The following is a 72,089-nucleotide window of genomic DNA, read 5'->3' as shown; positions in this document are numbered from 1 at the left end:
AAAAAAATTGAAACTGGTGAATGAGTTTGAGAATGTGTCAAGAGATGAAGTGTTAAATCTTCTGGAAAATTCACTGTGAAAAATCCCCAAATCAACAAAGATTTTATATAATTGACAAAGTAAATATGAATTCGAGAAAGATTCTGATTTTATTCAGTTATTTTTATTAATATTGATAAATCCTTTCATAATGAAAAAAAAAGTCCGGATGAAAGAGTTGAGAAAAAAAAAATCTAGAGAAAAGAATTCTTATCTTTTAATAATTAGAAGAGAATTTATAAAAAAAAAAAGGAAAGAAGAAGGAGATGACACAAAGATTATTTATTTAGAAAAAGAAACAATTTAATTTAATTAAATGACACATGTCTAGATTTAATTAATTATGGCATACCACATCACAATATAATGTGGTATGCCAGGCATACAATGAAATTTCTCTTAATGGTACATATTAAATCTCATTTACTATTTCATTTTATGTTTGATTCTCATTAAAGATTAGTAGCATTAATTAAATCTCGAATAGCATCTATATAAATCTATATATTATCTATCTATCTATTTATAGCTGAAACGAATAGCATATCTATGATTGACACATATGATTTTTTTTTTTGATGACTTGCTAAACTATAAAAATTTATAATTACAAAATGAAATAAAACATTTAAATATTTGATAAAATTCTTTTTCCTCTCTTATTTCACAATTATCTTAATGGTTTATCCAATATAATAAATAACAACTACATGTCCTATTAAATTGATGATAATTGAATGAAAACTTTTAAATAATTAAGTAAAGTAATGTAATTGTAGATTTGTAGTAGGGGAAAATAGATAAATGGAGTTTGTTTTTTACAAAAAATAAGTAAATAAATAGATGGAGTTTTGAATAACATGTCTTCGTATTCTACTCAGTTGGATTTTATGGTATTATAAGCTCAAAATGAACCAATAATGAATGACAAATTAAAGTTCAAAGTCAACCATTTGGAATCGTTGTATAGAGCAATGAGTAAAAGCATGTAAACTCTTAGAATTCCTTTTAAATTCTCAATGGTGGTTACTATATTATTAAATCTTATTAATGGAATTGAATGAATTTAATATTCATTATTAATTCTGTAAAACTTTTTAGTGGTGTTAAGAGTGAATTTAAAAATTTAAATTCCATTAATAAAAGTTTGTCATAATCTTATTTCAAAAAAAAAGTTCGCCATAAAATAAAGATATGGCTTAAAAAGATATGAAAAATCATAATAAAATTATCAAAAAATAAAATAAACAAATTGGGCTCTGCTGGACAGGCACATCCATCATCATGAATCTATTAGCCTGGATGTAATCCCCTCACTAGGATCACATGATATCTTACACAACATCAGTTATAGACATGCTTTCAAGTCTCAATCATATAAACTTCAATCTCATATAAACTTTACATATTATACATAAGAGAAAGCATTTATAATTTATAATACACGTTTAAGTCATTATCCTACATATAGGATTTACAAAACAAAATTACATCACAATACTCTAAAATGCCTAGATAAGAATGGACTGACACTACCGGTGCAACCTTAACCAAGAAGAACTCTACCTGGCCTGTAAAAACTGTTGGCAAAGGGTGAGCTGCCTACTCAATAAACATATTACGCATATATGTATACAAAAGTAATGTAAAGAATACAGATCAAAATATATCATCCGTACCAAGTTAGAATTTTCAATAGAAAGATATTCACTTGTTTCACTTATTATAGTAATACTTATTTTAGTAAGTAAGGCCTTGTTGTACTTAGACAATATATATAAAATGGTCCTTGGGCCCAATTTGTATCCTGGCTCACTAAATTCGGAATACAATCATCTGTGCTACGGAGGAGTTAAACTCAACTCACGTACTCATATATCTCAACACATGTGCTTCCGGCTCACAATATTTGAATAACACTCTCAACTAGGACCATTTCACATATCCATCTAAGCAAGCTCATATTCATTTCTAATCCAACCATTATTCAGTTCCAGTATGTGCACAAGGCTCAACATGCCACATGTACTGCAACGTACTCAATCATATCACTTTATTATCTATCACAACGTATCACAAACACTCAAACATTATCCACATCATTCACATCAGATTCAACCACATCTCACACTCAACAAATCACAATCCACAATACATTCATACACATATATAAGCAATATGCTTACCATCGTACTCAGTTCGATCTATTCTACACGATCGGGTATGCGTTCAATTGCACCTTGTCCTCCAAATGTCATATAACATTTATACAATTAGCCTTAACATAAACTTAATGAAAATATAAACCAATGAATGCTATATGATTTACAAGACACTAACTCCACAAAGTTCATGCAATCTAATTCTTTTGTCTTGGATCATCACATGACCTACTTGCACATATTCTGCCATAACTCTATATAAATCCAAATGCCCTATTTCTTGAACCTACTGAAACTAGACATATATGGGTATAACATATCCAAAATTAACATTAATATCACTTCTACACAATATATGGCATGCAAAATGATTCTGTCCTGTTTCCAGCCAAGAAACAGACTACCCAACTTTGCATCTACCATAATTCATTCAACCTAGCTCACACGAAACACATTGGATTGCCAAATCCTTTTACAGACATATACTTCAAGTAGTTAGGAACACTTTTGTATAAATAAAATTTCTCCAATTATGACTCTAAGGTCCTCAAAATGCTACATCAACATGGCTGCCTCACATGACATTCAATTTCGAGGCAGTCATGATTCATCTAGGTTTTCTTCATCTATATATTGAATTAAAGTCCCATATTTTACAGAGGTTTTCATAACATATATAGGAACATAGTTTATTCTTTATGTCTCTCCAAATTCGAACAATATCAAGATGAAAAACATGCTCCAAGATGACTGGAAGCAGTACCCTTTATTTCTGTTTAGGGTACTTGATAGATATCTTTCATTTGGACAGCCTATAACCACTTTAAACAACACCAAATTTCAACAAACTCAATCATAACTCATACACAACAAATCCTATAATCATACCTAGGTATTTTATATTCTCACTCATAGAAAACAAGCTAAAACAGCATACCAACCTTCAATTTGTGTCTATCACCTAGTATGCTTCCTAACTTGACTTGTTTGGCTTGAAAATGGAAGAAATTGGAAGAGTTTTGTTTGGAGAGGTTTAGGGTATGCAAGAGGAAGCTTTGATGAAAATATGGTCGAAAGTTTTGGCTGAAATAATAAGATTTAAGTTGTATACATCCTTTTGAAAATGAAGAGGCATAATTTGTCTTACATTGGGTGACACCTCATGCTTAGTGAGGTGCTTGATCACAAACCTCAAATTCAGCCCTCCAAAAGTGTAATTTAATTAATTAAGGACATGTTCATTCATTCATTTAAGTCCTAACTCAATTAACCAATCGTTACATCTTAACGACACACTAATCGCCTACTAATCGCACGGTAATCGCATTATGCATACGACACTTCTAATGATAATGAGATGAATATAAAATATATGTATTCAATCATGAAAACATATATGAATGTGGGAAGACTCATATGTTAGGGTTTTAGGGATGTTACAGTTCTTCCCCCCTTAACGAATTTCGTCCCCGAAATTCACTTACCAGAAGCTTCAAATAGGTAAGGATATTGTGTCCTCATATTTTCTTCTACCTCCCAAGTTGCCTCATCAAGTGTTTGATTATGACTCCATCTCACATTAACCATTGTAATTTCACGGTTTCTGAGTCGTTTCATTTCTCGTCCAAAAATCTCTAAAGGTTGCTCACGAATAGTCAAGTCTGTGTTCACTATTGCAATCTCAGGTTCAGGAATCATATGACTTGGGTCTGATCTATATCTTCTTAATACTGAAACGTGAAATACATCATGTATTAAAGACAATTCTAGTGGTAAAGCTAACCTATAAGCCAATGGTCCAACTCTCTCAATGATCTTATAAGGCCCGATGTATCTTGGATTCAACTTCCCTATTTTGCCAAAACGAACTATTCCTTTTCATGGGGATATTTTTAAAAATACTTTATCTCCAACTTTATATTCCATCTCCCTTCGGTGCTGATCCACATAAGTTTTCTGATGTTCATATGCAGCTTTTAAATACTTCTTTATGATATTGATCTTCTTAACAGTTTCCTGGACTATCTCAGGTCCTTCTAATTGCCTCATTCCTTCAACATCCCAACATATAAGGCTTCTACACGGTCTACCATACAATGCCTCATAAGGTGTCATGCCTATACTCGAATGATAACCATTATTATAAGCAAACTCCATAAGAGTTAAATGTATATCCCACTCACCTTGGAAATTAATAACACAAGCTCTCATCATATCCTCTAAGGTCTGAATAGTTCTTTCTGATTGTCCATTTGTCTGTGGATGAAAAGTTGTACTGAAATGCAATTTTGTTCCCAAGAAGTGTTGTAAACTGCCCCAAAATCTAGATCTAAATCTGGGATCATGATCTGAAACAATAGATATAGGTACTCCATGCAACCTCACAATTTGTTCCACATAGAGTCTAGCCAATTTATCCATCGAGTCTGTCTGTTGGATCGGTAGAAAGTGAGAAGATTTCGTAAGTCTATCCATTATCACCCATATACTATGTCACACCCGACCCTAGACGACCTCAATCGGCATCGGGCGTGAAATAGAAAGATTATAATCAACACCTAGGAGCCTCCAATTTATTCCAATATCATAATATCATATTATATTACAATTGAAATACCAAAGTTCTAACCATAATTCTAACAATAAGCAGCCAACTTCCAAACATCACCTAATCGGCCAGTAACCTTCTCTATAATATATACTAATATCAAAATATAAATTTTAGAAATTTATACACGGATGTGACATACTATCGTGTCTACACCTTGTTCTTGGTAATCCCATCACAAAATCCATAGTGATCCTCTCCCATTTCCACTCTGGTATCGTTAAAGTTTTTAGTTTTCCCACGGGAGCTTGATTTTCAGCTTTAACCTGTTGACATGTCAAACATTTGGAAACAAAATCAGATACATCTTTCTTCATTGTAGGCCACCAATAAAAAGGTCTCAAATTTCTGTACATCTTTGTCATTCCTGGATGCATAGCATAAGGAGCATTATGTGATTCCTGGAGAATTTCTGATCTTAACCCTGCTACATCTGGAACACATAACCGACTACCTATCATCATAGTCCCATCATGTTCCACAGAAATATCAGGTCTTTTACCTTGTTGTACACGATCTCTTATTTTCTGTAAATAAGGATCATGCCACTGTGCTTCTTGGATCCTTTCTTTCAAATTTGGTTTTACCCGTAGTGTAGCCATCAAACCTATTACTTTATTTACTTATAACTGCACATCCATGGCTCGCATCTCCACTAGTGAATTCAAACTATAACTCTTCATACTAGCCATAATATCAATACTTTTTCGACTCAAAGCATCTGCAACCACATTAGCCTTTCCTGGATGGTAATCTATTATACAGTCATAATCTTTTAATAGCTCAATCCATCTCATTTGTCTTAGGTTCAGCTCCTTTTGTGTAAAGATGTACTTCAAACTCTTGTGATTAGTGAGAATCTGAAATGTCTTATCACGTCTGTGTCCAATTTTTTTTATATTTATATTTAGATGGCTGAATAATTAATTGAATTTATGTCTTTAAGTATAAATTAAAAAGTTTGAGAGAGTTTTAAATAAAATATAAACTTGGAGGACTAAAATTAATATTTCCGAATTTTCATATATTAAAAAAAAACATTACTATAATTATATAAGTAGCTTTTGTCTATTCCATTCATTATGAAAATAAGTTGGTATATTATTTGACACAAAATAAGTTAGAAGAAAATAAAAAAATATATATACATGACATAATTATAAATTAAAAATAAATATAATAATATATATTCTAATGGGAGCATATAATAGGATAAGTGTCCTATTACATGTCTTCACTTTAGTAAATTAAAGTACAAATGTCCATGTTATAAGTCACTTAAATACACATGTCAATATTTTAATTCATTAATATAAATATGGCACTAATTTTAATTTTTCAAAAATTCATAGTAAAACATATATATATATATATATGACATGATGAAAGGAGGGAGGGGATGAGATGAAACTTGAGATCAACTTAACTTAACAAATCAAAGACACAATATGATATAAAATATATAAAGATGGAAAGGAAAAGAGGGAGGTTTGGGGGAAAATGATTTTTGGCTTACATCGAGTAATTTACGGTGGTGATCGACGATGACGTTTTGGATCAGCTGTCAATGGGATCACACGATTAACTTACGGTGACCAACGACGCCATTTCGGTAACTGTATTTTAGATCTAAATTATTTTTAAAATGTTTTAGATATTATTTTATGTAAGTTTAGTTTCGGTAGTTTCGTCGAATTTTAACAGGGTTAAAATCAGTAATTTATCGGGTTTATGAGATACTAATAAAAATATAAAATTTAAACAGTTATCCTTTAGGTTTATTAAAGTGAAATTTAATTCGATATTGATAGGCGTTTAGCAGCACCCCGAGTTTAGAGATATATCGGTCCAAATTAACAACGTCGGTTTAAATTACTATCTTAGATATCAAAATAGACCAATTAAAATAGTTGATTATTTTATATTGTATTAATATAAAATTTGTACGGATAAACTCGTAGCAGTGTCACGAGTCTAATTGAACCTTCGTTCGGAATTAATGATACAATTTTGTTTACATGTTACAATTTCGGTAACAAACGAGAACAATAGTCGATAAAGTATTTGGTTTAAAATTTAGTTTTAAGTTATTTATAATTAAGTGACTTTAAATTATCGAGTTAAAATACGTTATAAATTAGAAGCATTAATACCGATATTTGTTAAACTTTCATATAAAAGTTGGTGGAATAATTTGAATATAAAATTAGTAGAATAATTTGAATATAAAATTAGGACGAATATACTCTTAGTAGTTAACGAGTCTCATAGTAATTCGGTTTAGCATTTATGTTCGGTGATTGAAAGTAGTCTGATAAGAATATTTACTTTTAACGATATTAAATTTTATCGATACAATATTTTGAGCTATTTGATTCTTGGAGTTCGATTAAATTATGAATCAATGATTTTATACGAATTTTTAACAATTTTAGTTATATTAAAAGATTAATTGATTTTAACGATTGTGAATGGTTTTATGATTATGGAATAAATTGAAAGTTTGATTGTGAAAAGAGACTTGAGCATATTGTGATTTTATGATTTTTATATCCATCTAGAGTGATCCGGATTGGTGGTTTTGATATTTGAAGACCATGTTCAGTGAGGGACATGGTCTGTGTACACGGTGTAAAGACCTAGTCGGGTATTGGCAGCGAAGTGTGGGGTAAGACCAATACAGGATTAGGCAAGGTTAAAGAGACGTCTCGACTATGTGATTCTTGATATGTGTGGTTATGGATTGGTACATAAGGGGAGAAACTCTAGAATGGACATAAGGTTTTATGTTTTCGGTTATGAGTTGATTTTGATATAAGGTTTTACGTTTGATTAATTACGAGTTTGAAACGATTACGAATTGGTTTGATAAAATTGTTTATTTGTTTTGATTCGGTTTGATAAACATTATTTGGGTTGATTCGTTTGTCAAAAACATTGATATTTATTTCGTGATTTGAATTGATAACATGATTTTTAAGTTTAAAGTCCATAAAATGTTCGTATATTTATATTTTAAGTAAATTATTAAATAAATTCGAGATATTAAATATTGGTTTAGGCCCAATAACCGTATTATGAATAAATCATTAGCGTGTAAATCAACGTGTAAATAAAGGGAACTACCTAAAATATGTAGAACTACGTGGCTTTGATTCCCGATTTAAAGATTAAAATATGTTCGGGATACGTAGGAAGCTTGATAGAATTATCAAGTCCAAGCCAAATAATTAACTAAAACTTTAGGTAGTCCTAATACATTTTTATCTATTAGAAACTTAAATTTAGAGTTGAACAAGTTAAAGATTGAAGAGACAAATTCGTAGATCGTTAACCTATTTTCTTTTCATACCCGATGCCGTTTAGGGTCGGGTGTGACAATTTGGTATCAGAGCTTTGGTTATATTCTTCGGACCTAAAGTAGATGGTGATTGAGAAATATGTAATAGGTAGTCTAGACATGTCAGGATTATAGTAGTCGAATTCTAATATGACGGTTTAAAAAGGAAAATTAATTGTAACATTTGAAGTTTGATTATTTGTTGTAGGAACAAAAAGTTCAAATTAAATTTGATTATATATATATATATATATACAAAAAAAATCAAGATTTCCGTACAGTGTTGCTATTAACATATCTTAACATTAGTAAATTTTCAATGAATTAATTGTTTTTAGTAATTTAGCTTTGACCATGAAATAACCAGGGGAATGAAAGTTAGATTTAAGAAGACATCACTATATATATTAAGCAGACTAATTAATGAAATAATGGATGACCGGTAATATTTAGGTATATGATAGATTCCAAGGTAGATTAAATAATTTGACATCTTTTTGGGGATGAATGTAGCGAGTAGAATTACAGTTAAGTGATAAGAAAAAGTAATTAAGGTATCGTATTATAGAAATGTTTTACTAGCATAAATAACTTGGAAACAAATTCGATATGAATTTCGAGGACGAAATTCTTTAAGGTGGGTAGAATTATCACGTCTGTGTCCAATTTTTTTTATATTTATATTTAGATGACTGAATAATTAATTGAATTTATGTCTTTAAGTATAAATTAAAAAGTTTGAGAGAGTTTTAAATAAAATATAAACTTGGAGGACTAAAATTAATATTATCTGAATTTTCATATATTAAAAAAAAAACATTACTATAATTATATAAGTAGCTTTTGTCTATTCCATTCATTATGAAAATAAGTTGGTATATTATTTGACACAAAATAAGTTAGAAGAAAATAAAAAAATATATATATATATATGACATAATTATAAATTAAAAATAAATATAATAATATATATTTTAATGGGAGCATGTAATAGGACAAGTGTGCTATTACATGTCTTCACTTTAGTAAATTAAAGTACAAATGTCTATGTTATAAGTCACCTAAATACACATGTCAATATTTTAATTCATTAATATAAATATGGCACTAATTTTAATTTTTCAAAAATTCATAGTAAAACATATATATATATATAAAGGAGAGATCAGGTGTGACACATTTCTTATGATGTGACAAGACTTATTGTGTGATAATAACCAATTTTGTAATTAATCAAAAGGAGATGGCAAATTTGTAAATAAAAGAAAAGAGAAAATTGTTTTTTTTTTTCTTTAAAATGCATTTTCCAAACTTTTCCAACCTCGTTTTTTAAAAAAATTTATACCGTTGGACTCGTCTTAATTAAACGGTCATTTTAAGATCCATGAAGCTCAAGTTCCGGTGAACGGAATCCGGGTGAGCGTTTTCCGGCGAGCAAAAAAGTGTCCAGAAAATTTTTAAAAAATTCCAGAAATTGTAAAACATTATTATAAGAAACTTTAATTCTTGGGTCGAAGTGAGATTTCTTACGGTTTAGTTCCAATAAAACTTTTTCCTTAATTTTATCCATTTTACATGTTTCAACAATTTATTGGGTAAAAACTGTAAGGAATCTCGTTTTGAGCCAAGAATTAAAGTTTCTTAAAATAATGTTTTACATGTTTTAGAATTTTTTGATAATTTTCTAGACACGTTTTTTGTCCTACTTACGTTGTTCCAAATCAATGTACCATTTGTTCCAACATAATACTTATATTGTTCCAACAGAAAATTGTTTTATTTCTTTTCTTTAAAATACATTTTTCTGACATTTCTAACATCGTTTTTCAAAAAAATTTATACTATTAGACTCGTCTAAATTAGACAGTCATTTTAAGATCCCTGAAGTTCAAGTAAAAAAAATTCCGGTTTACGGAATCCAGGTAGGCGTTTTCTGGCGAGACAAAAAGTGCCCAGAAAATTCTCAAAAAATTTCAAAAAATGTAAAACATTATTCTAAGAAACTTTAATTCTTGGGTCAAAGCGGGATTTCTTACGGTTTAGTCCCAATAAAACTTGTTCCTTAATTTTATCCATTTTACACGATTCAACAATTTATTGGGTCAAAACTGTAAGGAATTTCGCTTTGAGCCAAGAATTAAAGTTTCTTAAAATGAGGTTTTACATGTTTTCAAATTTTTTGATAATTTTCTGGGCATGTTTTTTGTCCTACTTACATTGTTCCAAATCAGTGTACCATTTGTTCCAAATCAGTGTATAATTTGTTCTAACATAATACTTGTATTGTTTCATAGAAAATTTTTTATTTCTTTTCTTTCAAATACATTTTCCCGATATTTCTAACATTGTTTTTTAAAAAATTTGATACTATCAGACTCGTTTAAATTAGACGGTCATTTTAAGATCCCTCAAAGCTCAAGTAAAAAAAATTCCGGTGAACGGAATCCGAGTGGGCGTTTTCTGGCGAGAAATAAAGTGCCCTGAAAATTCTCAAAAAATTTCAAAAAATGTAAAACATTATTCTAAGAAACTTTAATTCTTGGGTCGAAGTGAGATTTCTTACGGTATAGTCCCAACAAATTGTTGAAGCATGTAAAATGGATAAAATTAAGGAAAAAGTTTTATTGGGACTAAATCGTAAGAAACTTCGACCGAAGAATTAAAGTTTCTTAGAATAATATTTTACATTTTCTGAAATTTTTTGACAATTTTCTAGACACCTTTTTGCTCTCCGGAAAACGCCCACCCGGATTCCGTTCACCGGAACTTGAGCTTCATGGATCTTAAAATGACCGTTTAATTAAGACGAGTCCAACGGTACATTTTTTTTTGAAAAACGAGGTTGGAAAAGTTGGGAAAATGCATTTTAAAGAAAAAAAATAAAACAATTTTCTCTATCCTCTCTTTCATTTTATTTATCAATTTGCCACCTTCCCTTTTTAATTATTATCAAAACTACGTAGTTTTGTTATGTCACACAATATGCTTCTTGTCACAACTTAAACCCTTGTCACGCTGGATCTCACCCCTATATATATATATATATATATATGACATGATGAAAGGAGGGAGGGGATGAGATGAAACTTGAGATCAACTTAACTTAACAAATCAAAGACACAATATGATATAAAATATATAAAGATGGAGAGGGAGGTTTGGGGGAAAAATGATTTTTGGCTTACATCGAGTAATTTACGGTGGTGATCGACGATGACGTTTTGGATCAGCTGTCAATGGGATCATACGATTAACTTACGGTGACCAACGACGCCATTTCGGTAACTGTATTTTGGTAACTGTATTTTAGATCTAAATTATTTTTAAAATGTTTTAGATATTATTTTATGTAAGTTTAGTTTCGGTAGTTTCGTCGAATTTTAACAGGGTTAAAATCAGTAATTTATCGGGTTTATGAGATACTAATAAAAATATAAAATTTAAACAGTTATCCTTTAGATTTATTAAAGTGAAATTTAATTCGATATTGATAGGCGTTTAGCAGCACCCCGAGTTTAGAGATATATCGGTCCAAATTAACAACGTCGGTTTAAATTACTATCTTAGATATCAAAATAGACCAATTAAAATAGTTGATTATTTTATATTGTATTAATATAAAATTTGTACGGATAGACTCGTAGCAGTGTCACGAGTCTAATTGAACCTTCGTTCGGAATTAATAATACAATTTTGTTTACATGTTACAATTTCGGTAACAAACGAGAATAATAGTCGATAAAGTATTTGGTTTAAAATTTAGTTTTAAGTTATTTATAATTAAGTGACTTTAAATTATCGAGTTAAAATACGTTATAAATTAGAAGCATTAATACCGATATTTGTTAAACTTTCATATAAAAGTTGGTGGAATAATTTGAATATAAAATTAGTAGAATAATTTGAATATAAAATTAGGATGAATATACTCTTAGTAGTTAACGAGTCTCATAGTAATTCGGTTTAGAATTTATGTTCGGTGATTAAAGTAGTCCGATAAGAATATTTACTTTTAACGATATTAAATTTTATCGATACAATATTTTGAGCTATTTGATTCTTGGAGTTCGATTAAATTATGAATCGATGATTTTATACGAATTTTTAACAATTTTAGTTATATTAAAAGATTAATTGATTTTAACGATTGTGAATGGTTTTATGATTATGGAATAAATTGAAAGTTTGATTGTGAAAAGAGACTTGAGCATATTGTGATTTTATGATTTTTATATCCATCTAGAGTGATCCGGATTGGTGGTTTTGATATTTGAAGACCATGTTCAGTGAGGGACATGACCTGTGTACACAGTGTAAAGACCTAGTCGGGTATTGGCAGCGAAGTGTGAGGTAAGACCAATACGGGATTATGCAAGGTTAAAGAGACGTCTCGACTATGTGATTCTTGATATGTGTGGTTATGGATTGGTACATAAGGGGAGAAACTCTAGAATGGATATAAGGTTTTATGTTTTCGGTTATGAGTTGATTTTGATATAAGGTTTTACGTTTGATTAATTACGAGTTTGAAACGATTACGAATTGGTTTGATAAAATTGTTTATTTGTTTTGATTCGGTTTGATAAACATTATTTGGGTTGATTCGTTTGTCACAAACATTGATATTTATTTCGTGATTTGAATTGATAACATGATTTTTAAGTTTAAAGTCCATAAAATGTTCGTATATTTATATTTTAAGTAAATTATTAAATAAATTCGAGATATTAAATATTGGTTTAGGCCCAATAACCGTATTATGAATAAATCATTAGCGTGTAAATCAACGTGTACATATGACAATCAAAATAGTCAATTAATTTGGTAGTGTTTGACTTTAGTCAAATTTTGATTTCTGTTATTGAATTTTAACTCATTAGAATCTGGTCAAGTTTTTCTGCTATTGTACTTTAATTTGTTGATATTTAGCTTAAGTTGTGCATTTCTTAAGATTTGCGTGTGTTAAGATATTAAAATTGTTAATCTTGAAACTAAGTTACCCTTTTGTTCTTTAGTAATTCAGTTTATCAATTACTTTATTTAGGTTGAAATTAATATTTGGTATTGTAAACATATGTTATTTATTTTTTTTATTAAGAATTTTATATATTTATTATCTTGTAAATTATGTTTTTAATTTATGTTTGGTATATAGGTATTTTATTATTTAACTCGTCAAATAACTGTACTAGATTGGACCGGAACCAAATCCTCGAATCTCCGAATTAGACCGGACCAAAATTTTCAATCCAATCATAGAGATTCATTTTTATAAATCCCTGAAGTTTAATCCAATCCTGGAGATTCTTGACACAGGTATGATTTAAGGAAGCTTGGGTGGACTTCGATCAGTATAAGGAGGAATGAGAGGACTTTAGGTATGACACAGGTATGGACCGAACAATCATTCGGTCATCTTAATGTAGCCTTCAGCAAATCATTGGTGGTATTTTGGAAGACACGTGGACCAATCAGTACACCGGATTCCAAATATACGCTCTTCATTCTCATAAACATAGTGGCACATAAAGATGGTGTCCATTGACTTATCATAAACTGCCATGTGTCCGAGATGTTACTTTAATTATCTATAAATAGTAGAGGTGTTCCCAGAATCGAGGTAATTCATTCTAATCGTTGAGATACTTTCTAGTTTAGTCTTTGATATTCCTATTATGGATCAACTGACTTTATCATCGGAGATGGTTTGCCAGTCTCCGACCCCTTTTCTGACGGTTGTTGTGTTATCAGGTAACTGGTGCTCTAATCAAGAAGACAAGTTATAGAATTCCGATAACATTTTGGTGCGGTTAATTATAGAACGTGGATCAAACACGTAAAAGATGGTTTATGTCCAGTCATCAGTGGTTCAACCCACAATTAAGCCTTTTTTAGCAAATTACTCAGCCAATGGTTCAATCTCCAGCTTTAGCCAATCAAGGAGTAGAAGATGTCCCCAGTTCTTCAGATACTACAAATCGTGGCTTGTTGGATTTTCGAAATCAGCCCATTCTTTCTCTTTTTGTTATGTCATGTCTTCGATCGCCAAATTGAGTCTTGTTTGGGATCGTTGGAGCCTAAGCAGTGATGCTTCATGGATAATTTGACAAAGCAATTCATATACAACATGGGTTCTATTCAAGAATCTATGAATACATTAAGGGCGGAGCATGCTTCTTGAATGGAGGCAGTACGCTTAGAGTTGTTGGAGGCAAGAAAGGGGGGTAAGAATGATGATGGAGAAAGTTCTGTTGTATGTCCTACAGGACATCACACTATGAAAACATGTCCTAGAAAGAAGGATCATTCAGTAGAGTCTCAGAGGATGCTAAAAGGATTTAAGTATCCAGTATTGAAAGATTATAATGGGATGACGAATCCAACGCTTAATGTTAAGAATTTTCAAAGGGACTTGCAGACTATTACGACCACCGATATGGTCATGTATAGGTTATTCGCAACAACAATAAGGGATTTGACGACATATTGGTATGATCAATTATTTCCAAGGTCTATTCGGTCATTCAAGCAAATGTCTCAGGAATTTTGTGATCATTTCATAACTTCCATTCCAGAAAGTAAAACTATGCAAGATCTGATTTATTTGGTTTAAGATCCAAGTGAGTCGTTAAAAGAATGGGTGGAAAGGTTTCAGAAAGTGGCGATCTAAATAAAGAATTTGAATGTTGAGGCATCAGTTGAAGCCATGGCATGCAATTGCTGAAGTAAGGATCTTTCCAAGGAGATGACAACTAGGAGACCTCACATGTTTCCAGATTTAATAAGGAGAGCCAGGGATTTTGTAAAATAGGATGGCCATCGCTTGAATCCTTTGTTAAAAGAAAGGTAGAGTTTGGTGCACCAACCTAAGGAGGGGAAGAGCGACAGGGGCAAGCAGGAGCAGAGAAAGTTCAAAGAAAATGTAAAGCGTAATTACATACCTTTAAATGCCCATAGGAATGAAATTCTGTACTGGGTGGAAACCAATAACATATTTAGTACCCACCAAAGCTGAAATCTTCAGGTCGAAGGCACAATGGCCTGCATTGTGAATTTCATAAGAGCGAAGGATATGATACTGAAAATTATAGACAACTTGCAGTCGAGCTCAATAAGATGGCTAAAGCTGGAAAGTTAGACAAATTTTTGAAGAACGCTATCAAAGTTAAAGAGCCAAGAGATAAGTAGCGTGAGGAGAGAGCCCCTGAAGGTGTTATTAACGTAATTGCTGGTGGGCCAGGAGAGGATCATTCGGCCAAGCGAAGAAGGGTGGAGAAGGGTAAAGACAGAATTGTGAGCTCTTCGGTAAATTTTTCTTTCAGAAATTTTAAGCAACAGACACATAACGATGCCTTAGTTATTGAAATTAATATGGAGGATTAAAAGATCTGAAGAGTATTCATTAACACAGGGAGTTCGGTAAACATTATAGCAAAGAAGGCTTATGAAGCATTAAAATTGGATCATGACAGGTTGGTCCCTACTTTGTCACCACTAGTGGGGATTTCTGGGCATTCTGTACCTTTGTTGGGCAGTGCTCATTTGCAGGTCACCATTGGAGATGGACCAATTAAGTGGAATGCAAAGGCCAAATTTTTGGTGATAGATTCGATGCCCCCCTATAATGTCATAATAGGACGACCACTTTTATTTAAGTCCGCTGGTGCTCTGTCAATTCACCACTTAGCATGGAAAATTCCAACAAAGGAAGGTATAGCAATGGCTCAAGGAAATCAGGTCATCGCTCAAGAGACCTACTTGGCTTCATTAAAAATGAAACCAACACAGGACCCTGTAGAGGAGGAGAGGGAGCGAACCCAGCCTGTGGGAGATTTAAAAACAATTTAGTTGGTAGAGGGGAAATCTGTTAAAGTTGCTTCGAATATTCTAGAGCAGCCGAAGGCAGATATTATCTCAACCTTAAAAACAAATGTCCAGGCATTTGCATGGTCTCCACTTGATATTACATGAGTATCACATAAACTTATGATGTGATAACTTGTGGAAAAATCCTTGATCAGAGCACTTCCCTATGAGGCGCCGTTGGGATCGGCCGGGGACACTCCGATGCCAAAGTCAGTAATATTTCTGAGAATAAACTGTAAGCACAAAAGTAGAGAATCAGTAAGTGTACCTTTGATCCTAGAAAGCTGAGGTATTTATCAGATTAAAAATATTTAATTAATTAAAAATAAATATTTAATTAATTAAAAATAACAAATTTATATTTATAATATATTAAATAATTACTAGCCTATTAATTAAAATAATAAAAGAAAGCAAGAGTTACGGAAAAATGAAAAAACACAAAGCAAAGGAAATCCAAAAGTCACAAATAAACTTCTATATAAAGCATGATAGATAGTATTCCACCATTATATTCATTGGTCACGATAGATAGTATTATATTTCTGAAGGTAAATATTCGATTTTTTTCATATGTTGTAGTTATTTTGTTCTCAATTATGCTGTTGTTTTATTTTTATTAAACAATAGTTGTTATAATTTCATCTTTTAGATTCATTTGTGTTGTTACCCAGGTTCTATACCTCTCGCTATCTTATCCATGTTTTCTTTTTTATTTGTCTTTTTTTTTTCCAAACTGATAGCTTCAATTGAAGAAATCCGACAGAAATAGAAGATGCATGAACAACTAAAACCGGAAAACACAAAAGTGTCAAAAATTACAAGAAATTCTTATATTTCTCAAGGTAATTATTCAATTTTTTTTCATATGTTGTAGTTATTTTTGTTCTCAATTGTGTTGTTGTTTTTATTTTATTAAACAATAGTTGTTATAGTTTCATTTTTCAGAGATGAAATTTCATTTCTGTCGTTACCCAGGTTCCATACCTCTCGCTACCTTATCCATGTTTTCTTTTTTATTTGTCTTTTTTTTCAAAATGACTAAAATAAAGATTTTGTAAATTTGTATTCTTTTTTAGTATATGTTGCTAGGTGTTATCGTTTCGATTGCTAACTCTTAACTAAAATTTAGATTTCGGCTTTATATGAACTCAATTTTTGGCTTTCTCAATTGTGTTGTTGTTTTATTTTTATTAAACCATTGTTGTTATAGTTTCGTCTTTCAGAGATGAAATTCCATTTCTGTCGTTATCCAGATTCCATACCTCTCGCTACCTTATCCATGCTTTCTTTTTTATTTATTTATTTTTTAAAATGACTAAAATAAAGATTTTGTATATTTGCATTCTTTTTTAGTATATGTGCCTAGGTGTTATCGTTTTGATTGTTAACTCTAACTAAATTTAGATTTCCGGCTTTTTATGAACTCAATTTTTAGTTTTAATTGAAGTTAGATTAATTTTTCAAATTCGGAACATGTTGAAATCCACTCATTTTTTTAGTTTGAGTTTAGCTAATTGATATGGATTGTATTTTTTTATTTTTATGCATTTTGGTACAAATAGATATAAAGTTTCACACGATAGTTGTTCATTGAAGTTTGAGACATATTAAATAAATGATTAAAGAGATATTGGAATATTATACTTACAATGAAGTTTATTTCAATATAAATTATGTTATATTATTATTATTATTATTATTATCAATAAGTTATTTTTCCCAATTTTCTAGACAAGGAGATTGTAAGCGTCTAATACGCTTGATAAGATGTTTATTCTTGAAGAATGTGGATTATGCTAGATACGAATTCAAAATCAAGGTAAATAAAAATAAATTTTGATGCTCAAAATCCTAAAAATGTACATTAATTATAGATATTGAGATAATTGCTTTTGCAACATTAGCTTATATAATTTTTAACTATTATATTATGGTTCGTACAAAATTGTTAGTATTTCAAGAGTTTTTAACCGATGAAAATGAAATATGATCATAGGATAAATTATTGAAAATATTAATTAAGAAAATATTATTATTTGAATCTCTTCAAATTCTCAAATGTGAGCATAATGATTCTAATTAATATAATTAATTTCACATATTAATTATAAAACATTTTTTTTTGTACTGAGTGGTTACAATTGCGATTTAATTCTATTTAACTAAAATTAATTTATGGACTTAATACTTCGTTAAGAAAAAATAAAATATTTAATCAATGGGCAAAAAATATTTTCACTCTCCTCTTTATACGCTTATGTCTCGACATTCTCTCTTATTTTCAAAAAAAAAAAAAACTCGAGAGGAAGATGGTTCTCTCCTAATTATCTTTTTCGTCCCTTCATTTTTTTTTCAATTCTTTTGTTTGTTTTTCTTACTTACAAAATTCAAGAATATATAATTATTAGAAAATATTAATGAAGTCAAATAAGTGATATCTGCGAGTATGGCTGATATTCTATATACTGAAAGGATGAAGAACAAATTGATCGAATGTCTTGATGAGATATTACGAGATGAAAATAGGAGAAATCATCATCTTAAACTGATTCAATTAGATATATTGGGTTATTCTAGCAGAATGAATAATTGAATTCGAATACTTGGTGATCATGAAATTCCATCAACCAAAATAATTATCATCAAGATGAATTTGTGACTAATTCTTACGAATTTTATTTTTTTATATGTAACATTGAATTGATAATGTTTCTTCATATGCAACATTAGAAAAGTATTGATTGTAATAGTTTATAGAAATATATATTGATGTTGCTTCCATTTTAACATAGATTATAATTCTTTTGTATCGTAGATATAATATTTAATTTTAATTGTAGTTTAATTCAATTTTTGTTTAACCTATATTGTAATTCTTTTGTATCGTAAATATAATATTTAATTTAATTATAGTTTAATTCAATTTTTATTTTTTTTTATTATATTCTAATATATTTCTTAGTTAATCTGCTATTTTATTATTATTGTTTTACAAAATATTTGGAATATAAAAATGTATTAAAATTCCTAAAAAGTACAAATCATTGAATTTTGTAAAAATAAATAAATCATTCATCTTTAGTTAAAATTCTATAAAAAATGTAGTCAATTATTTTTAAAATTAATTTAATTTGAATTATCATTAAAAAATATATATTAATTTCAAATATACATAATATAATTTTTTTTCATAGCATGATATAAAATTATTTAAAAGTAAATATGTCAATTTATTTATTTATCTAAATTATATAAAAGTTTCATATCCCGTGCATCGCACGGGTTTTCGACTAGTTTATATAGGTTTTTGTAACCTTCAGCATTAATGGGGAAGCAGGTGAAGAGTCATGTCATTACTCATCTTTAATTGCTATCAATTCTCCATTAATCCCAGCATTTATCCTTGAAACCCTCAGAGTTGGAGTATTCGAACAGTCAAGTCTTTATTCCCCTTTAATGACTATTAATTGCCATTTAATTGTATTTATTCCCATTCATGGATGGTAATAAAGGCGCCTTTTGGTATTCTTAGATCTGTCAAGGCGTATGTACGCTCTCCTTGAGAACAATGGCGGGTCTCGTCATGGTCCACGTGGTGTGGCATAATGCTAAAGACTCCTTCCTTTTTCTCATTATTTGCATATTCACCCCTGCATTAATTATCATTAATTCCACATTAATCATGCATAAATATCTCTTTTAGAAGGAATAATGGTTTGCCATTATTTCTATTAATTTTTCCTTATTCAAGAATAATTTGGGTTGTTATCAGAAGCCCCCCTAAAGGTATAAAAAAGCTCTTTAGGGCTGTCTAGATGGTGTTTTATTTTTCTATCTTGGAGGAAAGTGGACCCGTCCTAGATGGGATCATATATGGATATGATGCGCTTTTAGGGGTTTTTTCTTCTTCGTGGATAGGTGGTCAGCTGTATCCATGGTTAGCCTCTAGGGGCTTCTTGAGAGTTATATTTCCTTTAGAAAGGAATAACCTGTCCTTTATGGGACCATTTGTTCCTACCGCATAGGATTATGATTCGCCTTAGGGACTTCTTTTCTTCAGTTCTGCCATATTGAGGAGAATGACCCGCCCTTAGGGATCAGTAAGAATGATCAACCATTTAGGGACTTTTGCGCATTTTGTGGAGGGTTTTGGCACTCTAGGCACTTGCCTTTTTAGCCTTTACTCATTTTCCAAAGTGTTTTACTTTGCATTTGTGAAGGCGAGACTTCGTTATTTCTATGATGAAGATGAGGATTCATTACTTCGATGAAGACGAGGCTTCATTGTTTGGATGAAGACGAGGCTTCATTGTTTGGATGAAGACGAGGCTTCATTATTTTGGAGATGAAGACGAGGCTTCATTATTTGGATGAAGACGAGGCTTCATTATTTGGAGATGAAGACGAGGCTTCATTATTTGGAGATGAAGACGAGGCTTCATTATTTGGAGATGAAGACGAGGCTTCATTATTTGGAAATGAAGACGAGGCTTCATTATTTGGATGAAGACGAGGCTTCATTGTTGGATGAACCCTTTTCTTTCCAGAACTATTTTTACTAATGCATTATATCTTTTAGCAAGTAACTTTTTAGAATCTGGTTTAGGATTTCTCCGATTGTTTAGGGTAGGTGGCCAGCCGTACCCCAATGTGTGAACCTTTGTGAAGGTTAGAAGCTTTTATTCCTGGTGAGGAAGTTAAGCTGCCTTAGGCAATCGATTTTGCTTCCTATCTTTGAGGTGAATCGATCCGTCGCCAGGTCTTGAGACTCTTCTTTAGGAAGAGTATTTGAGAGTGTAAAGTTCTCACGTCTGAGAAATGTTTTAACTCTGTCTCTGACGACAATCAATCGTTTCCTATCTTTGAGGTAGATCGATCCGCCGCTGAGATTATTGTTCTCCTATCTTTGAGGAGAAAGTTTAGGGTGTAATTTTGTCACATCCCCAAAACATATGAGTCTTCCCACATTCATATATATTTTCATGATTGAATACATACATTTTAGATTCATCTCATTGTCAGTAGAAGTTTTGTATGCATAATGCGATTATCGTGCGATTAGTAGGCGATTAGTGTGTCGTTAAGATGTAACGATTGGTTAATTGAGTTAGGACTTAAATGAATGAATTAATGAATTCATATGTCCTAAATTGATTAACTTACATTTGTGGAGGTCTGGATTGGAGGTTTGTGAGCAAGCACGAGGTGTCACTCAAGTAAGACAAAGTATGCCTCTTTGTTTTAACAATGATTGATACAACTCATTTCTCCTCATTTCCAGCCACAATTTCGACCAAAACTTCAGCAAACCTTCCTTTGATATACCCTAACATCCTCCAAACAAAACTCTTCCAATTTCTTCCATTTTCAAGCCAAACAAGTCAAGTTAGGAAGCATACTAGGTGATAGACACAAGTTGAAGGTTAGTATGCTGTTTTAGCTTGTTTTCTATGAGTTGGAGATTCTGAAAAAACCTAGGTATGATCATAGGATTTGTTGTGGATGAGTTGTGATTGAGCTTGTTGAGTTTTGGTGTTGTTTTCATTGGTTTTAGGCTGTCCAAATGAAAGATATGTATCAAGTGCCCTAAACAGAAATCTAGGGTACTGCTTTCAGTCATTTTGGAGCCTATTTTTCATATTGATATTGTTCGAATTTGAAGATACATAAAGAATAACATATGTTCCTATATGTGTTATGAAACCCTCTGTAAAATATGGGACTTTAATTCCATATATAGAGGAAGAAAACCTAGATGGATCATGACTGCCTCGAAATTGAATGTCATGTGAGGCAGCCATGTTGATGTAGCATTTTGAGGATCTTAAAGTCCGAATTGGAGAAAGTTTCTTTATACAAAATTGTTCCTAAATACTTGAAGTATATGTCGGTAAAAGGATTTGGCAATCCATTGTGTTTATTGTGAGCTAGGTTGAGTGAATTATGGTAGATGCAAATCTGAATAGTCTGTTTCTTGGCTGGAAACAGGACCGAATCATTTTGCATGCCATATATTGTGTAGAAGTGATATTAAAGTGAATTTTGGATATGTTATACCCATATGTGTCTAGTTTCAGTAGGTTCAAGAATCAGGGAATTTGGATTAATATAGAGAAAGTTATGGCAGAATGTGTGCAAGTAGGTCATGTGATGATCTAAGACAAAAGGATTAGATTGCATGAACTTTGTGGCATTAGTGTCTTGTAAATCATATAGCATTCCTTAGTTTCTATTTTCATTAAGTTTATGTTAAGTCTAATTGTATCAATGTTATGTGACATTAGGAGGGCAAGGTGCAATTGAACGCACACCCGATCGTGTTGAATAGATCGAACCAAGTGCGACGGTAAGCATATTGCTTGTATATGTGTATGAATGTATTGTGCCTTGTAACTTGTTGAGTGTGAGATGTTGTTGAATCTGATGTGAATGATGTCGATAATGTTTGAGTGTTTGTGATACGTTATGATTGATAAGAAAGTGATATGCTTGAGTATGTTGCAGTGTTATAAGCAAATACGGCATGTTGAGCCTTGTGCACATACTGGAACTGAATAATGGTTGGGTTATAAATGAATATGAGCTTGCTTAGATGGATATGTGAAATGGTCTAAGTTGAGAGTGCTATCCGAATATTGTGAGCCGGAAGCACATGTGTTGAGATATATGAGTACGTGAGTGAGTGTAACTCCTCCATAGCACAGATGATTGTATTCCGAATTTAGTGAGCCGGAATACAGATTGGGCCCAAGGACCATTTTATATATATTGTCTAAGTATAGCAAGGCCTTTCTAAAATCAGTATTACTATTCTAAATGAATAAATTCTAACTTGGTACTGATGACCTATTTTGGTTTGTGCTCTTTACATTACTTGTATATACATATATGTGTAATATGTTTATTGAGTAGGCAGCTCACCCCTTGCCAACAGATTTTACAGGTTAGGTGGAGTTCTTCTTACTTAAGGTCGCACCAGCAGTGTCAGTCCATTCTCATCTAGGCATTTTGGAGTCTTGTGAATGTACTTTTGTTTTGTAAATCCTCTGTGTAGGATAATGACTTAAACGTGTATTGTAAATTATAAATGCTTTCTCTTATGTATAATATGTAAAATTTATATGAGATTGAAGTTTATATGATTGAGAATTGAAAACATGTCTATGACTGATATTGTGTGAGATATCATGTGATCCAAATGAGGGGGTTACAAATTTTCTCATGTTTGAGATAATTTTAACCCGCTTTTGATGGTGACCAATATTTTTCCTGTCTTTGAGGAGAGAGTTGAGCTCATTTGAAAGCTCCTGAGGGTCTGTGCTTCTCATCTTTGTGGAAAGGGGATCCGCCCGTGATGGGGATCAATTGTCCTATCTTTGAGGTAATTGATCCGTCTGTGGAACTTTTCATTCGCCAGCCACTGGGCGTATATCAGGAATAAAAGCTAGGCAAATGAATATAAGAAGTATGGCGAGAAAGAATAAATTATAAAATATAGGATACTATAACAGTTTAATGCACATATAAGAATATGTAAAAATACTGATTTTTAGGCCTATGGTTCCGTCTTTTCTGAGCAACTAGAACCGCATCCTTAATGATGTTTAACTTATAAGTAATCACATCTGGGCTTACTCCTGAAGGGATCTCATTCTCCTATGCAAATAGGCTTTCAGATTCAATGAGAACTTTCGTAACATCCTCCTTGATCTCAGGTTTTAATCCTTTGGCGATCCGCACCCGCTTTCCATCAGCAATAAGGAGTGTTTCTGTGTCGCCCAAAGCTGTAGTGACAAGTTCATCTTCCTCACCTTCGTCATCTTTGAATTGTGGGCGGATCGATAGCGATGCCGAGTAGGTCTCTTGAACCGCCTTTTGGTTCCCGCTAATCATTATTCCTCCTTTGCTGGTGGGAATGTACATTGCCATACGACGGATGGAAATTAGGGCTGCAACCTCTGAGATGAACGGCCGCCCAATAATGATGTTATAAGCTGATTGTCCATTCATAATAGAGAACTCCAGATCACCAATCCACGCTTGATCATCATCCGCCAGCTTGCATTCCAAAGTTACCTGGTCCTTGGTCCGGATAGTGTAACCTGTCACTCCCATGATGTCAACAATGGTTGTTTCTATTTGGATCGGATCAACCTTTAGTTTGGCGAATGCACCTATGGTGATGACATTGCAAGAACTGCCCGTGTCTACCATTACTCGCTTCATTTCATCTCCCATCCTTCAATTGTCAACGCATCTGTATGTGGAGAGATTACTGGACCTGTTTCTGCAAAAGGGGCAATTGAGGGATGTTTTATCTAGAACGGATATTTTTGCTTTTTCCACGGGTGGCTGATACACTGGTCCATCTGCTATGACATTAATGACACTTTTGAATTTCTTTTTGGGATATGTCTTCTGCTTGTCGTCTTGTTATTTGTTATTCTGGACAAAGCTATCTAGTTTGCCAGCTCCCAGCAAGCTTCAGTATGGTGGCCAACCTGTAGTACGCTTTGGCGTTTCTTCCAACGGTTACATGCTCCCCTCCTTTGGGTTCAGGATATGTAATGTCCCACTTATATTGATTCTTTTCTTTTATATTGTGGCAAGTTGGAAGCTTTAATCATTTTTTCCGCCTCGTACCCCATGATTCGTGCTGTGAATGGCGAATTCCTGTTAACTGGATGCCGTATCTTTCTGCATTATTCTTTTGTCTATCCAGAGCGGCATGCACTCGCCTTTCAATCTCATCATTCGTGTGTTCAATGTTGAATCATGATGGTGAAGCCGGCTCTTAATCTTGATCTCGATCATGTTGAGGTTATGCTTGGAGCTATGGTTTAACGTGGATGGATGTTGTCACAATCGTGGGAGCCATTTTATCTAGCTTCGAATATCTTGTATCCGCATCCTTCAACATTTTGCTAACATAATAGATGGAGAACTGCTGACCTTCTTCTTCTTGAATAACCACGGTGCACATAGCTTTATCCATGACAGATTGATACAAATGCAGGTCTCCCCTTCAGATTGGTCTGCTCATCAAGGGTGGTTCTATTAGGAATTGTTTTATACCTTGATATATGCTTGTTGACAATCTTTCTAGTACGATGATCCGCCCGTTCAACCTCTGGATCTTTCTCACCCATAGTGGGGCTTTCATTTAGGCGCTCTTTTCACCTTTTTCCTCGCAGGGCTTTTTACTTTATGTGGATTTGCTCTAACTCCTTTTTTGCTAATGACATAGTCAAGGAATTTTTCTGAAGTGACTCTGAATATACACTTCTCTGGATTGAGCTTTATTTTTCATGCTAGTGTTTGGCACTGGTTGCATTATTAGCAATTCCCTTGTACCTGTGGGTTAGCACTGAAAGAACTGCAGAAGTGGGGCATACCCTGTCCATTATTAAAAGATTGTGGTAAGGCATAAAAGCTATATTCACTTACCTTGGGGATCAATGGCTTGATCCATGGAACATACTTCATAGCAAAAGACTGTTTGCATTGGCCTTGTTGGCAAATATCATGTACGATGCAATGTCTCTTTATGGAATTTTTAGTTCATCTTGGAATCAATTTAGTAATTCCTTCACGTTGGTCCCTGACTCTAGAATGAACTTAGTCAAAGGATAAAACCGAGTAAATATTATATGTCAAACAAATTCATAATAGAATTTTAATAGTGCTTGTGTTAATAATACCACATATAACGGTTATAACCATAAAGATTACTACTGCACATAAATATCATGATGAATTCTTAATAAATAACCATAATGAGAATGGTTTAAGAATAATATCCTTTTGTATTTCAATGCGCATTAATATCCAAGATAGCATATTTATTTTAAACGTCATAAAAGTTATGACATTCTATATTGGGTAAGATATCTTATGTAGTTGCTATTTACTTGCAATTAATATTGTGCATCCATGCATTAATGGCATTCATAGATCATTAAGTCTTTGTTTGGATGAAATATAATTAAAGTAAGATAAGTGATGGTTTAATAATGTAGTTATATGTTGGTCCCTTGTAAGGTTGCAAGTGTAGTTCCAAGGGGGGGTTAGGAACTATTTAAACTTTTTCGCAATTAGGGCAGACTTCTTTTTCTAAGGAAAAAGGTTGTAACAGCGGCGCTGAGTAAACAGCAAGATACTGGCTTAGTCAACTGGTGACTAGGTCAGTTTCTTAGCTTGAGTCAGGAGATAGCACTTAGAGTCTATTCCTGAGCTCAGACGTTTAACGCGCACAACTCAACTTGACCTCTTTACTTGGTCAGTTTTTGGTTATTTTAAGCAAGCAGTATAAATAAGGAGTTAAAGGTAAGAAATACTTCACTCAGCAGATTTATCCAGGTTCGGCTTCTTCTAAGCCTACGTCCTGTCCCCGGAACACGTTCCGAGATTTCGAATCCTCTACTGAGCTCTTTAAAGGTAGAGCCTCAAACCTTTTACAATCTTAGCATCTGAGTATAACAAGAGTACCTTCCTTTATACCTCTACTCAGTCCTAATCTCACGCTGAGTACTATAACCGAGTACTCAGCCTCTCCTTTCTATCTTCTAGAAATGATAAGTGTTTTGTCCTATACAAAGATTTGCTAAGACACTTTAGACGATTGAAATAATCACTCTAGACTTTTACACAGATATAAGAATTGTAGTGTAAGATTTGCTTTGCTTCTTTGCTTGCAGAACTTGTGTAGAAATTTGGTCAGCGTAATGGCTTGATCAAGTTCTGTGTTGAATGAAGCTTCTGATGGCACTATTTATAGAGACGTCTGGGCATCGGTCATTTCGAATTTTAAAATAACCGTTGGAGGGAAACGGCTACCTGTCGTTGTCATCCTGACTTGCTCAGAGCTCTCGGCCAAGCAGAATTGTGTATCTTCTGTCCTCGGTCAACTCAGCAGACTGTCTCTCCTTTTATGGTAAAGTCAACTGGACAGCATACTGTGTCGTCTGAACTTTACCCAAAGTAGAAATACTTTGTCTGGAAGTTTTCATTTGCCAGCTGCTGTCTTGTACGCTTTGTCGAGACTACTCAGCAGCTTCATCTTGAAGTTGTTCCCGAAGGTCTTCTAGATCCTTCTCTTGCTGAGTTGCGTTTTGTCCAAAGCGACAACGTTTTGACAAACGCGGGCCGAGTTGTACTGAGTTGTTTGACTTGGGCTTTAACACTTGTATTGGGCTTGGGCCTTTTAATTCTTGTGCCTTATAAACAATTTTAACTCAACATTGAACAAACACATTAGTAGAATAAATCAAAGCATTTAAACTTAGTGTGTTTTAGAATATGTATTTCAATTATACTTAAACAATTTTGTCAAATCAAAATTATGTGGAAAGGTGTTTCAACATTATATATGAAGTTACTCTTATATAAATTTATTTGTATAAATAAAATAAAAGAGAAAGGGTAATTTTGGAAGAAAAATACATGTACCATGATTCTCCTCCAATTTGGAGTGTAAGGAAAATTACTCAAAATCCACTCTCACATACCTTCACATACAATCCTCCAATCTTTAAGGAATTCTCATGTATATCCTAAGAATTTGGCATAAATTAATGTTCTGATCTGAAACTGACACTTGCACTATTTTATAGTTAGCTCAGGACATGAAAGTTTTGTTTATCCCATTTGGTAATTCATCAGCCCATAATGGCCTTAATAGTTAGGGACAATTACAGGATAATTACAAATAGACTCAATATTTTCAAGTCTCTTGTGTTGGTAATAGAAATTCTAACAATGTCAAATAAACAGTTTTTATATGAATAGACACATCCTTGTAAAAAAAGGGAATGAAATAACTGTTTGACAAAACAATATTCAAAAATATGAATTTCTGATATTAAAAGTACTATATAGGAGAAAAGCCATATATAGATGGTGAATTGTTACAAGGAAAAACCAAATATGATTTTTTTGTAATTTCTTCTAATAGTTATATGCATGTTCATCCAAAAGACCGGCCAGATCTAAATCATTTGTAATTACATGAGCCTTTTTATGATATTTTAATATCAAATGACAAAATCACATTGAATGGATGATTTTTTTTTGTAAATCCCAACATTACGGGTCTTATACATGCGTTTGTACTAATTCAATAATAATATCATATTATACTTGTCATGCATAAAAATATGAGGGCATAGTAAGCATGCAAGATTTAATGAAAGATTTATGTCTATGACTTCATCTTTCACAGTTTATTAGATTTATCATAATAACATGTAATGATATTCATAGCACTTTATAAGAGTGAGGGATCTCAATTTTCTTTAATTAAAAATGGAATAAGAAAGGGTAGGAAACTTATCTTTTTCATCATAAAATTCCAGATTTAATGTAGAAAACTCTTTCCCACCAATATATGGAGAACTGTATCTTTGGATAGATTTGTTGTACTGATTGAGCCAAAGTTTGAGATTGTGATTTCTATTCTGTTGACTCCATTGTTTTGTTCTTTGTGAAACTCTATACAATCAAGATTTTGTGATCTTCTGTTTGTTAGAGATCCACGTTCACCGCACCAATTGATAACTTGTGGAAAAATCCTTGATCAGAGCACTTCCCTGTGAGGCGCCGTTGGGATCGGCCGGGGACACTCCGATGCCAAAGTCAGTAATATTTCTGAGAATAAACTGTAAGCACAAAAGTAGAGAATCAGTAAGTGTACCTCTGATCCTAGAAAGCTGAGGTATTTATATAGGTTTTTGTAACCTTCAGCATTAATGGGGAAGCATGTGAAGAGTCATGTCATTACTCATCTTTAATTGCTATCAATTCTCCATTAATCCCAGCATTTATCCTTGAAACCCTCAGAGTTGGAGTATTCGAACAGTCAAGTCTTTATTCCCCTTTAATGACTATTAATTGCCATTTAATTGTATTTATTCCCATTCATGGATGGTAATAAAGGCGCCTTTTGGTATTCTTAGATCTGTCAAGGCGTATGTACGCTCTCCTTGAGAACAATGGCGGGTCTCGTCATGGTCCACGTGGTGTGGCATAATGCTAAAGACTCCTTCCTTTTTCTCATTATTTGCATATTCACCCCTGCATTAATTATCATTAATTCCACATTAATCATGCATAAATATCTCTTTTAGAAGGAATAATGGTTTGCCATTATTTCTATTAATTTTCCCTTATTCCTTATTCAAGAATAATTTGGGTTGTTATCATGATGCACTCGTTAAATGTTCAAAAGGACGCTACTCCTATTATACAAAAGTTGAGAAATCATGGTTTGGACAAACAGAAGGTCATTAGAGACGAAGTTAAGAAGCTGCTTGATTGCCAGCATATCAAGGAGGCAGTCTATGCAGATTGGATTGCTAATGTTGTGCTAGTTACAAAGGCTAATGAGAAGTGGAGAATGTGCGTAGATTTTACTAAATTGAATAAGACGTGCCCAAAGGATTTTTATCCTTTGCCTTACATAGATATCTTGATTGATTCTACTGTAGGGTATGCAATATATTCTTGCTAGATACAACAGTCAAATATCATCAGATTCCTATGAATCTGGAGGATATTGCAAACATTTGTTTTCAGGACGGATGAGGGCACATTCGGGTATAATGTGATGCCTTTTGGGTTGGAAAACGCCGGAGCTACTTACTAGCGGTTGGTAAACAAAATCTTTGGGGATGTCATTGGAGATAAAATGGAGGTTTATGTTGATGACATGATAGTAAAGAACTGATCGATAAAGGAGCATGCAACAAATATGGCTAAGGTTTTTGCAACTTTGCAAGAGCATAATCTAAAGTTAAGCCCGGAGAAATGCACATTCGACGTGTTATCGAGGAAATTTTTGGGCTTTATGATATCCCAAAGGGGTATTGAGGCGAACCTTGATGAAATTCAGGCGATCATTGACATGCAGCCACCAAAATGTTGTCAGAATTCTATAACTTGTCTTCTTGATCAGAGCGCCAATTACCTTAGAACACAACAACCATCAGAAAAGGGGTCGGAGATTGGCGAACCCTCTCCGATGATAAAGTTAGTTGATACACAATCAGAATATCAAAGATTAAACTAGAAAGTATCTCAAAGATTAGAATGAATTACCTTGATTCTGGGAACACCTCTACTATTTATAGATAATTAAAGTGACATCTCAGACACATGGAAACTTATGACAAGTCAATGGACCATATATTTGCGTGCCACTATGTTTATGAGAATGAGGAGCGTATATTTGGAATCCGATGTCCTGATTGGTCCACGTGTCTTCCAAAATACCACCAATGATTTGCCGAAGGCTACATTGAGATGACAGAATGATTGCTTTGGTCTATACCTGTGTGATACCTAAAGTCCCTTCGTTCCTCCTTATACTAACCGAAGTCCACCTGAGCTTCCTTAAATCATAGTGGGCCCACTTGCCATAAGTCTCTAGTGTCTTTTGAATCCCTGTAAGTATTGCGAGATTAGGATTTTTTAAGGAGGATTTCAAAATTTTCAAAAGTGATGAACTTAGATGAAGAGAGAGGAAGAGAATTTGTGATTTCACAATATACTAATAAGGGGATTTAACACTTTATTGATTAGGGGATCTTATGTTCATGTTTGAGAGAGAGAGAGAGAGAGAGATAAAGAAGAACAAATTTGAAGAGTGAGAACTTGATTGAAAAGGAGAGGGACAATTGGGGTGTAAATAGTAGATTTTTGAGAATTAATGTTGATCGTTTGGGAGGGAAATGATTAAAGGGTAGTGTAGTCTTTTTTTCATGTTAAGTTGGTGTAAGGTGAATCCTGATTTTTTAATTAAAATTAGTCAAAACTCGCATTGATTAGTCACTTATCGGTTAAAGGTATTAAATTATCAAGTCATCTTTAATTGAGATATTTTTCATGCAAAAATGAAAATAGGTACCAACGTGTGAACAATGCTAAAGACAAATAAAAATCAAGAGTATTCATTTCAAATCTAAAATGTATTGTTGAGTTATTAAGTTTTTACATAATATTATAAAATAGTTACATATTTAAATATCATGAAATACAATTTTCTATATAAAAATTAACCGGATACACAAAAGAAAAAATATGGGTGTAATATATTTTAGGAAAAATTACAAAATTGGGTCAAATGGGAGACCAATTTACATATTTAACTCATTTACTCAACCTACTACATATCTAGACTGTTTTTGTGTGACTTTCCTATAATACCCCTAACCTTTCCTCTTCCCCCTTATGCGAATGATCTCTTCCTTACCCTTCCTTAACCTTTCCTCTTCTCAGACCTTTGATCTTCCTTTATATTTCGTGAAATCTACATCATTTCTCTTCATCACCATGTCTTTCTCTTCTTCCTCTCTTCATCTCTTGATTCTTCATCTTCCTATTGCTAGAAAACGATGCCATGGTTCTTCATCTTCCTGTTTCTGCTCGTCTCTTGGTTTCTTTCTTCTTGTGCGGTTTAAAGCAATTGTTATTCTACGTTATTTTCATTGTTTTTCCCAGTTTATCATATGGTTATTGTCGAAAAATATAAGTATCTACTGTTTTTTGTACGTTTTTTTTCCAGAAATTCACTTAACATATTCTGTTTTTGCGAATGCATGCGAGGAAAAAGAGCCTGAAAAAGGATGAATTTACTTTGCGAAACGATGATTTTGCGAAGTCTGCGAGGGCAAAGTTCATGATTTTTCCCTCACAAACTTCGCGAAATCATCGTTTCGCGAAGTAAATTCATCCTCTCTCTTGCACATTTATATTCGCATACTTCGCGAATCTTCACTTCGCGAAGCCAAAATCTTCCTTTTTCCTGTCTAACACAATTAAATTTTTCTGAAGGTGGTTGAATACCTAGCATCCATTTCTGGAAGGCGGCGTACTGGGATGCCATGAGAGACATCCATCCCAAAAGGCATAGACTTCCATTTCAAGATTGGTCACATTTACTTTAAAATGATTTGTTAGGAGTTATTGTGCCAATCTTGTTGTGTACCATATGATACGTCCATCCTAAAAGGTCTGGACTTCCATTTATCATCCCAACTGGACTTCCAATACAAGGAGAAATTTCCATCCAGATTCGTCACGTTCACTTTGAAGTGATTTGTTAGGAGTTTATTGTGGCAATTTTATTGTAAATTTTGATAATGTTATAGTTTTAATGTTGTTATTGTGGCAATCTTGTTGTAAATTTTGATAACGTTATGATTTTAATGTTAGAATCCGTTGTTGTTTGACATTTTTTTGTCATATACCACTTAGCGAATTTTGTTAAAAACACATCCATGCATCGCATATGCTAATTAAAATCATCAACTAAACCAAACATTAGCTTCGCAGGCTTCACATATGCTAATTAAAATCATCAACTAAACCTAACATTTGCTTCGCAGGCTTCGCATATGCTAGAATCTGTGAAGTCAGACGGGAGGGAGACAGCCGCGCCGTAAAATTACAAACATATTGAGGGTATTTTGGGAAAGTTACACAAAAACAAACTAGATATGTAGTAGGTTGAGTAAATGTGTTAAATATGCAAATGAGTCTCCCATTTGACCCAATTTTGTAATTTTCCCTATATTTTATAATATTTAAAAGACTAACTGTACAACTCTAGAGATCTTTATTTATAGAAAATAGGTAAATGTACAAATAAAATCCTTCAAATTTCACTGATTTGCAAATAAAAAAAATATGGTTTACAGTTTTGCAAGAAAAAATGTGTGTTTTATACCGTTAGTAAAAAGAAAGAATATGACTAACAATATTAATATTCAATAATGTGACACATTGATTTTGATGATTTGACATGTTAAGTTGTTGACTTTATTAATGTGACACAATGAAATATGAATTTTTAGGGTAAATTACATTAATAGTACCTGAACTTTACCTATTTCACACTTTGATATCTAGATTACATTTTGTCCCAAAAATATACCCGAAGTAATGATGACCGGACAATTTAGTAAATTTTACTGGTCAATGACCGGTCAATGCAAGTTTGTCTGAGTCAATTACATCAATGGTACTTGAACTTTTCCTAATTCTCACTTTGGTACCTAGATTTTTTTTGTCCTAAAAATATAACTCAAGTGAAGGTGGTCGGATAATTTAGTACATCTGATCAGTTAGTGACCAATAAACAAGAGTTTGACCATTTTGAATTAACAATTAGAACCTACAATACACTCAATTAACATAAAATTATAATACTACCCTTTAATATATATGTAGAGCTAAAGGGTAGTATTGTATATGTTAATTGAGTGTATGATGGGTCTAAATTTCTAATTTAAAATGGACAAACTCACGTTGACTGGTCAAATATACTAAATTATCGATTCATCTTTACTTGAAGTGTATTTTTTTGACAAAATAAAATTTAGGTACCAAAGTGTGAATTATGGTAAATTTTAGGTATCATTAGCGTAATTTACTCATCAAACCCGCATTGACCGGTAAAATGTACTAAATTGTCCGGTCATCATTAGTTCAGGTATATTTTCGAGACAGAATGTAATCTAGGTACCAAAGTGTGAATTAAGGTAAAATTCAGGTACTATTGATGTAATTTACTCTGAAATTTTACTGATATAACATGTTGATTTTTTTTTAATCTTAGATGAAAATTAATAAAACAACAAAGGAAAGAAACATAAAACTATAGCAGAAAAAAACCCAGAGCAAAAGGCTCTGTTCCTAACTTTGTTCTTCTTGGACGAGTCGACTTCCGCAGACCCCTAAGTAGTCATCCTGGATTAATCCTCTCAAGCCGGTTGGAATGTCCATCAACAAATTAATTCCTTTCGTATCACTCAAGGCTGCCTTGGCGAGCCAATCTGCACATCTATTTGCCTCTCGATAAATATGCTGGAATTTCAGAGAAGCTCCTCTTTTACACTCCATGATGTTCGTGATTAGTACTCTATGTGGGTGATGCTGGACTTCTTCCCTTGTGCCATTCACGATGCGAATAACTTCTAGACAATCTGATTCTAACAAGATATAATTAAAACCACGTTCAATAGCAATCTTCAATCCTGTAGCAATTCCCCTAAGCTCTGCTCCAAAGCTATCTCCCTTCCCTATGTTATGCTTGAATCCTAAGATCCAGCACCCATTCTCACCCCTTAGCAAGCCCCCAGCTCCAATAGGGTTTGTTGAGGTGCAACACGAGCCATCTGTGTTGAGTTTAATCCACGGAGCTGAAGGCTTTTTCTAATGCACGAAGACCAGTTGCCATTCGCGAGTTGAGGTTGCTGTATTATCAGCTATAGCATCAGAGACCATTAAGGCAAAGGTCTTAATTGTAGCAACGGGGTTTGCTTATATGTCCCCTCAAAAATCGTAGTGTTTCGCCGCTTCCATAAATTCCATAGAGAAGTAGCAAAGACCGTGCTCCAGTTGATGTCCCAGGTGTTTCTCTCATCTTTTCTGAGGTTCTTCCACAACCAGTTGTCAAAATCCATGGAGAAGAAAACATTGTCCTCTCTTACTGTTGTAAGGCAAGACCATATCTTCTGGCTTTCTACGTAGTCTCTTAGTGCATGTAGGGTGGTTTCAATATTCCTGTTGCATCGAGAGCATGTTGGGTTATTAGACAAATGTCTTCGACACCGTTCGAATTGAGTTAACAACTTCTGATGGATTGTAGTCCAGAGAAAATACTTAATTCTCCGTGGTATGTTCATACCCCAAATAAACTCCCATCTCCAATTAGTGACATCCCATTGTTCCCTAGCAATCATTTGGTAAGCCGATTTGGCTGAAAAACTACCGTTGCTCGATTCTTTCTAGATTATATAACATGTTGATTTGATGACATGACAAACTAACTAAATGATATGTCATGTTTTTTTTGAACCTAATATATCATGTTAGTCTTATCATTTTTTACTAAATACATGTACTTTTTATATAAAAAAAAGGCTTAAAGCACTTTTTGGTCCCTGATCTATCCAAAATTTGTGCATTTGGCCCCTGACCTATTATTTAGTCATATTTGGCCCTTGACCTATCAAATTAGATAAAATTCAACCCATATTGAATGAAAAATTAACTTTATTGGAAAATTAACTGCAGTCACCAATACAAAAACGACACATGACACATAAATAAAATTAATTTTCAACTGGAGATGACAATAGTAACTATTTTACACAGTAAAAAAATCCTAAAAACTTTTTCTAGTGTTTTAATAGAGTGAAAATTAATTTTATTTATGTGTCATGTGTCATTTTTGTATTAGTTACTGTCGTTAATTTTCCAACAGAGTTAATTGTTCATTCAATATGGGTTGGATTTTATCTAATTTTATAGGTTAGGGGCCAAATATGACCAAATAATAGGTCAGAGGCCAAATGCACAAATTTTAGATAGGTCAGGTGCCAAAAAGTGCTTTAAGCCTAAAAAAAATAACAACATATCTATCTACCGGCAAATCAATAAAACAATATGATTTTTTTTTTAAACTTTTTGTTAAAAAACATTTCATAATATTATTTTTATATATTCCATTTTTCTTTTATGATAAAACTTGGGCATCTAATTTTTGAAAAATTCCATGATTTTTTTATTTGTGAAAAATTCCATGAAAATTAAGTATACAATTTTACTTTTTATAAGTAAAAACATAAAAAAGAAACACTCCAAACATCTCATTTCAATGGATCTTAAACCTGTGAGTGATTGTATATATAGATGATTATAGAGAGAAAATAACCTAATAATGTAATTTAAATAATAATGGTAAAATTATTTATAAGTATATAATATATCGAGAAACTCATGAAGATTTATTCGGGATAAGGTGGAACAAGATAATACCCGACCCGCCTTCACTGAATTTTTGACTTCGAAAGAATATCTCCCGCCTTCATCCTCATTTTCGAATACTTTGGACATTTGTCACCCATCGGTTTCGTCCTGTTATCATTCTTAAACGGATCGATAAAATGTTGGAGCCGGCCCGATAAAAGAAAAACTGAAAATGAAAATACAAATACAAACTAGGGGAAAAAGAAAAAGCATGGTGAAAGAGGAGGGGTGGAGAAGAAGAGAAGAGAAGAGAGAGACCCCCACCAGCAAGCAGAAATTAAGACAAAAAAAGCTCAGAAGTGGGACCCAATACATTGTTTCAGATTAAAGTTTTTACCTTTTTCATCCTTGATCTCTTAACTAATTCAAAACCAAACCAAGAACATCTTTCACTAACCCAAACAACTAACAGTGAGATAAAGATGGATTCTTTACGTTTTGATTAATGATCGAAAGCAACACCAGATTTGAAAACATCGGATCCCAACACAAAACCCAAGTAAAACAAATACTAACAAATGAAAGACGCACTTCACGAGAATCTTTCCCAGAAATCTCAACAAGGACATATAAGGAATAGCAGCCACAAAGCTTGTTTATTATAATACTATACGATTTCATATAGACATAAACCTAGTAATAATAAACATGGAGTTCGATATGTGTATAATTTCAAACACGGTAACATGTTGTTGTTGTTGTGGTGTTTTTAATGTCCGAATCTTGTGGGCAGGGCAGCCAAAAAGTCATATGCTTTTGCCCCATTTCTTTGATTTTGAAAAGCCATCCAATCAAATGTGAAACTAAAACACAATTTTTTTTAAATTGTTAGTAATTAGAATTTAGAATAGGTAGATGATAGGATTTGGGTTTGTGATATGAAATAAAAAACGAATTTTTGGTTTTTGTTTTGACCCAATTGGGTATGGAAACTGTAGTAAAAAAACTGACACTCTCTGAACAAAAAGAGTCTTTGATTGATTGTCAATTTAAACATTTACAAGGACTATTTTCTGATTTATTTATTGCGGGGCTCTAATTTGTGGATGATTTTTATTTATTTACTATTATTTTTTCTTCTTTTGTTTTTGGTTCGGTGCGTGAGTGAGAGGAGATTTTTATTAGAGAAAGAAAGAGATGTACTTTCGGCTTTCCTTGAGATTTCTCTATTGCTAGTCCTATTTAGGGTTCCTCCCGTTACTTCTATTGTTTATCTTTTCGAGTTTTTTGGGGTTTCGATTTTGTAGTTCTGAGTTCTCTTGCCCAATTCTGCAATATTTTCTTCGTTTAACCTTCTGCGGCTGTTTGATTTCGTGTTCTTCACATCTGGGTGGGTGCTTTTGCTTCAATTTCAGGCTCTTTTTTTTAAATTAGGTCTGGTATTCAAGGTTGCAGAGTGGGAGAAATTTTGTGGCTTTTGGTTAATTTGCTTATGGTGGGATCCATTAATCTCTTGCAAAATTTAGGGTTTTCAATTTGATTTGATTCTGTAGCGATACTTGGGTTTTGGAAGGCATTGGTTAAATTAGCTTCTGCCATTTCAGAGAAGTGATTACCTTCTTAATTTTTTGAAAATATATTGAGGGGTCTTGGCATGTATGCATGATGTTTCATGCTCAAGGTCCTTCAAGGAATCATTGCTGTCTTCTTGCAGTTCTCTCTGGCAGAACTCCTGATAGTAAGCAGAAGCAGCCTCTCTCTGGTGATAAACCCAGATATCCTTTTCCTGCGCTTACTTCTTCAGGACGCCTAGAGGTATGTATCTCTTTATGGTTCTTAATTTGCATTTTAATTTTGTTGTTTATGTTAACTCTAGAGCTTTAGGATTTATTAGATGCAACTCTTTAAATGCAGGTCCAGACACTAACTAATCCAAGCACTGATGAATTCCAGCGAGTGCTTCAATCATGGGAGCCCAATATTGTCTACTTGCAAGGGGAAATAATTGAGGATGATGAAGAAATTGGTACTTTGGCATGGGGAGATTTTGACTTGTCTACTCCAGAAGCTGTGTGTGAATTATTTGGTTCCACATTGCCTGCCACTGTAAGTGATTTCTCAAGACATGAAAGGGCAAATTATGGCTTCTTTGACTCATGAAGTTTAGGTGGTAGTACAATTAGATCACTGGAAGAGTTGGGGTTGAGTATCATTCTTTTGTTTTTGGGATAAGCTACAACAATGGTGTAATTTTACTGTTAATGCTGGCAAGTTGGGCTCATGATCCTGTGTTCTGCACTTGTTGGAAAGAAAAAATTTAAAATCCAAATAGTTGGTGAAGTTTAAAGCTATTCCATCTCCAAATATATTCTGAAATTACAAAAATGCAAAATCTTTTTTTAGAACCAACTGAATTGCAGTTGGTGGTTAACGCGGGAACATAATATTTGTGTTTTTTAATGACGTCTTAAATTGGCCCGAATTCTTGCCAACTTAGGGGTAAAATTACACCATTTTGGACATAGGAGTACAATTGCTTTTGGCTGCCAACTTTAGGGGTATTTTTGTACCTTATCCCTTTATTTTTACGACATGTTTGTTTGGTAAGCAAATATAGTGGGCCCCCTTTCCTCTTTAAGTTATGAGCCCACGTTTTGTTTCCTTTTTTGATAGAATTTTGGTATTTGGCTCAAACCAATAGATTATGCTATTCGTTTTCGAAAATGTCTTACAAAATTCAGGACACTTTGGATGAGACTGAATGTTAGAAGAGAATCAAAGCATAAGTTATTTGGTCTTGCTTTTATGGCTTTGATGAAATTAACTTTATCTTATGGATGATGTTAATTATGTATTTGGTAATTTGAGGTTGTGTTAGAAGTGGAACGAATCTATTTATTTGCTTTTGACGCTGAGATTTGCCTATTAGTTTATGCTTTATCTCAAGGATATCGTTGTTATGCGATTTATAGCATTAGTAGCATATGAACTAAACTATCATTTCTTTTCAGGTATATTTAGAGATCCCAAATGGTGAAAGACTTGCAGAAGCACTTCATTCTAAGGTTAATGCCTTCTCTGAAACATCATGTACAAGTACATATATATGGAATATTTTGATTTTGAAGATAATTGTTGGCTAGTTTGTTGGAGAAGCATGAGTTACATATTATTTGAACATAACGTTTGCGCTGAATGGAAAATTGACATTTAGAAGTGGGAAATATTTGCAGTCTTTCTAAATTCTTTCTTTTAAAAAGATGTTGATCTGGTTTCTTTGTCTATGCCAGGGAGTTCCATACGTTATATACTGGAAAAGTGTGTTCTCGAATTATGCAGCTTCTCACTTTCGTCAAGCACTATTATCAGTAATTCAAAGGTAAGATCATGTGGAGACATTAAAACCAAGCGCTTTTCACAGTTTTATTTGGTGCCTTTGTTTGGAGGAGCGATCCAACTTAAGATGATGAAAGCGATCGTTGTTAGTGTGAGGATTTTGGTTATGGTTATTGGTCTGTTGTGGCAGGATACATTTGAAAAAACAAGATTAAGTAAATTAGAAGTCTTAGATTATTATTTTAAGATTCGGATATGATGCACGGAAACTTTTCACGACATGCGTTTCCCTGTTTCTGGCAGATGTGGGAAAAGGAAACTCTCGGAAACTGATACGAAATGTTTCCGGGCAAGTTTCCATAATTACCCAAAATATGAATCACGTCTCTCAATTTTTAAACGGTTTTCCATTCTGGAAATTCAAACTTTTTATTTTGCAATTCCTATTCAATCTAATATTAGGAAAATTGAAACTTCCTATTTGAGAGATAATTCCTTCCTTGTATCCTTCAATTTAAAGAACTTACCCATATTTCTTTCTCCTATAATCTTTGTCTCTTGAATCTCAATTGAGCTTGGACTTTCGTCCTCTTGTTCTTCAATCTTGTTTTTTTTATGTATTATTGTATTTTTAATATTTATAAATAGGCCTCTATATTTTTAGTATTTACATGTCTCCTATATTTTTAATATTTATAAATGTCTCTATATTTTCACGTTTCCCCCACGTTTCCGTTTCCTATGTTTTTCAGAAATTACGTTTCCCAGTATCCATTTCAGTTTCCGTTTCCGTGCAACATATTCTGCTTTCAGAAATCTGATTTACCTTTTTTTACTTTGTGAAAGAAATAATTAATAGTATTGTATATTGCTTTCTTGGATTGCAGTTCTTCCTGCCATACATGTGATGCATTCCAACTTGCTCATGCATCATTTAGGCTCTATTGTGTAAGAAACAACAATCAGTTAAGCTCAAATAGCCAGAAAATTAGTGGTAAACCTGGTCCGCGCTTGCTTGGAGATGTGCCAAAGATTGATATTACTCCGCCTGAGGCAGATGTCCTGGATGAAGAAAGCTCCTCTGGAGCTCTTCCTGCTATAAAAATATATGATGACGATGCGACCATGAGATTTCTTGTTTGTGGGCTGCCATGCTCAACGGTATGGTGTAGATAGATAGCTTTTTCAATCCATTTTCATTTGTGGCTTGGTTATGAATTAATCGTAACACTGGTTGTGTATTGGTTGCAATATGCATTTTGTTCAGGATGCAGTCTTATTGGGATCATTGGAAGATGGACTAAATGCTCTCCTAAACATAGAGGTGAGTTCTTTACCGTCTTCATCCTTCAGTTGATATTATTTTCAAATTTTAATCTTGAAATGAAGACCAAAAATAGGCTAGCTAATGATCTCAGAACTTAGAAGCGAACACTAGTTTATATTTTGGCATTTGTACTTCCTTTTACTTCCAAGTCTCTTTATGCTTCTTATGGAGACATATTTCAATGAACCAAATGCAAGCAAATCCAGTGACCTGATCCTAACAAAGTTTTTTGTAAAGGTAGTGCGGCATACTTGACAAAAATCCATGTTGTGCACATAGCTAAAAATATGTTGAAACTTTTAGCTGAGGTATCTCATATATATTTTCCCTTGTTGGAGATGAGATCAAGAATTTTTGGCATGCATCTGATAGAAAAAGTTATAACATATTTGGAAGTATTAACCAATTGGCTTCATTATGGAACTGTGCATGGGTTCATTGTCTAAGGTTCCGAGAATAATATTACCACAAAAAATACATGACTTGTAGTATACTTGACTGCCATTGTTTTCATATTTATTTTCATGACTGCTACTTTTAGTGTCTTAATTATGATATTTTTTTTATCCATGATGGTGTCTGTACAGATCCGTGGGAGTAAGCTTCACAATCGGACAAGGTATCGAGTGATTTCCTTTATCTTGGTTTCTTCTTTTTCATACTTGGTTTTGCTGTTTATTTTTTGCCTGGTACATTATTATTTTTAAGTGAACAATTCTTAATAAAATATTCCGGATTTTTCAATGTGATGGAATGTTTCAATTGTCTTATTCATTGCTGATATATCATTTTTATATGTAGTGCTCCTCCACCTCCTCTTCAGGCAGGAACATTTTCTCGTGGTGTAGTGACCATGCGATGCGATTTATCTACTTGTGGTTCAGCACATATTTCTCTCTTAGTGTCTGGCAGTGCACAGACTTGTTTCAATGACCAAGTAAGGATGACTAACCTATATAAGAAAGTTTGTCAGTCTGATTACCTGTTGATTAGGTTTTTTACTGTTCATCTCTTCATCTTAATTGCATTTAATTTTGAATTCTTGTTTTATATAATCTGACATTTTTTTTCGTGGGGTTGCAATCTAGCTTTTGGAGAATCACATCAAGAATGAGATTATCGAGAATAGTGAACTAGTCCATGCTTTGCCTAGTTCTGATGAAAGCAAATTGCCTACGTCTGAACCTCGGAAGTCTGCATCAATAGGATGTGGGGCAAGTGTTTTTGAAGTCTGTTTGAAGGTTCCTACATGGGCTTCACAGGTGAAGCTCTCTTTGCTTTCCCAGATCTACTTGTATTTCTGTTTTGATAAAATGGTTCTTTCTGGACTTTATAATGCTTTGTTGAGCATCTAATACTTATCGATGCCAGTGTTGCGAACTGTATTAGTCAAATGGGAGAATTGGTTATTAATGCTTTGGGAGAGATAATATGCTATGGGGCCTTCAGTTAATAGAGTTTTCTTTTGTTCTATCAAAACCATTTGAACCAAAAGCTTAAGCTGATAGTTAAGGCCCAAAAATAGCTTTTCATTATTATCTCTGACACACCCCGTGCCCAACCAAGAGCTTAAGCTGATAGTAAAGGCCCAATAATAACTTTTCATTATTATCTCAGACAAATACTTATGTACAACAATTTTAATTTCGTTGACTTGTGTCTATGAAACAATAAGGTTTTGAAACAAGAAGTTTTTGATCTTGAAGATCTAGCAAACTTTATTCCATTTTGAGGGACTGGTTTCGCCACGGGAAGTTGGCCATGTGTCTTACGGAATGCTGTTGCAGGTGTTACGACAACTGGCTCCAGACGTTTCTTATCGCAGCTTAGTTATGCTGGGAATTGCTAGCATTCAAGGATTGTCTGTGGCTTCTTTTGAAAAAGAAGATTCGGAGCGCCTCCTTTTCTTTTGTACAAAGCAAGGCATAGATCTCAATTCAGACAACTCTATTCTTACTAAGCCTCCCAGGTGGCTTGTTCCTCCTGCACCCAGTCGAAAAAGACATGAGCCATGCAGAGAAGCCAAACCATATACTTGCACTGGACTTCAATTTGAAAATGGTGGGAACATTAAACGGAAAGTGAATGTTGCTGCTATGAGGCCAATCCCTCACACTCGGCGTCATAAGATGTTGCCTTTTTCTGGCTTTTCTGAGGGCGAAAGATATGATGGAGATCAAGGAAAGCCTAGCTTGCCTGTGGCTCCTCCAAAGCACAGTGTCGTTGGCCCAGCACCCGTCTCGCATCGGAAATCTTTGTCCAGCTCTTATCAGGCCCAACAGATTATTTCTCTAAATCCTTTACCACTGAAGAAACATGGGTGTGGGAGGCCACCAATTCAAGTTTGCTCAGAGGTGAGCGATTTTGCAGATTGTATATGAGCTAATCCTATTATTGTATGTTAAGTGTGTATTTTATTTCGTAGCTAGCATTGCATTGGACGTATGTGCTAGCTTTCAGCAATTATTTTCCCCTTAAATATTTTATTCTGTCGCAGGAGGAATTTTTGAGGGATGTGATGCAGTTTCTAATACTTCGTGGTCATACTCGTCTTGTTCCTCAAGGTGGACTAGCTGAGTTTCCTGATGCCATCCTTAACGCAAAACGCCTTGACCTTTTCAATTTGTACAGAGAAGTAAGTACTTTATTCAGCAGGATATGATCAAAACCAGTCCTGTTTTTATTGTTAAAAAGAAGAAAACTTGGGTTTTCAGGTTGTTTCAAGAGGAGGCTTTCACGTTGGGAATGGAATCAACTGGAAAGGACAGGTTTTCTCGAAGATGCGCAATCATACATTGACAAATAGAATGACGGTATGGTCTCTTCCTATTCCTTTTACTATTTTTCTTTATGCTGCCCGATGGATTTTGTCACAACATCGGAGTGGGCTTAGCCTGAGCAATAGAGAACATTAATCCTTTCCTCATCACAATCGAGAACATTAATCCTTTCCTCGTCAGTCCTGCTTTTACTTACATTTAATTCCCTTGTTCATTGTAGAGTTAGGATAGACAGGATGTTAATTAAGTTATCCATACAAAAGTCTAATGGTCAATTTAGCATCTGCACACATTGAGTGATGATAAAATTCTGTTTAAAACACAAGCCGAGTTTATGTAGTGGAGTCCCTGCTCATGTTGGGCAGATGAACTCTACTTGCTCACGCCGAGACCTACTTTCAGCTTCAGTTGTAGTAGGTTTTTGTCTAAAATAATAGTGAATGATTTTGTTTTCTTAAATTTTAATGTTGACTTAAGTAAATGGTTGTCAATGGCTGGCCTTTTTTCCATGTTTAGCATTTTGGAGTAACTGAAAACGTTGTTGCTCAATGATCTCTAGGGTGTTGGCAATACATTGAAAAGGCATTACGAAACTTACCTTTTAGAATATGAATTGGCGCATGACGATGTAGACGGAGAATGCTGCTTACTATGTCACAGGTCCGTCTCTCTCTCTCTTAATCCACACACACATGCGTATGGGTAAGGATGCAGTACTAACAACTAGTGCTTATGCTCTGCAGTAGTGCGGCTGGTGATTGGGTGAACTGTGGAATTTGTGGTGAATGGGCTCACTTTGGGTGTGACAGGAGGCAGGGACTTGGTGCCTTTAAGGTATGATTGTCCTGATCAAGTTCATCTTATAGATTTTTTCAGGTGTTGTAAGTTGTCTTTTGATTTATCTCCGTAGGATGTCATTGTCAGTTGTCATGAATCATTGTTTCAGTTAATTTGTGAAAATGCACTAGATGGAGAATTATTTAGTTTATCCTAATTTCAGTATTTTGTATTTCCTTTTGACAAATAATAGGACTACGCCAAGACAGATGGACTGGAGTACATTTGCCCCCATTGCAGCATAGCAAATTTCAAAAAGAAATCTCAGAAAACATCAAATGGATATTAACACGCCTTGACCCTCAGTTTACTTACTCATTTTGATTTTTCTTTTCCTATATAAATGCATAAGAAAAAGTAGGAATGTAATTATTGTATTGTATCCCCCCATTGTTGTTTCACTATAGATTAGGCCATCAAGATGGTCCCTCCCAATTTTTCCCCTACGTCTGTTCTGTACTCTTGAAAGAGCCATCTCCAGGAAGAGTAATTGTAGAATATAACCGTTTTCTTTAGAAATTATTTTAGTCAGTCAGGTAGTTTTTCTCAACTCAGACATGGATTATATGAAAATATTAGTGAAATAGAATAGTTCAATCTTTCTTCTGTTTATCCATTGTTTTTGCTGGAGGCTAATGATTCTTTTGGTTCTACTTATTTAATTGTAATGTCAATTTTGTTTCCTGTATATTTCCAATCAAACAAATGCGCAGAATCTTGCTGAAGAAGGGATAATAAATGCTTAAAATGACGATTTTATTAGATTTTAGAACTGTCTACTTTCAAAAAATTGAATTATGCATCTAGATAATCAAATTACTGCCTTGGATTTCAATTCTATGGAAAAGTTATTATCTCCCTTTTCCGTCTTAATGTTCCCGTTGCAACCGTTGACCAGAATTCCCTTTGTGCTGAGCTGTTGAGACATAAAATTTTCCTCATAGGGCTTCCGACAGGTCTCTATGCCGGAAAAACTGCAGCTACTGCTGCTGCTGCTGCTGTTGCTATTGCTTTTGGTTTGATCAAGACCATCACCAATGAACCCGGATTCCTTCTTATCTTCAGAACCGTTGCTAGACAGTGATGACTTGGCATCAGATATGGCAGCGGCAAGAGCCATGGGCATGAGGCAAAGGCCTTTGCTCTGAAGGTGCTGTATAGCCATTGTCATATTGGATTCCATCAGCTTAAGTACTTCTTGCTCAAACGCCATTTGGTCTGGAGATGCTGAAATGTTACTTCCTAGTCCAGCTGATGCTGAGAGTGATGGACCATTAGAGCCCTAGAATGAAAGCCAAGTAGCAAACTGTTATAACACTCCACTATATCCATGCAGAATGCATTTGAGATTCAACTCGCAGATGCTGAATTAAAGCTAATTGGAAAGAAAAGATCCTAAATGTGCATAGTTTAGTTACCTCAGCTTGACCATGTGTGATGAGAGGAATGACTGCTTCTGCTGCTCCTACCCTGCTCATGCTAAGTACCTGCATATTTTGTATAACCATGTCAGAATAGCCCTTGGACACCAGTTCATGTAGCTGGAGAAAAGTGTAAACCATTGTCTAAAATCATACCTTCACTTGGTGCTTAAGATATTTGACATAATTTATGATCTCATCAAGCATAGATGCCTTGTCAATCTGCAAAACATTAATATTGCTGTCTAAACTTGCGTTTTGCATGAATTAATTTAGGATAATGTGGAATGAAGCCTAATAGATAAATTTATTTTCCGAACACTTAGTTTCATGTTTTTCTGATAAATCATGATAGCCAACACTGGAAGTTATATTATCATGTACAAACCAAGAAATAACAATTCAGCAAAAGGTCATCAAATCAGACATTTCAGTGGATATAGGCTAATCGTCAATTGGAATGGTATACTATGTAATGCATGCAGAAAATTTCTGAAAATTTGACCAATCATGTACATAGTTTACAGCCTTTTCTTTGTGGAAAAACTGCAGAACCAAAGGAAGATAGTACCTTAGTAGAATTAGGTACGAGTTCTTGCAGATTCTTCATCCTTTCTGAAATTTTTTCCCTCCGAAGCTGCAGAACATAACAGCTTGAAGCCCAAGCTTGAACACAACACATTATGAAAAGAAACTTGTAGTTACAACATAAAAGAAAAATATACTAACCCTTTCAGCTATGCTGTGTGGATCAGTAGCCTGGCCTCGACGTGCCCTCACACGAGCCTTTCCAGTTCCATTGCATACACCAGTACCACCAGCTGATGAAGTCTGTAAATAAAAAGTTTAAGCTATTTATATTGGATTTACTTCATTCATCGCCAATAGGCAACAGCTGATAGGAATCTCATGAAATGAATAGTGACAATTATCTGAATAGCAAGAGCAAGCACCTGTGACCCCAATGACATGCCATTTGTTGTTGTTCTATTTGGTGCAACTGCGAAAGAAGACGGAGGATAACTTTCCTTATCCTGCAAAATCATATAATAGAGGATTTAAACTAATGAAAACCTGGAGTTTTGAAATTAGCGTAGAGGTTACAGCTAATACCTCTGTGGTGACTGATGCAGACAAATTTTCAAGAATAATTTGGTCCATACTCATATTTCTCTTCAGCATAAAGTCCAATTCATCATCCAAATTGGCTTCTTGAATACCAAATTGACCTGTTGGTTGTTGTCCCATCACAGTAGACCCAGAAGAAACACCCCTGTAAGATGATGAAGGCCAAGTTTGCTGCATTGCTGATAGATTTTGCAAGTCTGTGAAGGATCTGTTGTACTCAAATTGTTCGCAAAGGCCTCCAACATAGCCTGCTCCAGCGAAGGAAAAAGATGGTGTTAAATCATCAACACCCTGAATCTGCTTTGAATAACAACCAAGATTCAATGGATCAAAAGCTGCGTCGTATTGGAAGCTCATGTTTCCAACTTTTAAGCTGCCATTCATCATTGGGGTTGGGGAGACCCTATCAATGCAATTTTCACCTATCTTCTCCAATTGAGCTTCTCCAAAAATTTCAAAAGCAGCATCTGGCTCAATATTAGAAGGGAGTGATTGAGTGGATAATTTACAATTTCCTTTGTCAGACTCATTCTCATATAACGTCAATGAAGTAGGAAGCAGCAGATTTGGTTGATCAGTTTCTCTGTAGTCCCAAGATGATCTTTCCTTCACATCTCCATCAACCATTGATGAGGAAGAGAAGAAAGTACCGATGTATTCATCCATCATAAGCCACTATCAAGTCTTATACTGAACCCACAAGCTCCTCTGCAACTCTGAATAATACAATTTCAAACCTATCTAATCAAAAGGAACAGGAACCAAATGCAATTACAGGAAAGTAAAACTCAAATTGAATAAGAATAAAACATAAGAGGTCCCCAATTTGCATCGTCAGTGCATATAAAAATACAATGTACTAATAAAAAAAACCAGAATCAGCATCAGCATTAATTAAGCAGAATGTTAAATCAGCAAGAAAAGAAAAGGAATCTCATAAATCAATTGAAAAAGATGAAAAAATCTCCCCGTTATTTCCACCTCATTTCATTTCATTTCAACTCTATTTCTAATCTCAACAAAAAGAATGACATTGATGGAGCCTAGCTAGTGATGATCCTCAAATCAATCATGGCAACACGGAAAAGTACGCAAAGATCAAAATTCACAGAAAAAGAAGAAAATTTCAAGTGAAGCAGTTCATGCAAATGAGGTTGCACAGCTGTAACGCAAAAGAGAAATCCACCTCAACGAATCAATTCAATTGCATGCAAATAAATCAAAAGAGCGAAAGAGATAATTACAGAGAGAAAACAGCAGATCAGATCAGAGGTCTCTTTTGGCACTCTTAATCAGCAAGCATTCGCAGAGCAAGAAAGAAAGTACTAATAAGCAACAAAAGTAAGCTGGCTTTTTCACAATAAAACCGCTCCTTGTTTTTCTTTTTGTTCATCATCTCAACGTACACGTGTACCTCTTTTATAATGGACACGTCAACTAATTCTGTTCCTCCTTTTCCGCCTCTTTTTCGCTCCATTTTCTATACGTTTTAATCTTCTTTTCCAGTTTTGCCCTTCATTTTGGCGGCTACACAATCTGCGAATCTGGTGGGTATTTTAGTCATTCGAAATACTTTAACATGACCGGCAAACATTAGCAGCAATCAACAGTAATTTTATTCCTAAGGTCAATTTTTTTTTAATAAAAAAAGAATTTTTTTTTTTAATCCCTAAGGTCAATTTTAAATACCAATATTAAACATAAACAATTTGTTCTAGACTAATAGGAATGATAATGGGTAGGATATCTGCGGGTAGTGCCAATCCTAAACCTTTATCCGTTTAACTTTTAATTATCCGTACTGATCCTATTACCCTAACAGATATACTTTTACATCTAATATCCGTTCCATTTAATTCACGGGTACCTATCTGTACTTTTATCGGTTAAGAATCAATAAATAAAACAAAAAATATTGCAAATTTAATAAAATATAAATTTAATAAATCATACGTTTAAATTAAACAAATTGAACTTTTATTATTAAGAATAAAATAGTTTATTGGTATCACTCAATGGTTGAAAAAAAAAGTTATGGTTCAGATCTTATATCGGTATGAATAGTTCTATTAGAATCGGATAGTACCGGATATCATAAGTAGATTACATGTTGCTATTCCTACATACTAATTCGTATCAGTCATTTCTATAAAGGATTTTATATTGCTGTGATTTAATAAAAAGAGTTGAAGATTAATATTTGTTTTTTCTTTTTCAAAACTCAGTATTATATTTTTTCAAATTTTTCGTTCTTTTCAAAACTAGAATAACGTTATTTATTTTCCCACTCCCACTATATCCCCTGAAATCACTGCTTCAATCACTCTAACAAACAGAACAACCATTATCTTCCTGAACTGCTCCTTCTTACCCATTCCGCCAACTACCCTCTATTTATTCATAGTGTTGAGAGATTCTATGGGTTGATGTTAAGAATACCTAATTACAATGGGTAGGTTCACATCTGAAGTGGAACCTCAATTTTTGATGGGTTAAACATTTTGCTACAGAGGTAAAGAGACTATGATTCGGTGTCATTTGGTGAGCATTTTAAAAAAAAAAACCCTGTTATGTCATTTGGTGTTTAATTTCTGTTCATTTTGAAATTGCATTTGATATACATTATTAGGCTTCATCACACAAATCAGAGAATGGGTTGTTTTTTCAAGTCATACAGATGACACAGAGCTCGTGAAAAAGCAAGGCATATAGAAGATATGGAGCTCACCGACCATTTCTATTCTCATTCTCGCCTGATTGTACAGGGTAAGATTTTCCCTATCTTATCCTTTTTCAATATCTTTTCTCTCTGTATTGATTTTGAAATAGTGTTAATAATGGAGTTTTGGCCTAGGGATATTTCATCTAGATCCAATCATGACTATCGAAGTTTGTTCTGATTTCCAAAGTCACAACATTATACTCTTCTTGAACTTTTATACAATTGATTTCATCTCATATACTGTTTTGTTATGGTTCAATTTTGCATGTTACTTCCTCTTCTATAATATGGAATTCCAGTTTTTGGAATCCTATCCATTCTCCCATGTCTAATATGAGTTGATGGTAATTGACTGATCTTTCAAGCTTTGGGTTACTTTTTTTCATTGTTCTTTGAGGATTCTTATAGTGAAGATACTGTTAGTTTACTCACGTATGTAGGAAATTTGTTTATTTATTGTGACTTTTTCCTATTCCTTTTTTCCTTTGGTCTTTTGCAATTTAGATCCTGAAAGATGGGAAATGGGTTTTTAAGTTTCCATAAAAAGCAGTTGATCAAAGATTCCTCTTCTAGAAATACTGTCCTTGAAGTTGTGGTACCCTAAGTCCATGATTCAATTGCTTTGAAAGGTTTTTCTTCACTTCTTTCTCCTTCCCTTGTCTGGACTGGACTACTTCATAAGTTAATATTTTACCTTTGCCATCAGATTTTTGTTATGAATTATGTGATTTTATTGTTATATTACTGTAATATATGAATGGAACAAATTGATAATGGTTTGTTATTCTATAATCCTAAACATACCATAGAATTAATTTATGTGAGATTTTAAATTTAATAATCGTTATCTAAAATTTGTTATTGAAGCATCTCGGTATATGTTTCTTTTTATTTTAAACTACTCTTTCACATTTTACAATTCTTATTGCTCATTTTTCAATCTAAATATCGTTTCCTGGAATAATAACATCTTTTATGGTACTCTTTACCCACCTATGCAACTGCAAACTTTTTGTCTTATTAAAAACTTTAGACTCTTGCTAACCAAAATAACTACTTTTTTTTTTTTTTTTTTTCGAAAGATCAAATAGTTACTTAAGAACACATTACATATAGGATGACACTGTATCACTTACTATATTTATGTTGGATGTTTTCCTATATTAATGCTTTGACTTCCTAGATTTTGCTTAGTTATTTTCCTATATTAATGTTTTGACTTCCTATATTTTGGTTGGTTCTTTTTCCTATATTAATGTTTGAGTTCCTAGCTTTGAGTTGTGAGTCACTTGGGTAATACATTATCAACAGATAATAAAGTTAGCTTCCACTCTTGAGTTCTTCATTGTTAGAAACAAATGGTTATTGAGTTGTGTGGTTAAAGCTCATCAAATTGAGTTGAAGCAAGAGGAGTTCCTTCTAATTTCCTAAGTTTGCTGATTTAAATTAAGTTTGCATTGCAATCATTAAGTTAGTTTGCTAAAAGCTACACTAAACTTCTTTGGTAAGGAAATGGATATAAAACATGTTTGCTAAAGTATTGAATAGAAAATACCCAAACCCAAAAAACTCTCCAAGTACCTCTGCCCGCTGTAACTCCGGCCACCGCGACGAAGGTACAAAATCCTTTATCCGGGGAAGAGGCCAGTTCTTCGGCCCCAAAATGGAAAGGAGAAAAAGTCCCCAAAGTGGAGGTAACTCCTAGGGTAGATCTTACTTTACTGGTGACCCTTCAATATTTATACCCTTGGCTTCGGGCGGCTTAATGCTTGATCCTGGAACCCCCTCATCGACCCGCCATGCCTCAAAGAGGCTATTTTGCTGTATACCAGAGTCACGATGAGGGGTTCACGTACCCAGTCCCCGAGGTGATTGGGAACGTTTTGGAATTCTTTGGCTACCTAATCCCAATGAATGGCTGGATCTTGTACCAGATTCGTACTTGGCGGCGAATTTGGGCTTAGTTTTGAGCCTTAGGATCTTCCGCTCTCTTCACACTATGTCAAAACGCGGAGTAGAGGATCATATAACCTTCTCCAAGTTGAAAGGCTTTTCGCCTTTTCATAGTAAGATGTCAAACGTCCACAACTAGGGACAAATGTTCTTCTTTGTTAAGATGGTGGAGGGCGTGTCTTTAGGATTTCCAACAACTTGGAATTACAATCCTAAAGAATGAGCGAGTAAAGGCTTCATCCTCAATTCGACGAAAGAGAATGCCGTAAATATTCTACGGTCTGTTAAGCACAACTTTTGGTCATATGATCAAGCCCTGGCCATTATGAAAGTTGGCAAACCGTTGGTGGAGATACATAATGGAGAGATCTGTTATAATTACTATAAAGAATTTGAAGGTATTTTCATTCACTTTTCATAATTTCCCTTTTATTCCTTTGGCAGGGCGAGAACTAGAGTAAAGGATGTGATTGCAGAGCAGAGGAGGCTTCAGAAGGCTCTGGATGCCCAGGAGAGGGCGAATGTTGCTCTTGATAAGCAGAAGGGGAAACGCCCTGCTGCTGAGGCGATGGTCCTTCCTTCCGCCAAGAGGCCTAAGACCGACGACGTCTCCGTGGGGGAGAAGGCTACTAAGGTCTCCAAGCCTCTTGGCGGATCCGGCCAGTTGGTGATGGGATCCAAAGCACCTAAGCCCTTGTTTGGGAGGAGGTTAATAAGAGTAAATGGGAGTAATGGAAGGTTAAGTATTAAGTTAACCTTGTTTGAGAGTTATTTTTTGAGAGTAAATGGAGGTTAATGGGGTTAAATCTTTACTTCCTCTAACCTCCAAATTGGGGGTTAATGGGAGTAACGTAAACTTTTTTAAAATTTCTTGTCTCTGGAGAGTAAATTTAACATTCCTTCCCCTCCAAATTTAAACTCTCAAACAAGGTTAAACATTTAACCTCATTTACATCCTATAAACTCCCAAACAAGGTTAATTTTTAACTTTCCATTCCATCACTTCCCTTCCTTCTCCATTACCTCCTTTAACTCTCACCTTAATTAACCTCCGAACTCCCAAACAAAGGCTAAGGTGTCACTCATGGAACCATCCACATATACGTCGGTTTGTCTTTCCTTCTCGCTATTTTCTCCTTTTTACCTTCTTCTTTCATTTGTTAGACTAACAATGTCATTTTACTTTGTTTTCAACCTTTGAAGCGGAATCTTTGGGGTTATTGGGCTGCCACTTATGGCCAAGAGCTTGCTCTGGCCTCTAATATCGTGATGAATGACATTGAGGAATCTATTGGGTGGATCCCTTCGGTTTTGCCCAACAGAGCAAAGTATCAGTCAACTACCCATTTGAAGATGATCAAGCGTAGTAAGTAGCCTTTTTCACTTCTGTTTGGGCTTTGATATTTTTTTGACTGTTTGTTTGACTAAGTCTTTTCCTTTTCCAGGTTATAGACCACATTAATGCTATTGAGGCAGATGTGGCTATGAATGTTGTAAACGAGGCTCGCATCAAGGAGCTTGAAGCCGAGGTATCAAAGGAGAAATCTAGCGCCCAGCTGTAAGTGCTCTTGTGGAGGGTCTTAACGAGAAGATCTGCCAACTAGATGATGACCTTAAGGGGGAGAAGGTCGAGGTCACAAGGTTGACTGATGAGCTGACCTCTGAGAAGGATGACTGGGACCACCTAGAGGAGGCATGTGGTCTGCTGGCGTACTTCTATGGCGAGAGGATCATGGCGGCCCTCAAGATAGATTTCCCGGATTCATGAATTGAAGATTCGGAGCTGGAGGTCCCTTCTGTTAATGAAGCCTTCCATTATCAACCTTGAAGAATGCGAGGGCTATCATTTATCAGGAGGCTTTGGCACCTCCGGCCCCAGTTGGAAAAAGGAATGATCTGATCATCAATATAGATGACGAGGATCGCACCGCTGACACGCCAAAAGAAGACATGCCTAAAGAAGATACGCCCAAGGATGATGTGCCGAAGGAGGCCGAGGTGTCTAAAGATGCCGATCCATCCCAAGTGGACAAGAATAGCGGCTCTCCTCCAGCGTCCTAACTATTTTCCTTTTATTTTAACTAAGGACAAGACCTCTTTTTGTAATATAAGTACAATATTTTAATATACCTTTTGGTTGATATATTTTTGTGATACATGTGAATCCTTTTTTTTTCTAGAATTTTACTTTGCGTATCTTTACAAGTAGTTAGAATCTGGTTGTTTAGGATTTTAATTTCTTTAGGGTAGGTGGCCAGCCGTACCCTAAAACTTTCCTATCTTTGAGGAAAGGGTTTAAAGCTTGTAATAAGCTTTTGTGGGTTTTCTTTTCCTTGCTTTATTTTGAGGAAAAATAACCCGCCCTAGATGGGGACCAATTCTCCTATCTTTGAGGTAGTTGATCCGCCTGTGGGACTTTTCATTCTCATACCTTTGAGGAGAGAATTGAGCTTTAAGGAAAGCTCTTGAGGATCTGCACTTCCTATCTTTGAGGCGGACCCGCCTTAAGTGGTGATCAATTTCTCATCTTTGAGGGAGATGATCTACCATAGGGACTTTGTTGGGAATTTTTTGTATAGTTGCCCCCTCATTTTGTAAGAAGATATTTATGTTGCTAATAAACTCTATAAAGAAGATTATGATAATAAAGATAACTTTATTAATATAACTTTTATGACAATGCTCTTGCCTTTATTACAATGGATAATAGTCTCTTTTGGGAGCCTCGTTAAAACCTCTAATAGGAAAAACCCAGTGGGAAAAACCATATTCAAGGAAAAAGAGTGCTCAAGACCTTTAATTACATTTACTTCTTGAAATACTTGCGGAGATTCTGGATGTTCCAGGTCCACGATACTTTCTGTCCATCCATATCTTCTAGCTTGCATGTGGCATGTCTAATTTTGGTGACAATACGATAAGGTCCTATCCAGGTTATGCTAGTTTGACTTTCCCATCCGCGGATTGAATTTTAATCGTCCTGCGTAACACCAGATCTCCTTCATTCAATTGCACCAACTTGGCGTTTCGATTGTGGTAAGCAGCGAGTCGCTGCTTCTAGGCAGCTATGCGGATGTAAGCCTTGTCCATTTTCTCTTCAAGACTATCTAATTTTTCCATGAGCTTCTTCTCATTCTGCTGCTCACAGTAGTAGGAAACTCAGTCACTTAGGGTTTGTATTTCTATTGTGATAACTGCTTCTGTCCCATAAGTGAGGGCAAAAGGCGTTTCTCTCGTGCCAACCCTCGGAGTGGTTCGATACGCCCAAAGGACACTCATCAACTCATCCGCCCAACACTTTTTGTGTTCACCCAACCTCTTTTTAATACCTTTAACAAAGGTTTTGTTCGTGACTTCTGTCATACCATTGGACTAAGGATAATAGACTGATGAGAATTTGTTTGTAATGCCCCAATTTTTGACAAAGCTGGCATCAAGCAAAGATCAATAGGGAGACCTCACTTTCATTAATTTAGCAATTCTATATTTTTCATTTTACCTGGCCATTCGAAAAAGATATAGTAATATGTATCTTGATTGCAGTCTGCACATTAGCTTGAAATTCCCCTAAATTAGAAGGTAAGAAACAGTTAAAATAACCTGTAAAATTAGATAAAAAAAATAAAAAATAAGAGGTAAATATGTAATGAATCATAAATTAGATTTTATATGTATATATTTAAAAAATTATTATATAGTTCCACCTATAATGCTCTTGGTGCTTTCACGTTCAAGGAATATTAAGCATTTCCTAACATACATTTCAATTATGCTTTGTTCTTATCATCAATGTAGTTTACTTCATTACCATATTGGAAGGGGATGAGATAGCTTAGATTGCACATTTTTATTATGATTATTTTTATGTTTAACATTATGGGGTACTATTTTACAGGTGAATAACTTATTTCAAGTTGTATACATAATCGTTGTGTTCAAGTTGAGAAAGAACCGAGACTTGCAATCTCAAACTAATTTATCTTTTTCACAAAAAAAAATATATCATGTATTTTAGTCTTGTGTTGTTACCGATTTGCATTTCATTGAAATAGATTCACTGTATCCTCTCATAATCTAATATTGAAGTTTAAGATACAGATTCTACATCGTTTCTGTTGTGTGGTTTCAAAAGCATCTCTTTTAGTTACTATTCCAAGATACAATTTATATTATATTGACCTTCTTTTATATATCAATAAATTATAAAATTGCATTTTTAGATGCTTATTTACTGAGAAAAACAACTTTGGAGGTCATAAACAGAGTTTGCTTTTGACGTTAGGAAAATGCAACAATTTTTTCCCTATATTTATAAGATGGATAAGTATAAAAAAAAAATGAACCAATACATTTTCACATGCTTATTTACTGAGGAAAAAAAAAACCATTTGAAATCATAGAGTGTCTGAATTTAACCTTAGAAAAGTGCATCATCTGTTTCATCTACTTATAAGCAGTGCCGATCAAATGAGGACCTTAATAAATAAAGTACAAGTAAAAAATAAATTATGAAAGTTAAATGTGCATAGAAAAATTTCTTGAAAATGATACTTTTTCTATTACACTTAACAAACGATCTAATAAAAAAAAATATTTCATATGGAAAAAACATTTTATACCACTTTAATTACTCAGTTTCTCATACAAAATAATGTCTGTGAGCATTTTTAGATGCAAAATCACTAATAATATTGTCTACATCAATATGTCCTAACATGCTTTTCTCAATACATAAAAAAGCTAGATCATTTAAATTTTTCTTGACATTAATGATCTCAAATAACTTTTCAATAATTTTAACTTCAAAAAAACTTATTTTCAGCAAATGTAACCGTCACTAGCATATTTAAGAGGATTCGAAAAACAATTGAAATATTTGGATAACAATATTTTATTTTGACAAACTCAAGAAATTCAAATGCTGACATTGCTAAAACCAATTTTAGTTTTTATGTACTTGACATTTTAAGAAATTCTTTTTAGAATATCGGATAGTTGTAAATAATTAGTCTAATCATGATTAATATGTAACTTACCCATATTTATATATCTTTTTTTTTTATCTAAGTAAAATTAAAAGCCTACTATTATATTTGGGTCCTCCCTCATCATTGGGCCTTGGACAGACGCTCCTCCTGTCCATGCTCAGGGACGGGCCTGCTTATAAGTGGTACACTTATCAAATATTTTCAATAACTAATTGAAAGGAAATGTGTTAAGGAATATTATTATGAGTTTTTTTTTATTAATTTTCAATATTTAAATAGTTATTGTTATTTTGTTTTTATAGATTTATTTATTTATTTTGATTGAAGGCCGGTTATCGAGAGAGCATAAAAAATAGACATCTCAGCTATGCTGACACCCTATTAATCACAGCAAATCCGAACCGATTTTATTAAAAAAGAAATGGAAATTTGAATGAAACTGCGTATGAAATTTTTAAATATTAGCATGCTTATAAACTTTTTAATAAATTTTTTTATATTATATTTTTTAATCCGTTATTAATTTTAAAAGTCCGAAGCAACGCGAGGGTTATGTCCTAGTAATAATAATAATGAAAAAAATAATTATAAAAAATAATTATAATTATAATAAGTAATGAGAAATTACTGAACTGAATGCTACTGAACTGAACTGATTGATACTGAAATTAAGTAACGAAGTATAAACCACCTCTTTAATCGAGCTAAATGCACCATTGGTCACTAAACTTATATGGTTGCCTCAAAATGGTCACTCAATTTCAATTTATCTCAATAAAATCACTCAACTTTGAGTTTTGTCTTAATTAGGTCACTCTGGCGATTTCATTGATTAAAAAGCATCGGAATGATGGCGTACCTAACACGTCTGCATAAGTCAACTCAAATCTCTAATCGAAACGACATATGACATCCATGTATGCGTCACATGGCTATCGCGTGTTGGTTATTTTTAAACAAAATTTAGTTTTTTTCATAAAAATAACCGACACGTGGATGTTATGTATCGTTTCGGTCAGAGATTTGAGTTGACTCATGCAGACGTGTCACGTATGCCATCATTCTGATGCTTTTTAATCAATGAAATCGCCAGAGTGATCTAATTGAGACAAAACTTAAAGTTGAATGATTTTATTGAGACAAATTGAATTTGAGGTGACCCCTCTTTATTCTCCAAACTTGATAACAATCCAAATTATTCTAGAATGAGGAATAAAAGGAAATTAATAGAAATAATGGCAAACCATTATTTCTTATAAAAGTGGGATTTATGCATGATTAATTTGGAATTAATGATAATTAATGCAGAATTAATCCAGAGGTCTCTAAATCGTTATCAAGGAGAAACTTCCGACATTGATGATACTAACAACTCCATTAATACTGAAAACATCAAATATAACTAAAGTAACATCGAAATCCACATTCAAGGACAGTAAAGGGGATTAATGCGATTGGTTTCCTAAAATCAAAGGTACACACTATTCTAACTCTACTTTGTGATTACAGATTATTCTCTTAAGAATATCACTGACTTAAACATCGGAGTGTCCCCAACGGATCTCAACGGCGCCTCATAGAGAAGAGCTTCGATCAAAGATTTTTTCACAAGTTATCCCGTCTCCTCAATTTCATTGAACGAAATTTGATTTTGACTTAACTTTTGGACCAGTGGTTGATTTATATTCTTTTTCTTATTTTAACAAACAAATACGGTTCAAATATGTACTTAAAGAATTCCATGATCCCAAAACAGAGAGAGTGTAGGAGAAGTTTCAAAACACCTTGGAATGAACCGCTACTGTCAGTGAAGAGTCCTACACTTTCACCCAAACAGGACTTCTTAGCTTCCAAAATTGGGATGGAATTGAACACGATTTCGGAATCGCAACACATCCCTAATTCCCCAAAACTACAGATGAAGCCAAAGCAGGAGATTTCCGCCATGACTGAGATTGTAAACCTAGATGATATCGGAACTGATGATGAAGGGTTTGTCTTCACACCCTTATCAACCAAAGGCAAAACCAGGCGAACGGCAATTTCCGTTGAGCAGTACACTGTAGAAAGAGACCTCAACCTTGCTATTATGGCCTCCCTCAATTCCACAAAGGAGCAAAAAAATTTCGTTGATCTCTCTCAGGATAATCGCAACTTATTCTACAATGTTGATGATTATGATGATAATCTTGACTTCGATGTTCGGGTGCTTAACTTCAAACCCCGATTTGCAGGAAAAAAACGCTTCAAAGCCTCGGTGGTCGAAAAGGGGCAGTCTTCAAAATCCAACAACGAACCGGAATTCCTCTGTGAGATATGCTTTGATCCTAAGCCTAAAGGTGAGTCATTTTCCATCAATGGTTGCACTCATTCTTACTGTAAAGATTGTATGGCCAATTACGTAAAGTCGAAGTTACAAGAGAATATATCCCAAATTTCATGTCCTGTTCCAAATTGTTCTGGCTTATTGGAACCCCATGATTGCCGTTCGATTCTACCTCTGGAAGTGTTTGATAGGTGGGGCAATGCTTTGTGTGAAGCCTTAATTCTTGGCTCTCAAAAATTTTACTGCCCTTATAAGGATTGTTCAGTGATGTTAATTGATGATGGAGGTGAGATTATAAGGGAATCTGAGTGCCCTAATTGCAGAAGAATGTTTTGTGCACAATGTAAAGTCCCTTGGCATGCTCAGATTCAATGTGCGGAATTTCAAAAATTGCACAAGGATGAGAGGGAAAAGGAAGATATAATGCTGATGAAGCTAGCAGAGAACAAGCAATGGAGGAGGTGCCCTACATGTAGGATTTTTGTTGAGAGAACTCAAGGTTGCAGATTTATGAAATGCAGGTAACTTTTCTTGTGTTCTAGTGGATTTTGCTCTGTTTGCTGCAACTAATTTTATATTCTTTCACTTGCAATTTGTTGTTATCATTTTTTGTTGATTCATTGGGTGATTTGTTGACTCGTTGCTGCTCCCATCTGTTGTCATATTATTTCATTCGTCGGATATTAAGTTAAGCTAGACTGCAATCGGCTAATTTTACCTGATTTTCAAATTCACATTGATATGATCTGACCAAAAACTTGGTAATGGCAAAAAGACAGTATATTTGCAAATCCTGGCCAGTAAGTAAGTGCCCCTCTTTCTTTTTTGAAACAATAGTAAGTGCCCCTCTAAACTAATAGGATCCTTCCAATTAATTGCTGATCAAGATGTTGGAATTGAGAGATAAAGGTTTTGTTGATACTCCTTTTGAGTGTGCACTCCCTAGATAGGAACTGAGTTTTTTTTATCAAACTTACAACAGTGAAAAGCAGTTAACCCTTTTCAATTTGCACTGGCAGAAATGCTGGTAATCATATGTTAAAAGGATAAACAAGAGAAGTAAATTGATCGCTATTAGTAGAATCCACGCCTAATTAATTACTACCTGTCTGAAAGCTGGACAGGAGGAGCAACATTTCAAGAAGTTTGTACATGGTGGCATATGACATTTACGTCTTACTGATTATTGCAATTCATTTTTATACTGTGCCTATTTTAAATCTTGTATTCATTGTTTGTGGATGGAGAGTGTGCAATTTCAGTGTGTGGTTCTGCTCAAAATATCACTTTCTTAAATGCATTCTTTTCGTTAAACCTTTGGGGAAAAGCTCTATTCAATTCTTTCCAATTGCATTACTGCACATTGATAACAGTGCTTTTATCTGTTGATGCTTGTAGCTTTGATGAAACATGTCTTTGTTTTTCTTGCTTTTATTTAGTAGTTATGAAAACTTAGCTTTTTAGGTGTAAGATTTCATCACATAAATTGAGATGGCTTATTGTGGATAAGCTATCTTATAAGTATCATGTCAATCAAGAGAACGGTTTCCGTATTGTTACATTACATATAGTCAAGTAATTGAGAACTTAAACGTTTCTAGCACCGACGTGTATGCACTTAAACGTTTCATTCAGTTTATATTGAAGATGAAAAAGTGCAAGTTGTATATATTTTTGTTGATGAATTGTACTCAATAATCTTTAAAACATATAATGAAACTCAGTAAGATTTGCTAATGGTGGTGAAATTTTGTTGTGTCAGGTGTGGAGCTTCATTCTGTTATGGCTGTGGAACTGAAAAAATAAGCATTACCTCCCATTACTGTAATTTCTGCAAGGGTTAGGATAGCTGTTGAACAAGAATGAGTAGGTTTATTAGATAGAAATTTAAGAACCCATCTGAATGGATTCTGTGCCTAATTTGGAAAATGTTATAACTGCTTGCCTTTAGATCTAACTTAAAATATCCTAATTCTATTTACATGAAACAAAGGCCCTGTTTGGGAATTAGCTGTTAGCTGTTAGCTGATTACATTAGCTGATTACATTAGCTGATTTGACTAGCTGTTTGTGTAGACCTGTATGGTAAAAATTAGCTGATTGATAATAGCGGTTTGTGCAAAAAGACGAATAAGGGCATTAATTTTGGCGCAGGAGAAGAGGGAGTCTATCTATTAGGGTTAAAGAAGTCCATTAATTTTAATATTCCAAAACGCTAATTGAAAAAGCTCATTTTAAGAGCTTTTTCTAAATTAGCGTTTTCATCCCAAAACTCTCTCCACCAAACACTCCAATCAGCGGCTTCAGTGGTCAAACCTCTAAAATTGGTCAAAACCGTTCTTTTTATCCCAAAACGCTTTTTACCAAACAGGGCAAAAATGTGTTATAACATCTTTCATGTAAAGTCATTTCAAAATTGCCATCAAATACTCACCCATGTAATTTGCAACAAAATTATTATTTGGTAAAAGGCACGCTGAGAACCTTCATCATTCGTAAATTGTTAATATTTAATTCAGTTAAAAAATGTTACTAATTTTATTTTATCTGTATATCTAAAATTATAATTTTTACAGTTTTAAATAAAGTATTTTTATGATTTCTTTATATTCACATCACAAATAAAAAATTTATTTTCGAACTCTTAAAAATTAGGGGTGGCAATTTCTGACACGAAAACATGATTTATAGAGACAATCCGATTGACACGACACGATTGACACGAAAATCATTTTTCTAGCATTTATAACATATAAAACCATATGGAACATATATATATGGGATAACATGATTTTGGCACGTAACACGAAATTGCCACTTCTATTAAAAATGCTATATTTTGAATATGGATAAAATGAATAATCTTTTGTAACCAAGTTTTACATTCAAAATTGACTTTCTGATTATCAAATGGTTTAATGTGATGGTAAAAAGTTAGGGACTTAGTACAAGTTTGGTTTCATTTTTTGAAACTACTTTTTCCAATTCTAAAAATGAGATAAAAGATGTTTTGTAAAATTTCGAAACAACTGTTTTTAACAGAAAAATCAACTAATATCTACTGTCTATCTGTAACAGCTAACAACAACAACAAATACCAACATTGGAATTATACAAGCTCTTAATATGTTAAACTGCAAGATCGGGGACTCAATCTACCAAAATTAGAATAGCCAGGAGCCATAAAATGCTTGTTTCCAAGTTATATAAGAAAATCGGCTTAAAGTGTTAATTAGCCCCTAATCTATTTAAAATTGTTATTTTATCTCTGACCTATTATTTCGTCATATTTGATCCCCGAACTATCTCAATTGGTGAAATTTCATCCAATTTGCATGGAGAGTTGACAAAACCGTTATCCCATGATATGTGGTGATATTTTGACAAATGGACTTGTCATGTTGCACGTCTTAAAATTTGTTTGCCAAATAAATTTCCTCATATGAAAATAATTTATTGGATTAAAAAAATAATAAAAAACAAATCCCTAAATAAATTTTATTAAGTCTAAGTATCAAATATGGTCACGTTGTCAATATGATAACAGCTCTATTAAATCTCCATCCAATTTGGATGAAATTCCATCAATTGGGATAAATTGAAGACTAAATAATAGTTTAAGCTAAAAAAAAACATATCATTTTGTTGGACCTTACAGGTTTTTTTTTTTTACATTTTGTTTTTGCTTCTGTTATTTCTATCTAGTATAGAAAAATATAATCAACTCATTAAAAATAATTAACTTAATCTATATGTTTTTTTTAAATAATTTTATCTATAAATTGAGTTGGATTGGATTAAATTCTAACAGATGAATTAATTGAAATTAGATTGACTTGACTTGATCAGAATTGAATTAATTCAATGGAATTGTAGGACTGAGCTAATTTTGGATATTTGTTTTGTTTTTATTTTTATGAAAAAACAATTTTAACATTAATTAGTCATTAAATAGTTTAATATCATAATTCAATAACCACAAAGATAAAAAAAACTGTCAGGATTTCATAAATTATATATATACTATAAAACTCAAGAGGTTCAACAGTACAATTGGAATAACAAAACGGCACCGTTTCATATGGGGCAATATAGTCATTTTGTTATTCAATTGTAGGGTTACCTTTTCACCCATTCCCTTTCTTATCTCATTCTCTCTAACCCACAGCCGCCTCTTTCAAGAACTCTCCATCTTTCTCTAACTTCATCTCCTTACTCCATTGGTTTGTAGATTTCTGCAGGAATATTTTTTTCACAAAATCCTTTCCGTTTACAAGAAGACCGACGGTGATGAGACCTTCATTATATCAGCCTGATTTTCTATACGTTTTCTTTCGCATGGATCTGTTACCGACAGTGAAGAGGTTTGTAGATTATTGGGTCCAGATTCGCATGGATCTGTTACCGCTTAGCAACATATTTTCTTTCGCTTCAATGATTTTCTATTTTGGAGATCGAAAAATATTATCATCGACATGTTCAGTATTCCTTTTTCGCCGCTCGAAGAACGTTGATCTATGGTTCAGGTATGTTTTTTTTGCAGATTTCATTTTCGGTTGTTCCTTTCTCTTTCTTTTACAAATATGTTAATTAACTTTTTAATTTATGCTACATTTAGTATTCCTCTGCCTCCTCACATCCTCTTCTCTGATCTGTACTTTCTTTCTTCCTTTTTCCTTCTAAATCGGAAACTTTCCTTCTCTTTACCTTCAGTCGTTGTTGCAAAATATTATCTCGGTCTCTCTCCTTGCAGATCTGCTGTTCATTACCTTCAATAAATTACGCTTCTGCTCCATCCGAAACTGTCTCCGCTCGAGACCGTGGTGCTATGGATTTGTACGACATAGATATCTAAACTGTTTCCGGTAGAATGAAGGAAGCAAGCAGAAGGGAGCAACTTAATTAATCTAAGGGTATGTATCTATTTCTTCCTCCTTTCTCTAACTAATACCAGAAAGAGAGAATGAAATGAGCAAATTTCTTGAATCGTGTTTCTTATTTTCATTCCAATTGCAGATCTGTTTATTTTCCCTATTTAATTGTTTTGTCTTTTCATTCTTCATGTGGGCTCTTGCAGGTTTAGATATGCTGTTTTACCGTCTCGGTTTGAAAGCTCTATTTGTGTTTTTTAGTAAGTATTTAAAAAAAATTGGAGTTTGCTCTTTTGTTTATGGTTTTTTCATCTAATTTGGTTTTTTTCCTCAATTATTTGTGTTTAGAAGCAAAAACCTGAAGGTCTGCAGACTATTGAATAATGGCCAAACAATAGCAGCAAAATCCATATTTACCTCGGCATACCTAAAAAGAGATGTAATGTTGACATTAAATTTTTAACATCCAAAATGCAAAGGAGGAAAAAGAAAGAAGAAAAGACTAAGGACCGTAAATAGTTTAAACCCTGGAGGTTTTCCTGCTAATTGGAATGATTTTTTTTTTGACAGATGGTGCCAATCCAGTGGTAACAGCCAATCTCATATATTTATTATCTGAAACTTGAATAGTTTAAACTTTGAAGTTCATTTCTCTGCATATTCATAAATCATGTCAATAATTGGTTTACAAATTTCTACTGACAGGTCCATATGATGATGCAGCTACTTCAAATACTATTGTACTCTACTTCAATTTCTCTCCATGGTGGCACTCCGGTATGTTGAACGACATTATGTACGAGCTTGATAAATATTATTGCACCACCTCCCATGTGGATACCTAACTGGCTGTGAATAACATGTTGTTTGAATAACTGGCTATGAATAGCATGTTGAGATTCTCTTAACTTATAATTGGACAAGTATCTATATTTAACCGAATGATCATATTAGTCATTGAAGTAGTATTTATTTTTTTCTAATACTATTGAAGATGTAGCCAAAACCTTATTAAGTAGCTCTTCCACCATTGACTATTAATTTCTAAAAAATTTTAATCATCAACGCATATTGAAAACGGCACCATTTTTCTAATTTCATCCTTCAGAATAACCTATGCAGTAATTTAATTTCATCTTTAGTATTCTCTTCCTGAATTCTATGTATCTATATGCATTTGATTATTCTGACCTGTTTTTTTTTTTTGTCTATTTAATGTTTTTGACCTTTTTTCCTTCTATTTTCAATAAGCATTTGATTATTCTGACTTTTTTTTGTGTTGTCTATTTAATGTTTTTGATCTTTTTTCCTTCTATTTTCAATGAAATCATATAATGCCATTAATTTTTTTTAAATGTGTTTAGTTACCATCTGGCTGTTGAGTTGGCCAAATAGGTTTAGGTGGTTATTTTCAATAATATGACTATGATTCATGATAGCTAATTAAATCCTACCTTTTGTTGTTGAGATCAGCTTGATTTTAATTGATGTTATTTAATTTTTTTTAGTATATTTTTCATGGGATTTACTTTTTTTAATCATTCACCATTAGTATTCCTAAAATAATTGATATTCATTTTGATTTTCAAAGTGCATAGAGATCCATTGATCTATGAAAAAGAGAGAAACAAATACTGAGCCTAAAGATGATACTTATTTGTTTATAAAGATGACAAGAACTATGTCTTTAATATATCAATTGATTATAACATAAAAAGATGAAGCAAGGAGAAGCAATGTTTCTTCAATTGTTTTAAAACGAGCTCTTCAAACCTTCATCAACGGTTTATGGTTCCATTATTTTTGTGCTAGATATCATTTCCAAATTGAAAAAATGTCTAGACAAAGATTTGCATGAACAAATTTTGTGGTTAAGTTCACTGTCTTTTATCCTTTTCTATAAAAAAAAATTATGGACCTGAACTGATCATGGTAAAATGTGAATATGTTTTAGGAAAATGTGAATAATATACTTTTAAATTGTTTTTATCTTTTTATATTTCCATTTTTTATGAGATCATAGTAACTTTTTTGTTAAGTTCTTTGTTCCATCCTTTATGACTTACTAATTAGTTTAGTTCTCCAGATGCCTTTAATAAGGTGCTCTTCTGAAGCAATGCTTGATGAAGCCTTGCCCAACTGGAATTTCCTTCTCATATCATGTGCTTGAATTAGATTTGGATTCTTACTTAGATTCATGTTGTCTGTGCTTAACTAACAAAGTTATGGCCTTCCTATTTATCAAATCGCTTGATAGCCTTGAAGTTCAGCATTTTCATCGCACAGAGTTGTTGGGAATCGAGGGTTAACTTCCCCTGTTGCGCTCCAAATTCTATTCCTATTATACGTTTTACGTTCAGTTTTTGTGTTTAGGATTTTATTCAGTTCTGTTTGTTTAGGATAATTAGATTTGCGTGGTTTCATTTGTTCATTTATTCATATTCGACTATTGTAATTTTCTTCTCTTTTAGGAAATTTAGCTGTCATTGTAATTACCATTTATGGGTTAATTCAAGATTTCTCTTTTATATTTGTATTTTTACTAATTAGCTTATTTAATTGTTTTCTTTTTCTCTTTAAAAAATGTAGACATGTTTAATTAGAGAAATAAATTTATAGAAGTTTATATATATGAAATTAATTTATACCATATCAATGATATCATGAGTTGGGAAAATTATTAGAGTCTGATGAGAACTCCCAACACATATTTGGACATTTACAGTGTGTATCCATACATTTTCACCTTATGTTTTGTGCTACTCATAATTTGTTTTTTTTAAATGTTTAAAGCACCCTGTTATTCCTTAATTTATTATTTTATATATCCAATGTTAATCATAATTTTTAACGAAAATCTAACTATATAAAATAAAGAACTCATTCACCATTGTAATAAGAGCTGAGCACATTGAAATCATTTGATTATAGATTTGTTATTATGTTCAAAATCATACACTTCATTGTTTCCTTTTTATTTTACTTTTTTTTTGCTACTATATTATTTAATTATTTTATGAGTTATTTTCTTACCCGAAGCAAAGCGAGGGTATCTTTCTAGTTTAATATAAATCTCAAAACTTAAGGAAAAACACTACATTTTTTACATTTGTGGGAAGATAAATATATATTAGTTATAATGATCATATTTATATAAAAATAATAATTGAAGTCAAAAAGATTTATCTTACTTTTGATATTTCAATTTCAAAATACCTATTAAAATTACATATTACTCTTTCTACTGCTTTTCACTTTCGTTTTTTTATAGTAACTTATTTGAAGTCTGATATGCATTTCTGCCAACTTTCAATCCTTCATGAGTTTGCAGGATGTATAACTTTATTTTTTTGCATCTACATGAAAAAAAACAAATCCAATAAAATAATTCAGTTAAACATGTTAAACTAAAAGATTAATACACTCAATTAACAATAGAAATACTACACAAAATTTATTAGATTCTCATTCATCTCTAATGTAAAAACTCTATGTAAAATCTGATAGGGTGTTCATGTTTTTCAATTAACTGGCTCCTGCATAGTTACAGAAATAACACAGTATAGATTTATGCATGAAAAATCCTTAAAAAACAGCGACCCATCCAATTGCATGGTTGCCGATATAGTGGATTAGCAACCTGAAAATCAAAAAATCAGAAAGAATAATCATTTAAACAATTTTTAAAAGTGTAATAATTAATTGAGGCAAACAGAAATACCTGAAAACACACAGCATCAAATTAAGCAGTATTTTCCATCGAAAATCACTTAGACACATGTGGATGAAGATGTATTTAAATCTTCCAATTTTCTTACTCCTCCATTCCTCATCTCTCAAACGACTGCGTATCTCCTGCAAATTCACTATAATGAAATAACAGATACATAAAATTTGAATTTTAAATCTTGTATTGGTGTCGTCGGATAGGGGGCAGAGGTTTACCTGCAAGAAAAATTACCAGATCCATTCGATTCCAAAACTAAAAGATCTGAAGTCTCAGCATCACCCTAATATCTATTTTCAAACGGCTTTTAAAGGCTTTTTTCTGATTGTAAGCCTTCAGAAGGAGAAATTTGCAAACCTAAAAATTCAATTAAAATTTAAACATCAAAAAATGCTTCCACTTGAAAGTAAAAAAAATCACATGAAACAAAATCGGATGCAACAAAAGTAATAGACCCTTACCAAATTAAAACTCACATAAGTAAGATCTAACACCGTCTTTTGAGCTGTGCAACAAATCCACGCACTTTTATAACTCAGAAAATGAATATCATCTGCCGACCTCCTAATCGTAGATCAGACCATGTGCCGATCTACTTCCGCAGTAAACATTTTTTCCGATCTATTGCCGCATGAGTCAAGATAGATGAATAACGATGAGAAGTAACAGATCCATGCGTATCTATAACTCAAACAGTCAAGATTCGCCGCCTCCTTACATAACTATACAATAGGCCGCTCTCTGATCTAGCTTCGTAGGAGTGCATATTGATGAATGGGAAACCATTGATAAACAGAAAGGTTTTGAGCAGGGAAATTCATAAAATCCACGAAACTTGTAAAGCAAACGGCGTTTAAAGGTTTTTTCCTGATTGTCAGCCTTCAGAAGGAGAAATTTGCAGACCTACAAATTTAAACATAAAAAAATACTTCTACTTGAAAGTGGAAAAAAAATCACACGAAACGAAATCCGATGAAACAAAAGTAATAGACCCTTACCAAATTAAAAGTCAGATAAGCAAGATCTAACATCGTCTTTTGAGCTGTGCAACAAATCCAAGCGCTTTTCAAACTCAGAAAATGAAGATAAGCCGCCGACCTCCGAATCGTAAACCAGACCGCGTGCCGATCTACTTCCGCTGTAAACGTTTCTTCTGCAGTAGATCAGACCCTTGCCAAGGTTCGCTGCCTCCTTACATAACTATACCACAGGCCGCTCTCTGATCTAGTTTCGTAGGAGTGCAGATCGATGAACGAGCGTCGGCAAACCAGTGATAAACATAAAGGTTTTGAGCAGGGACATTCATTAAATCTACGAAAATTGTAAAGTAAAAACTAACAAATGAAGGAGATTAAACTTAGGATGGTGGAAATTCTTTGAAGAGGCGCTGGAATCAAAATTTCGTGTTGGAAGGGATGACGGAAAAGAGCCGGCGGAAGAAAACGTCAAAGATAAAATAAATGTGTGGAAGAGAAATAAACTCAGATGTGAATGAGGAAATGGTGGCTAAAAGAATCCAGATGCATCTCTATAATTGTGAAGTAACATGACAACAATATCCTTTCATAAAAACATCATCGTTTTGGTATAAGGAAATCAGAAAAATTTATAATGGGAAGGTGAGCAATTACTTAAAAGCACCTTAACTATTACACATAAATATTGTATCGGGAGGGTTCAATTGGAAAAAATTGCCAAAGTATCCCAATTTTACTGTTCAAGACTTTCAATTTTAAAATTATAGATAGATTTTTTTTCTCGTTTTTTAGGGACATTTGATTCGAACCTCCGGAACGTGGCGAAATCAGAATCGAATTACTATTTATTTATGTTGTTTGGTTCAGCCTCACATCAGAATCTGATTCCCTTTGAAATTGTTTGGTTGTACTCTTTGTCAAGATTATTATTTGTCCGGGCTGGATGCAACTCATACTCCAACTCCATAACACGAAGAGCAGCAACTGCTTAGTCCTTATGTGACTTCTCCTGCCTTACTTGAAGCCGCAGATACTCCTCGGCTAAGAAGCTATATTGCCGACTAACCTCCTCCACCGAAGCCAAAGCCTGCACAAACATTCGTCATGTACATTCGCACGACATACAAGGATATGTAGATCAAAAAATCACCTTGGTCATTCAGTGACATGTACATCGGTCACCGGGCGAAGCACCAACTTGCGGCGCACCTTGTGCTCAGTAGGAACAAGGGCAAGTCGACCGAGTTCATGTGAGACCTTGGGATCACTCAGTGAAATATGATCCCATGTGACGTCGGGTCCAGAGCTAAGTGAAAAGGGTTAGAAAATTAAAGGAAGCACCAGAGGCTCATAAAAAGGAGCAAAGAAAAAATAACTCACCCGATGAATGTCAAGTTGCACAAACTGAGCCTTCTCCTCAGTTGTTAAAGGTGCATCATATGAGCTCATCTCTGTTTCACCCTCCGAAGGTTGATTCCCTGCATGAGCTTTCTTCATCAAAGGGCCGAAATACACATCATCTAGGGTAGACGACTTCTTCTTATGCCTACGAACCTTAAACCCTTAATCGAGGGATGAAATTTGAGCTTCAACCTCTTTAGGGGGGGTCGGCCCCTCCGAAGCTCCCTCTAACCTCACATAGGGGAACTTGCGCTCCGTTCACCACATTCTCCCCCCCGAGCAACTTCAAAATCATAAAAAGACCTTTGTCGTTCCTCTTCTCCCTCGTGCAAAGCATCTAAGTTGGACAACGCAATAATGTTACCTCTTTGACCCACTTTCTAAACCCGGAGCCTCAATACTTGGCTCAACAACTGGTTGTCCCATGGCAACATCCACCCCAAACACATATTCGGACGACCACCTACAACGTGTGACAAACGATTTTATGCTTAGTTCAAACTCCCCCTGGCTCGGGATGAGAGGGCACACCAAGTCCGAATAGACCTAGCCTGAGTAGTATCGTGGTAAGAAGACTGATTACATAGAGATCCTGGTAGCACCATGGAAGGAATTGAATCATCCATTAGAGTATCATTTTCCCTCGGGATAGGAGCCCCCCCCCCCCCCCCCCCACAGCAGCAGCAACTTTGTCGATACCTCTCTCTCCTTCCTTGGTAACATGCGAGCACGAATAGTCGAGTTAGACATGATAAAAACCTGCAATGCAAAATAGAAGAATCAAAACAAAACAGTTAAAATTCACCTCGGAGAAGATCAATACTCATTTGTGCTCGTGGTGTAAAACACCCCATCTAGGCCCCTCAAGTCGCACGACATGTTAGTCCATAACATCAGGATCATATCCATATAATTCCATTCCAGATCAAACTCTACGAGTTGATCCACAACCTTCTTCTTAGCCTCAGTCAGTGCCCTTTCCTCCCTCTACCCACGATGATCTCCAGGACCCGGATTCCAATCCACATGTCAGGGAAATGCACCAGAATAAGGGCTATCTAGATCATCTTTATTATGGCCAACTAGGAACCACTTTATCTTAAAACCTTTAAAACTATTATTTTTCTTGGTCAAGAAGGTGGTCCTCCCTCTGTTCATATCCCACATAATGAGATCATCCATATTCCTCTACTTGGGCCTATAAAGGCGGGGAAATATGGCCTCATTCAGTTTAAGACCTAGGTCATGAGCAATCTTGACAAAAGTAAGCAGCTTCATCCACGAGTTAGGGGAAATTTAGGAGGGACAAAGCGTGAATTCCAACTTCCCTTCTAAATGGCATAAAGGACATTTAAAAAAGATCCAAAATGTATATAAAAATCATTCACTAGATATAAAAGGCCTTAACTAATCATTTACACTTTTTACTTTTTTTCTCACTACTCTCTTATTAACTTTAGTATCAGAATTTATACAAAGAACCCATACCAACTAATGTCCATAGTTAGGGGTGAGCAAAACCGAACCAAAAACTGAAAACCAAAAAAACCAAACCAAAATGTAATTTGGTTTGGTTCGGTTTGGTTCTGATTTCTTAGCATTTTTTTTAGTTCGGTTTGGGTATAAATCGAAAAAAACCAAAAACCGAATTACTTTGTTTTATTTTAAAGTTTTTAGAAATGGCCAACCCCAAAAATCTAAAATTAAAATTTAATACTAAACCCACCCATGTATTTGTATGTACTGAATTAAAAATAAAAAGAAACAAATCCACCCACACAAAATGAACACTAACATATTGTATTTATGTCTTATATTTCTTTATTAAAAACAATAAGAAGTTAAAGTAAAAAGTTACAGAAACTATTAGACTATTATTGTGGTTTAGATTTAGAATTAATCTTTTTATTATGGAATTATAACTATTTTCTTTGCTGCGGAACTATAATTATGAAAAAAATTACATAGTTAAAAGCCTTACGAAAAGTTGCAGCGTTAGAATCCTTACAATTTATAATTAGAAATAAACCTTTCCCTTCACAAATTATCTGGACCTTCTCTAAGTATTACAAAAAAAAAAATTGAAAAAAAATTACAGAAACTTTTAGATAACTAATACAATTCGGTTTGGAATAGAACCAAACCAAAATATTTTGATTTGGTTCAGTTTATAAAAATTTCCTTTATTTGGTTCGGTTTTGTTTGGTTCGGTTCGAATTTCAAATCGAACCGAACCATGCTCCCTATCCATAGTCTCATAAAAGGAGCCACCCAAACACTTTACCATCTATAATAGATATATAAAAGCTATAACATTCGCGAGACTCAAAGATTGACAAGTCAACAAAAATATTCACATGTTAAAATATAAATTATCTGATTTTATAATTATTCTTATAATAATAAAATCTCTTTCATTTCCACCATTTGGTTTTTATTGATAGATGATCTATAAATTCTACTTTAAATCTTCATTGAGATCTGTGGTTTGCCCTGATCTTTAGAGTGGATATGTCTATCCTTACTAA

General features: G+C 33.8%; 3 protein-coding genes and 2 long non-coding RNA genes across 9 annotated transcripts; 4 read left to right on the top strand and 1 right to left on the bottom strand.

The window, feature by feature from the left end:
* The first annotated feature begins 36,472 nt into the window (after nt 1-36,472).
* On the top strand, nt 36,473-44,659 carry LOC136204082 (AT-rich interactive domain-containing protein 4). Its single transcript, XM_065995267.1, has 15 exons — nt 36,473-37,582; nt 37,682-37,873; nt 38,779-38,832; nt 39,058-39,146; nt 39,991-40,264; nt 40,371-40,427; nt 41,018-41,049; nt 41,232-41,367; nt 41,519-41,692; nt 42,218-42,784; nt 42,928-43,065; nt 43,145-43,243; nt 43,770-43,870; nt 43,954-44,044; nt 44,241-44,659. Exons 1-15 carry the CDS (start codon nt 37,430-37,432, stop codon nt 44,334-44,336), a joined length of 2,253 nt encoding a protein of 750 aa, XP_065851339.1. The 5' UTR covers nt 36,473-37,429; the 3' UTR covers nt 44,337-44,659.
* Nucleotides 44,660-44,776: 117 nt separating this feature from the next.
* LOC136204083 (uncharacterized) lies at nt 44,777-47,937 on the bottom strand. 3 transcript variants are annotated; one of them, XM_065995269.1, is made up of 8 exons: nt 47,841-47,937; nt 46,582-47,337; nt 46,422-46,502; nt 46,198-46,299; nt 46,040-46,105; nt 45,625-45,690; nt 45,466-45,534; nt 44,777-45,329 (listed from the first exon to the last, which is right to left on the bottom strand). In XM_065995269.1, exons 2-8 carry the CDS (start codon nt 47,263-47,265, stop codon nt 44,859-44,861), a joined length of 1,539 nt encoding a protein of 512 aa, XP_065851341.1. In that variant the 5' UTR covers nt 47,266-47,337; nt 47,841-47,937; the 3' UTR covers nt 44,777-44,858. The 3 variants fall into 3 exon arrangements, with proteins under 3 accessions (XP_065851341.1, XP_065851342.1, XP_065851340.1); XM_065995270.1 differs by having other exon boundaries at nt 46,582-47,333; XM_065995268.1 differs by having other exon boundaries at nt 46,582-47,312.
* A 1,307-nt stretch (nt 47,938-49,244) lies between these two features.
* LOC136201912 (uncharacterized) lies at nt 49,245-53,264 on the top strand. The gene is made up of 3 exons (XR_010674183.1): nt 49,245-49,362; nt 51,716-52,637; nt 52,717-53,264. It is a non-coding gene; the product is annotated as an uncharacterized lncRNA (long non-coding RNA).
* Nucleotides 53,265-57,990: 4,726 nt separating this feature from the next.
* On the top strand, nt 57,991-60,564 carry LOC136202146 (uncharacterized). The gene is made up of 2 exons (XM_065992645.1): nt 57,991-59,106; nt 60,348-60,564. Exons 1-2 carry the CDS (start codon nt 58,001-58,003, stop codon nt 60,427-60,429), a joined length of 1,188 nt encoding a protein of 395 aa, XP_065848717.1. The 5' UTR covers nt 57,991-58,000; the 3' UTR covers nt 60,430-60,564.
* Nucleotides 60,565-62,720: 2,156 nt separating this feature from the next.
* LOC136202524 (uncharacterized) lies at nt 62,721-65,986 on the top strand. 3 transcript variants are annotated; one of them, XR_010674476.1, is made up of 6 exons: nt 62,724-63,111; nt 63,339-63,498; nt 63,663-63,716; nt 63,805-64,043; nt 64,162-64,233; nt 65,543-65,986. It is a non-coding gene; the product is annotated as an uncharacterized lncRNA (long non-coding RNA). The 3 variants fall into 3 exon arrangements; XR_010674477.1 differs by having other exon boundaries at nt 62,721-63,111; nt 63,204-63,498; nt 64,162-65,986; XR_010674475.1 differs by having other exon boundaries at nt 62,725-63,111; nt 64,162-65,986.
* Nucleotides 65,987-72,089: the final 6,103 nt, after the last annotated feature.

This window comes from Euphorbia lathyris, chromosome 8 (genome assembly GCF_963576675.1).
Source record: "Euphorbia lathyris chromosome 8, ddEupLath1.1, whole genome shotgun sequence".
Taxonomy (NCBI): domain Eukaryota; kingdom Viridiplantae; phylum Streptophyta; class Magnoliopsida; order Malpighiales; family Euphorbiaceae; genus Euphorbia; species Euphorbia lathyris.
The sequence above is the reverse complement of the archived record's forward strand: the minus strand, read 5'-3'. Positions and strand labels throughout refer to the sequence as shown.

What these genes read in the sequence shown, in the direction of transcription:
- LOC136204082 (XM_065995267.1), top strand. Translation starts at nt 37,430, where the DNA reads ATGATGTTTCATGCTCAAGGTCCTTCAAGGAATCATTGCTGTCTTCTT. An exon ending in GTTCCACATTGCCTGCCACT is followed by an intron (nt 37,874 to 38,778) that starts GTAAGTGATTTC and finishes ATTTCTTTTCAG; the next exon opens with GTATATTTAGAGATCCCAAA. An exon ending in AGGGACTTGGTGCCTTTAAG is followed by an intron (nt 44,045 to 44,240) that starts GTATGATTGTCC and finishes GACAAATAATAG; the next exon opens with GACTACGCCAAGACAGATGG.
- LOC136204083 (XM_065995269.1), bottom strand. Translation starts at nt 47,265, where the DNA reads ATGATGGATGAATACATCGGTACTTTCTTCTCTTCCTCATCAATGGTT. An exon ending in CTGCATCAGTCACCACAGAG is followed by an intron (nt 46,503 to 46,581) that starts GTATTAGCTGTA and finishes ATGATTTTGCAG; the next exon opens with GATAAGGAAAGTTATCCTCC. An exon ending in GCATGTCATTGGGGTCACAG is followed by an intron (nt 46,300 to 46,421) that starts GTGCTTGCTCTT and finishes TTTTATTTACAG; the next exon opens with ACTTCATCAGCTGGTGGTAC.
- LOC136202146 (XM_065992645.1), top strand. Translation starts at nt 58,001, where the DNA reads ATGATCCCAAAACAGAGAGAGTGTAGGAGAAGTTTCAAAACACCTTGG. An exon ending in TGCAGATTTATGAAATGCAG is followed by an intron (nt 59,107 to 60,347) that starts GTAACTTTTCTT and finishes TTGTTGTGTCAG; the next exon opens with GTGTGGAGCTTCATTCTGTT.